The 57990-nt window shown below is 39.9% G+C and overlaps 4 protein-coding genes across 7 annotated transcripts; 1 reads left to right on the top strand and 3 right to left on the bottom strand.

Annotated features, from left to right (window-relative positions):
* Window positions 1-935: 935 nt before the first annotated feature.
* Window positions 936-3922, bottom strand: ckmb (creatine kinase, muscle b). Its single transcript, XM_024277665.2, has 9 exons — window positions 3843-3922; window positions 2793-2905; window positions 2615-2711; window positions 2379-2533; window positions 2178-2310; window positions 1925-2096; window positions 1653-1776; window positions 1392-1581; window positions 936-1299 (listed from the first exon to the last, which is right to left on the bottom strand). Exons 2-9 carry the CDS (start codon window positions 2883-2885, stop codon window positions 1121-1123), a joined length of 1143 nt encoding a protein of 380 aa, XP_024133433.1. The 5' UTR covers window positions 2886-2905; window positions 3843-3922; the 3' UTR covers window positions 936-1120.
* An 8944-nt stretch (window positions 3923-12866) lies between these two features.
* klc3 (kinesin light chain 3) lies at window positions 12867-25176 on the top strand. Of its 2 annotated transcripts, XM_024277655.2 has the most exons (15): window positions 12867-12909; window positions 13835-13923; window positions 16860-17108; window positions 18474-18539; window positions 19552-19716; window positions 19903-19978; window positions 20783-20925; window positions 20999-21081; window positions 21152-21239; window positions 21332-21433; window positions 21532-21705; window positions 22146-22245; window positions 22497-22668; window positions 22731-22797; window positions 22864-25176. In XM_024277655.2, the coding sequence occupies exons 3-15, from the start codon at window positions 16899-16901 to the stop codon at window positions 22945-22947; spliced, it is 1530 nt and encodes a 509-aa protein (XP_024133423.1). In that variant the 5' UTR covers window positions 12867-12909; window positions 13835-13923; window positions 16860-16898; the 3' UTR covers window positions 22948-25176. The 2 variants fall into 2 exon arrangements, with proteins under 2 accessions (XP_024133423.1, XP_024133421.1); XM_024277653.2 differs by lacking the exon at window positions 12867-12909 and having other exon boundaries at window positions 13839-14105.
* Window positions 25177-25840: 664 nt separating this feature from the next.
* On the bottom strand, window positions 25841-33894 carry ercc2 (excision repair cross-complementation group 2). 2 transcript variants are annotated; one of them, XM_024277626.2, is made up of 23 exons: window positions 33849-33894; window positions 33413-33512; window positions 33221-33298; window positions 33090-33152; window positions 32905-33018; window positions 32715-32831; window positions 32517-32633; window positions 31505-31628; window positions 31326-31422; window positions 30692-30825; window positions 30450-30618; window positions 29662-29780; window positions 29513-29582; window positions 28443-28512; window positions 28047-28148; window positions 27909-27972; window positions 27721-27842; window positions 27559-27651; window positions 27418-27490; window positions 27275-27345; window positions 26345-26488; window positions 26134-26277; window positions 25841-26070 (listed from the first exon to the last, which is right to left on the bottom strand). In XM_024277626.2, the coding sequence occupies exons 2-23, from the start codon at window positions 33443-33445 to the stop codon at window positions 25978-25980; spliced, it is 2211 nt and encodes a 736-aa protein (XP_024133394.1). In that variant the 5' UTR covers window positions 33446-33512; window positions 33849-33894; the 3' UTR covers window positions 25841-25977. The 2 variants fall into 2 exon arrangements, with proteins under 2 accessions (XP_024133394.1, XP_024133392.1); XM_024277624.2 differs by having other exon boundaries at window positions 33718-33855.
* A 1534-nt stretch (window positions 33895-35428) lies between these two features.
* Window positions 35429-47964, bottom strand: zgc:154093 (uncharacterized protein LOC777623 homolog). Of its 2 annotated transcripts, none has more exons than XM_024277694.2 (2): window positions 47869-47964; window positions 35429-36968 (listed from the first exon to the last, which is right to left on the bottom strand). In XM_024277694.2, exon 2 carries the CDS (start codon window positions 36780-36782, stop codon window positions 35925-35927), a length of 858 nt encoding a protein of 285 aa, XP_024133462.1. In that variant the 5' UTR covers window positions 36783-36968; window positions 47869-47964; the 3' UTR covers window positions 35429-35924. The 2 variants fall into 2 exon arrangements, with proteins under 2 accessions (XP_024133462.1, XP_024133461.1); XM_024277693.2 differs by lacking the exon at window positions 47869-47964 and adding an exon at window positions 43458-43704.
* Between the last annotated feature and the right edge of the window lie 10026 nt (window positions 47965-57990).

Below are 57990 nucleotides of genomic sequence, written 5' to 3'. Positions count from 1 at the left end.
ACCTGGTTGATGACTCTTGACCTGGTCGATGACTCCTAACCTTGTTGATGAATCTTGACCTGGTCAATGACTCCTAAATTTGTCATTGACTGGTAACCAGTTCAATGACTCTTGACCTTGTCTACGACTCCTAATCTGGTTAATGACTCCTAACCTTGTTGATGACTCTTGACCTAGTCAATGACTCTTGACCTTGCTGAGGACTTTCGACCTGGTCAATGACTCTTGACCTTGTCGATGACTCCTAACCTTGTCAATGACTCCTGACCATGTCGATGACTCTTGACCTGGTCAATGATTCTTGACCTTATCGATGACTCTTGACCTGGTCAATGACTGTTGGCCACTCCTTCCGTTTCAGAGGGGATATTTGCTTCTTTTCTTTTCTGAAAGCACCCTGACTGCAACCACACACATTACTGATACAAAACAAAGATCTCTTCTGCAGGTTTTCTGTAGAAGACCTCCAGATGTTCACCACTGTCTGAAAATGTGAAGCTGTGATTTAGGGATAGTTATGCAATTTTTTTGTGTGTAAACTGAGCCCCCCACCCCCGTCCCTGAGGCTGTTCTGTCTGTCTGCAGCCAGACCGTAACGCTGCAGTTCTATGGTGTCGTGTCTTTGAAGCTGTCACTTTTAAATCAATGAGACCTTCTGTTTGGGCTGAAATAACAGGAACGATCGAGCTGCAATCCTGCATGTCTCCTTGGAAATGATGACAAGAAATAAAGACTTTCAAATCTCCTGCAGGCTTTTTTTGTGAAAAAAGTTCCAAAATATAATTTTCATAAAAAGAAAAAAGGAACATGTGTCATTTTGTTACATGGGGCTTTGTTTAATAGTCCAGTTGTGTTTTACAATGAAAACAATTTTTTTCTTCGGTGCGTTTCCATAGCCACGACCAGACTATGCACAGATTGATCCCAGGATGTTACAGAGGAGATGATTTAAGGAGATCAGAGGAAAGTCGGAAAGATAGAGGTAAGAAAGGAAAGAAAAGAAAGGTGGAGTGTCTTTGGACGGAAAGAAGCCAAAACCAGTAGGAAGTTTACAACAAGGCTACATGTTCATTTCTTTATAAAATAAAAAAAAAAACAGTCAGTCACTCAGTTGTCCACTTTACTTCTGGGCGGGGATCATGCCGTCGATGGACTCTCCCTTTTCCAGCTTCTTCTCCATCTCCACCATCAGCTTGACGCCATCAACCACCAGCTGCACCTGCTCCACCTCAGAGGAGCCCAGACGGTCAGCGTTGGAGATGTCAAAGACTCCGCCCACAGAGGCGGTGTCCACACCACCTGGGAGAGAAAGACAGAGTATTAACCCGTCAGTCCCGTCGTCACTGCTCCGTCTTTGGTCTGAAGGATGAAGACTTCCTCATCTTTCGTACCTGTGCCACGCTTCTGCAGGCGCAGTCTGGTCAGGATCTCCTCAAACTTGGGGTGTGTGCTGAGCTTGGGCAGCTTGACGTGCACGCCACCACGCAGGCCGGTTCCCAGGTTGGAGGGGCAGGTCAGGATGTAACCCAGATGCTCGTTCCACATGAAGCCGTGGTTGTGCTTCTTGAAGATCTCCTCAATCTGAGCAGAAGCATCCGTGTGAGCTGGTGCTTTTTTTAACTCGCGTGCTCACAGAGACGGGTTGTGCTAACCTTCTGCAGGCCGACGCAGAAGCGTCTGAAGACCTCCTTCATGTTGCCTCCCTTCTGCATGGAGATGACGCGCAGGTGATCCTCCTCGTTCACCCACACCAGGAAGGTCTTGTTGTCGTTGTGCCTGAAGAACTTAACAATTAGCATTCATGTGCAAATGGGGAAAAAATGGTGAAGTGATCCATCTATTGGAGCTGCACAGCTGTGGATCCACAGATGTTTAAAAAGCAGATGGTTCCTGTTTTCAGCTGCGGGTTTCCATGACTTCTCACCAGATTCCTCTGCCGTCGGGCCAGTCACGGGCCATGCCGGCGCAGGTCAGCAGGGGGGACACTGGCTTGTCAAACAGGAAGTGGTCAGCGATCAGCTGCTCCTGCTCGGCGTCAGTCATGCCGTTGAGGGGGTAGTACTTTCCCTTGAACTCTCCATCCAGGCTGGCCAGAGCTGAGAGGAAGCACATTTTTCAAAATAAAACCTTCATTTCTGCTGTGGTGCAGATGTTGAAGTGAGCGGTTTGATGCGCACCCTCAATGGACAGCTTCTCAATGCCTCTGCGCTCCCCACGGCTGTTGTGGGGGGGCAGGGTGAATCCCTTGATGCTGCGGCCTGTGCGGACACGGCTGGACAGCACGTAGTTGGGGTCCAGGTCATCACCACCCTGAGAGAAACACCCATGAAGACCTCCACTACAAACCCACTGTACCAAACTGGTTCTGGACTCGGCACCTTCAGGTTCTCGAAGTTCAGGTCGGTCTTGTGCTTGTCGGTGGGCTTGTATCCACCGTGACGGTCGGAGATGACTGGGTCCAGCAGCTCCTTGAAGACCTCGTAGGACTCCTCGTCACCAGCAACACAGCCCACAGTCATGATGAAGGGGTGACCTGTTGGATGACGCAACAGTCAGTCAGCCTGTGGGTGTTTTTCTGTGTTCGCCTGTATGCTGACGATTCACCGCTCTTTACCAGGGTTGTCAACACCAGTCTGGATCACGTCGTCCACGGTGAAACCGCTGGGGGTGGACTTTCCCCTCAGCTTACCGTAGATCTCTTTGTTCAGCACCTACAGCAGGAACATACCTTAGTTTGACATGTTTTTGCTGAAAGGTTCAAGAAAGCGTCAACGATGGCATCGGTTTTGTACCTTGGCCATGTGGTTGTTGTGCAGAGAGAGATCGGGGAACTCCTCATCCACGGAGAACTTCATCTTGTAGTCGTTGTGGCAGTTCTTCGTCATGGCTGCTGCTTTTAGACCGTCTGAGAAGAACAGAAGACGAGAAAAGGTTCAAAACTCACATCCATGAGTGAGACTCTTCCGCTGATACACCCTGAAAATGTTGTGATGTTTCTACTTCCTAAAGTTCTTTGTCTTTGTCCATCTTTTTGGGTCAACTCATTTTGCAAAATCATTCTATGCTGGTTGACGAATGTCTATAAGAAATGTCCTTGTCAAAAATGATCAACATTTATAATTTAAGCCGAAAACAAATGCTTTTTTCCCAGCTGCCCAAAAAAAAAAAAAAAAAAAAATCATTCATAACTTTTTTGATTTTGTAGTTTATGCAAATTTGCTAAATCTTTTTGCATCCGAATGTCGTCCAATCAGCGTTTCACCCAAAATGTTCCCATTAATCTGTGGCTCACTTCTATACAGAAATAATTGGAAAATATCCATCTTTAATTAAAAAAATCACTTTGATTAAAATGAACTAAAATGTTCTTGCTTTTTGGATTAATTGAACTGGGTTGATGAGTTGTAACTCCAGATTTGTTCTGTCTCTTTCCTTCAACCAGACCTCAGTTAGGTCCGATCACCCAGAAGACTTACGAAACCTGGTACGCCCAAAGGTCAAAGTGTGCATGCCTTCGAGATGGCTGCACAAGTTCCACGGCTAAATCCAGCCTGGCTGAACTATTCTGCAGGCGTCAGCAGCTGACAGCCTGCTTGAGTGACACCGCGCTGAACCGCACGCCTTCCAAAGGAGAAGCCATGAGGTCGCGGGAGCAGATAACATCATCATGCAGGAAAAGTTCAGAGCAAAACCAGAAAAACTCATTTCACCAATTAGATTGAATCTGAGTTTCTTTTTTGGAGAATTTAAATTTGTCGTCATCGATTTGCTTCATGCTTAAACTAAAACATTTTGTGTGACATCACAAGAAGATGAACTGAAGCTGGAGTTGCTTGTTTTACCTGCTTAGGAGAAAGAAAGAGGTAACAGATCCCGGGATCAGATCCTGTCCACCAAATGTAGGGGTCGCCCAGCTTTGACACGGATGCACTTTAGTATTTATATCGGGGGCTGAGCGCCCATTGGTCAACCTAGCGAGGGGTCCCCTCCTGTGATTGGTCACGGGGGGGTTCTGTGTTTCCAAAAGGCAACAGCAGACGTCACAAAACTCTTAAAGAGAGACGAGGCAACAGCTGCTGCCGCCTGGTCCAACCTTTCAACGTGCTCCTGCCAGCAGCTGCTTGATAAAAGCTACAGGCAGGAATTCGGTGGAGGAACACTTGATGTCTTGGTCATGTTCACCTGTCCGGCTGCGAGGCTTTCTCAGCACCGTTCTTCATCATCCCGATTCAGCTCGCTGAATTAGAATGAAGAAAATCACTCAACGTCGTTGACCTCCAGAGGTCTCAGAGTTAGTGTCAACATTACCAAACACACCTGATGAGATAAAACCATAGAAACTCAGAAGTCATACATCATGTGACCCAAACAGCCATACAGTGGTGCAAAAAAGTATTCAGTCAGCCACCAATTGTGCAAGTTCCCCTCTTAAACAGATGAGAGACCTGTAATTGTCTTCAGGTATAGCTCAACTTTGAGTGACCAAAAATCTTGAAAATCTGATTTTCAAGAGTTTATGTGTAAATTATGGCGTAAAGTAAATATTTGGTCAATAAAAAAGTTCATCCCAATACTTTGCTTTATACCCTTTGTTGGTAATGACAGCAGTCAAACATTTTCTGTAGGTTTTCACAAGGTTTTCTGTTGAATTTAGACATTTTTATCAATCTAACTGCCGTTTATTATTATTCTTGTTTACCTACATGTTGAAGGGTGCTGCACTGGGAAGTTCTTTTGGTTACTTTCAACATGCCACCTGGCAAAACAGAAGCATGAGAAATGGATAAGTTCCCATTTCTGCAAAAAGATGTTGTGGTTGACTGTTGAAACTAGACTGAGTCTTCTCTGTAAGCTAGGCATCCAAAATTCTAATAAATGAAGGGTCTCTACAAACAGCAGATTTGGTGGCGGCGACTAACCAACACTGGTCTCCTAGCAAAAAAATCTCACTCTGGCTTGAGTCTGCTTCATTTTCTTTCTAAAAGTATATGTTTTTTAACATTTTCACAAACTGTTGCTGGTATTTTGGTCCATTCCTCCTTGCAGATCTCCTCTAGAGCTTGGGATGTTTTGAGGCTCGGCAACACAGACTTCCAACTCCCTTCATAGACTTTCTATGAGATCTGGAGACTGGCTAGGCCACTCCAGGACTGTTAAATGCTTCTTATGAGGCCACTCCTTCATTACCCGGGCAGTGTGCTGAAAGACTGAGCCACGTTTCATCTTCAATCCTGTTCCCTTGCTGATAGACGGAGGTTTTCACTCTATTCCTGACTGTAGATTTCTCTCAAATCTTGGAACGTCAAGGATCACACAGGATGGACCGTAAACACAGCTTTTTAATGAGATGCAGCAACTGTACATTGGTCATCACAGATCTCTTTCCTTTACATGGATCCGTTGTCCTGGTACCTTTGCTGAAAAACAGCCCCAAAGCATGATGCTTCCACCACCATGCTTTACAGTAGTGGCGTTCTTTGGATGAAACTTTGCATTCTTTCTCCTCCAAACAGTTGAGTTCTTACCAAGAAGTTCTATTGTGGTTACCATAGGACATTCTCCCAATCCTCTTCTGATCATCCAGATGTTCTCTAGCAAACTTTAGACGGGCCTGCACACGTACAGCTTTAGCAGGAGGACACGTCTGGAACTGCAGGGTTTGAGTCTCTGCATAGCGGTGAAGTTACTGATGGTAGCCTTTGTTACTTTGGTCCCAACTCTCTGCAGGTCAGTTCCAGATGTGTCCCCCGCTTATCATTCTTGTGACCAGTTTTGTTTGGTGAGAAATCGACCCGAATGGCTTTTTCAGTGTTGCAGACCCCTGCTCTATACTAATGTGTAGAATTCAACCTTTAGTATTCAGTTTGTTGGACTGTCTTCCATTTCATTCCCTTTTTTCATGAACATATATTTGATAAAGTTCTCTTTCTCCCGTTTCTCTCTTGACGCGTTGCGTTCGTTAGAGTCACTTCTCTTCTTCTTTGCTCTAATTCAACACTGGGGCTCCAGTTTCACAGCTGCAGGCCTGACCGTCCACACGCATGACTTTCCAAATTAGTCTTTGAGCGCGTCGCTCCACGAGGCTGTGAACACAGGCTGATGTAAATGAATCCAGAAATGTCCATCAAGACCACATGATGCCTCAACATAATGAACATCACGCTGAGGGCTGGGCGTCTTCTCTCCCTCTGGAAACAAGTGTTTGTCAATAAAAAAACATCAGAAAAAAAAGCTGTTTAAAGTTTGTTTATGGATGCCTTCCAATTACTGTCCAGCCAATGACGAAGCAGCATATATATAAACATTATTAACACAAAGAGACTTTTAAAAATCATTTTTAATTGCCCTCCTCATGCCCTGTTGCTGAATTCTTTCACCAAACTGGCTGAAATGTTCATCTCCTGCCCATTCAGACCACTTTCTTCTGCAGCTCACTCATATACCAAAGTGGCCAAGGTCCAGTATCCCAGTTTAGACCGTCACTCTATCCCCCATACTCCCCCTCCACGAAACACACACCTACACCAACCCCCCAAACAGACCTGGACTGTCGGCTGGTGGAAACAGACACTAGGGAACTCTTACGTAAACCAGAAAAACGTGAATCCTTCACTCTGAGGTTCCTCTGAAGGTGAAGATTTCCTCCTCAAACCAAACGTTTGTGTCTTTAAACTTCTGTTTGAAGGAGGAAACTTTTGCCGTCTGAGCTGAGTTCATAAAGACTTATTTTTTGTTATACATTGTAGAACATTTTAATGAGTTTGACACATTTCTAGACCTAAGGGTTGCGCTCAGTTTGAGTTGGCGTACCGTCTAATGGCTGATATTTGATTCCAGCGGCAGCAGCAGAGGGTTACATGCATTAACAGGTTCACACGGCGGCTGCCAGAAACAACAGGCAGCTCCAGCCCTGTTAGCATCCACAAATGTTCACTTTTTCTAATGAATCCAGGATCCTACGTCTCCATGCGAAGCTCCTTCATTTACAGAAAACTTAAACTGGATGTTTCCTTCTTCACTTGATTTATCTGCTGATCTCACGTTTCACTTCTTGCAGACCAGATTCTCGTTTCCTCCGTGAACCGTTTAAGACGCACATGACCTGACCCCGAGCGGCCAAAAGTTATGAGAGCAGCTGGAGGAACCCGCAAATAGACTCCGGTATTTGCAGGACATCTGGGTGGATGTTCGGATTGAAACCAGGAGAATTGAACGTCGAGTGACCCAGGTTTAAGCAGGAGGACAAATGACAGAGAAATGGTTTCTTTTCTTTGTCTGCGCTGATGTTTGGAGAACTGTGTCGGGTCAGCATGGTTCTGAGATGCTGAGAGAGTTTCTGTCTGCAGATCTGATTCTGGTGGGTTTGACTGGGAACGGTCCAAAGCTGGACTCACATAAGCAAAAGAAGAAGAGAGAAATGTCAATATTTTCACCACTTTTTTCTTATGCTATGCCAAATTATTAGAACAAATGATGTCCTCCCTCAGGAGCATCTTGGTTCTCAGTCTTCACAGAGTTTGAACCAATAATTCAATCATCAAAATTTTGGATTTAATTCTCTAAACTTTTGTTATCACCACATCCAGACGTGAACTTGTTTTTAGGAGTTGAAGACAAACCAGGGTAACCCTTCATAATTATGTTAAAAAGCTACAGTTTTAAAGTTTTAAAAATTGGCATTCTGCTACCTTTCTGGACTATTTCACCATCAACTAAGATTTTTAGGCTATTTTGGAGTTTAGTTAATATTTCAGCTACATGCTAGCTGTTTGGGCTAATTTAGTTTTTAGCTTGTTTTGAATTTAGGCTAATATTTACACAGTAGCTGTTGGGCTAATTTAGGCTTTTCAGTTGTTTAGGATATATTGAAGTTTAGCAATTTTTTCAGCTACATGCTAGCTGTCTTGGCTACTTCAGTTGGGTTTTTTTCTTTTTCATTTTTATGCTTTTTTTGAAGTTTAGCTATTTTCTTAGCTACACACTAGCTGTTTTGGCTAACTTAATTTTTATTTTTCGACTAATTTGGCATTTAGCAAATATTTTAGCTGTCTATCAGCTTCAGCGTTTTCAGCTATAAGTTTCAGCATTTTCAGCGGCCAAATTCAGCTTCCAGCATTCACACTAGAATGATCACAAGTAATGTTACATATTTAGTTCATAATTATGTTAAAAAGTTACAGTTACAAAGCCAAAAAAAAATGTTTTAGAGTGTTCAATAAATGTTCGTCCTGTTCGGCCCGCGACCTAAGGTACATTTTGGATTTTGGCCTCTTGTGCGATTGATGACACCCCTGATGCACATCTTCATTTCTCTCGTCCGATCTGGAATCTGGATCGATATTTCTGTGTGAGGGGCTGTAAGGTAGCTGGAGAGGGTAAACAGATGAGTGACATGAAGTGGGCGATCCCGCCCACAACTCAGAGGCAAATTTCTAATGAACTCCTGGCCCTCTGCAGAAACTATGTCCTTGATAACAACACATTTTTGGCTAAAAACGGCATCTTCATAATTAAAAGACCTCTGGGAACACTTTGAAAATAGATGAAAAGATGATCTGACTGAAACTTTAACACTTTAACATCACAGTTTTAGCTCCAGTCTTGACGTTCATTGAATTATTGGAACTCTTCGACAATTTATACAATTCATATACTTCCAACTTTGCATGAATATACAGCATTTTACAAATGTTTATGCAGTTAACATAAACTAGCTGGTTCTGTCATGGAGAAAAGTGGCTTTTCTCTGAGTAAGAATCAGTTGGAATTGCATTAATTACATAATTGGTTGAAGAGTTACAGTAGTTCAAAGAGAGAGTGTTATTTGGTGTCAACAGCTCCAGCATTGAAGAGTTAACTGGCCAGGAGTCTGCTGAAAAAAAATGTCATCTACGTCTGTCTTACTGGAAGTAGACTGTTAAAATTTATAGTGAGAGTTCTTTTAGACTGAAAACAAACAACTATATAGTAGCTGAGTTCCATTGGCTATGAAACGGCGCAAATTGGAATTACAAAAATTAATTTGCCAAATGGAAACGCGACACTTTTGAAAAACTTTCATTAATCCAAAAATCGTTTTTGCACTTGGAGGAGGTGGTTTTTGAGGCGTATCGAAATTGACATATTTTGCAAAACTGCAATGGAAACACTTTTCGCACTAAATGAGTCATGTGACCAACAACCGGAGACACCTCCCCCTTCCATCCATCTGTGTTTCTGTGCTGGAGGGGAAGTGGGCCACGCCCCTAAACATTAAGCCAATCAAAAGTCAAGCCCCTGCTGGTAACCCCAGAAGGTAACCCCTATGAGAGCGGGGGCGGGACATCGCCCAAACGGCCGGGGGAGGGGGGAAACACAAGAGAATCAGTTTACATTCAAAATTATGTAAAGTAAAACTTAAAAAATTGTAAATATTAAGCTTTGTTTGTTTAAACTTTTTTTTCTGTAAAACTAGTTTAGAAAATCTATATAATCCTGATAATTTATGTAATTTCTGCACCAATTTGATTTATGACATCATTTAAAAGCAGGAAACCGCCTCTGAATGAAATCAAAGGAGTTAAAAACAATCAAATATTTCCTGCACAACCAGAACAATGTTTAGAGCTCTCCGTGCTGACTCAGGATGCGAGCCGGTTTTCACGTCAGAGTTGTGGGTTTCAGTGATATCAGTGTGTATCTGTGATGGAGGAGGGGTCAGAGTGAAACCTGATCTGCATTTCTATCTTTAGCTCGCCCTCGCCGCCTCCTGCAGCCGCCTCTGATTAAATGACATCGACTCAGCTGTCCGTCCATCAGTTGGTCCGTCCATTCATTCAGACTCACTTTAGCGCTTAAGTTTCTTTTGTTTTTCTAATTTAGAGTCACTGAAACGCCTGCAGACATCTTTGGAGGAAACTTTATTTATATGGCATTTTTAATGGTTTTGATGTTAAAAGATGTAAAATAAACTATTTAGTTTTTGGTAAATTATCATTTATTTAATGGGTTTCAGGAATTTAGGCTAAATTTAAACCAATACACTTTGTTAATAAATGTGTTTCATACAATTTTTGCACAAAATGTTGCAATAAATTAGCATTACTAAACTGGGATCATTTTGAGATTTCAACATTTAATGCTTTTTTTCATGTTTGCATTGCTTATGTTATTCAGCTTCTGGTCTTATGATATGTAACGATAACATTTATCATATAAAAATACCTTGTTTGGGTTATCATAAGTAGTTCTTCTCTAAGCATTTATCAGCATTAGCTCATCTACCCTTATGCAGCTTCATTTTGTCACTTTGAAATGTCATTTAAAATTCAAATTAATTTTACCATTTAATCCAAATAACTATTTGTATCATATTTGATACAGGCATTTTTGAAACCTCTTGTCTAATTAGCATGATCCAAACTTTTCACTGTTCAAAACTTGATCCATGTTTTCTGCCCTGTAGTTCATTTTCATTCCGCTAGGGGCAGTAGGAGGCCTTTTCAAAATGGCTGCCTACATGAATGCTTTTGGCGGGAAAAAGTTTAGCTATTTTTCAAAGCTTTATGATAAAAATACCTCATCCATTGTATTCATTTTTATAAACAACTACTTGGTGTATTGAAAGAATATAAATTTGTGTTTATAATTATTACTTTTAATTACTTTTAATTTACTTTATATATGTCCTCCATCATCAGAAAAATGCCACAAGAACATGTTAAAAACACCATTTTCATTGGAGGGGGTCTTTAAGAAAACTTTTTTTATTCTGAGGTTTTCAGAACAGAAGCAATCTGATCCTTCTGCATGTGTTACATAATAAGGATTATTGTGTGCATGTGTGTGTGTTTGTCCATGTGAGGCGTTCCTGTGGTACCAGTGTGAATTCCATTCTACTTCAACATTGATTCCAGTCAGGTTCTGAGCCTCCCACTCCTGCACCCGACTCACACAAAGAAGAACTAAATCCACGTTGTTCCTAAACTGATAGGGACGCTTCTGTGCTTTGGAGTAAATGATCAGAGGTTGTGAGTAAATAAGCACAAACACACAAACATGAGGGTGTGACTTCTGGCTTCCTGTAAGCATGCAGTTAAGTCTGAAGCTGAGAGGCGACAGCAAACTGAAACAGCGTGAAACATTTGATCGTGAAGGTCAGCTGCCTCGTTTGGAGTGAACACGTTCTGAGTGAAGGTTTGAGAGGAAAACTCGATTGCAAGAATAGCGAAATGACGTTTGAAAATGTAATGCTTCTCTACTTCGATTAAGACCCAAAGAGCTTTGCAGTCACACTCTGAGGTCATGGAAGGTATAGACCACCAGGAGCAGCAAGGACAGTCCAATCAGAGGTCGACCACTTCACCTTTGACCCACAGCTGCTGAAAATTGAGTATTAAATGGCTTCATAGGCAAAATAAAATAAAAAAAATTTGAAAAAAAAGAAAAAAAATTGAATTTGCCCCTTCTATTATCATGGGACCAGTAGTTTAAAGGTGCATCGCCTTTCTTCTCACCGCCCACTTCCTCCAGCTCCTCTGGGGACCCAAAGGGGTTCCCACTCTCAAGGGTCTTCCCTGGAGCCTCCGCCCAGTGGGAAATGCCTGGAACACCTCGTCACAGAGGCATCCAGGAGGAGCAGCAGCCCCTCCGAGAACCGCCATGGCGGCACCGAAAGGTTTGAGAGATCGAGTGATCCCTGAGCTGTTGTAGAGCAAAGAGCGATTCTGAGAAGAAACCAATAAGATTACCGGGATCGAGGTCTCTGAGGGCTCATTTGGAGCCCGGTCTGAGGTTGGGGGTCTCAGGTGAGTCTCACGGACCCTCTACCTGCAGTAAAGCTCAAAAGAGTGTGGATGGAAGTCACAGGTGGACGCCTCGGAACATGCTTTGTTTTTGTTGTTTTGTTTTGTTTTTAGGTTTTACATAATTTTAATTATTTAAATGAATTGTTTCTGTGGACAACAAATGTTTTATTTCAGATATTTTTTTTATAAAATGTAGTTATTAATTATATCTTTTTGTTATTGTGGTTGCAAAAAGGGACCTGCAGATTTTTTTTTTTTTGCAAAAAATGCAAAGCAATACTATCAAAGCATCAATTAAGAAATGTGCATTCATTACCAAGTTTGCATGTTATCTAATTTATAAACAATAGTTTTATGAAGAAAGCATTAAATTATCTTTGGAGAGAGAATTTTCTATCAACAGCAAACACAGAGATGATTGTTTTGTTGTAGGATTGTTCACAATCCTCCTGACATTCTTAAAAAAGAAAATTTAGAAAGTGAAACTCTTCTAATTGTTATTTTTGTTTGTTTATTTATGTTTGTCACATAACCACTTGCTCATTTTAACCCAAAAGTTTTTAAACAGCAAAAAAAGCGATATATATATACATATATATATATATATATAAGTATTTAGCTTACTGTCAAAATTTTTGTTTATTTATTATTTTGTATGCATGACTAATCAGTTGCACCTTCACCATGCAGTAATGTGTTTTAAAAGACTTTAATGTTTTATTATGACCTCTAAATCACACTCAAAACAACAACAAAAACAATTATTTTAATTACCAATGTGTTTGTATCTCTATTATTTAAAAGCCAGAGTAACATCTTAAAAATGATGCAGAAACAAACTTATTTTCCATGTAAAATTATTCTCTTTAAATTAAATAGGTGTGAGTGTATGCATTGTAACCATTTTTATTATTATTATTTATTTATTCATTAAATCTTTAGGCCTCCACACAATTAAAAATATATTTACAACATAACGATAGTTCAGATAAAGGCGGTTTTCTGTCTCCTCCTCCGCCAGCAGACAGGTCATCCCGCCGGCAGAAGGCCGCCCTCTCCCGGGCGGGACACCGCAGCCGGACCCGACCCCGCGCTGCATGATGGGAAGTCTGGGATGGATCAGGTAAACCGCTCCGCCTCGACAAGAAACGTAAAAATGCTGCTGCAAATCCGGAAACATTGATATCGACTTCAAAATATATTTTTTTGCTTCTGTCATTTAAATATTACAACATTACAAAACATTACTTGCTGTCTTAAGTCGGAACATTTCGTACAGACAGAGGTAATATACGCAAATCGGAACAACAAAAGCGAAATATTACAAATTCAGCAGAAAGAGACAAAAAAAAAGTTCTTTAAGGCAAAAATATTCAATTCTTATTTGACAATTTTCTCATTCCAGAGGAAAGAAATCATACACTTTTGAAACTGTGCTCCAGTTTTTCTATTCCCTTTAAAAATCGGACAGTAATAAAGCTACAAAACTTTAATTATTTATCCGGCACTAGTTTTAAAACTAACCTTTTTTATTTTTTATCATTTTTATTATTTAGCTGTATCGCTTTGGATTACTGTATTTATTTATTATCTACATTTTTTCAATGCTTTTAGATTCTAATATCTGCTTCATCTTTCTTCCACTTTTGTTGCCATAAAGTTTGTTATTTTGAGTGACTACATCTTCTGTTATTTTAGATGAGTCAATAAAAGAAAAATCTTTTATGGGTGTACTTTTACAAGCATTTCTAACTAAACCTTTAGCTAGAAATGCTTGTATTGTTTGGCTTGTATGTAGAATTATTAGGTATTTGTTTTCCACAAAAAATAAACCCATCTATCTGTGTGTCAGTGTAACTCACTATTTTTTAGTAATTGCATTCAGTCTAAAACGTTTTATTATTGTTTGTCATAATTGCAACAGCAACATAAAAAGTCCTAAAATTCAAAGGGAGTTTTTAGTCTCCAAAACAAACAGATTAAACAAAATAGGTACAAAAAATATGTGGTTTCCAACAGCGAGCTTCTTCTGTTCTTTTATTTTGAAGGGCTGAGGCGGAAGTGACCCGTCGTCAGCGCTAGCTTGACTGTGTTGGTCCTGAGATGACAGGAGGAGCTGAAGCCGAGGAAGCGACAGGTGAATGATCTATAGTTGCAGTTTTTCATCACTTCACCGGCTCAACTCCCAGTAAATTCAGCACAACCGCGAACAGAAATGTCTAAACCTACGTGACACGCGCGACCGAGCAAAAAAAGGCTCGAGTTGAACTTCAAAGTGTCGCAAAACGGAGCCACGCTGCGGGAGCTCGGACTTAGCAGGTGGGCTATAAATAACTTTTAATTGCTGTTGTTGTCTGGAGGCGAATCTTTATTTACGCGCGTGTTTTATTCTGTTCAGATTAACAGGTATTAGTGAGGCGTATCCGCTGTTGTTCTCATGAACGTGACGCAGTTCTCGTCACTCCTGCTGGGTTTAAATGGACATGTAATTATTCCAGAAAGATGAGGCCTGTAGCTCCGCCCACCGTAAACAAAGCCCCCGGAGAGCGCGCGGGGGGCTGTGTTCGCGCCTGCCCGCGTGCACTCTGTTTGTAGTGTAACACCTGACGTCATCAAACTGTTTCTTTGCAGATGACTTTAACTAGAAAAACGACATTTTTAAGAGGCAGAAAAGATTAAAACAAAAAGATAAAATAAGAGTATAGTAGTTTTATCTTATCGTGTGATTAAAACAAAGTATTTATGAACTCAGTCAGGAAAATATCCACATTATTTTACAAGTGCGTCATTTGGAATGAAGATAATTATCAGTCATAGTGATGAGTGATGTCTGGTTATTACAGTCTGTCTGAGACTTTTTTTTTGCTTCTAGTTTCTCAAATGTCCGAGTACAAACAGTAAAAGTGCAACCAAATTTGTTTATGTTCACATACATCCCATAGTTATCTTCTAAATTATTTTAAATATTTACAAACTTGTGCACAAGAGTCTGTGTAAAATAATAATTTATTTCCTTTTTTCAGTTGTATCCTGTTTAAATTCTGCCTCCACACTGTCCCATTCTTCTGCTTCACATACAGGAACATAGAATACTTCTCTGTTTATTTTACATATTAGATTATTATAGTTCACACTTTTGTGACTTTCTTGTTCCAGCTGATTGTGATGACGTTTGGTTCTATGTTTTTTTTTTGCTGTCTTCTCACTCATTTCTCGGTTCTTTCAGCTTTTCACACATCACCATTGTTTTTGTTTTGTTTTCTAATTCATTGTTAGAATTTCACAAGTTGCTTCGCACCTCTAAAACCGGACCAGCAAATGCTCTGTCCCTGTAGGAATGTTGCCATGGCAATGACAGACCGGAATCATTTTCTGTGTTGGTCCAACAATCCTTAGATATAGGGTTTGGAGCTCAGAGTTCAGACGCGGCTCCTCCACATCTAGAGGTGTTCTGGACATCTGGTCCAGATGTCTCCTAGACGCCTCCCTGAGGAGGTGTTCTGGACATGTCCCAGCAGGCAAAGGCCCGGAGGAAAACCCAGGACATGTTGGAGAGACTGCATCTCTTTGCTGTCCTGGGAACACCTCGGGGTTCCTCTCATTGACATAAATAGAGATGGACAAGACAAGCTTGTTACCTCGGGTTCCAATGACATGAAGTCAGTTCTGTCGCCAGTTTTCTGCTCTATGGATACAGGGCCCATTTTGGGACCAGACAGTGTTAGCAAGAAGTGATCAGTCCAAAAATCTGTCAAATGCTTCAGGTGGGGCCAGCATAAACCACAAGCTCTTATTGAGGCATTTGATTGGCTAGTTTACAACTTGGATAAATTGCAGTAAAGAAAATATATAATGAAACAAAATTAGGTTTCCCAAGAACATGTTAAAAAGAGACACTAGACCAAGAATGATTGTTCTGACAAACAGAATGACGGAGGAATGGCTGTTTAGTTTTTAATAAAAGTCTATGGGATTTTGGATTTCTGGGACCAGCAGGTACTTCCTGTTCGGAACGGGAGAGGCGGGGGGGTGGCGGGATCAGTTCTCTCTTTACTGTCTATGGTCCTTCTAAAGCAGGAGTCTGTAACCTGCGGCTCCAGACCCACATGGGGGCTCTTTTATCCCTCCATAGTGGCTCTTTGGTCAAACATAAAATAAGTCATGGAGACTGCTGATCCAGTCATGTCGACTGTCGGAGTCAGCAGCTGCTCCTAACCAAAACTACCTAAAGAAAACAAATAAACAAAGCCTGAAAGCTAAGACTACCAAGATCCAACCCCAAACTAAAATAAAAAAACAGCAGTGCAAGACTGCTGAGGACAAAGAGGGAAAAAAAGAACAAAAAACAAATGAAGAAGAATAAAATAGCAATTTTAAGGAGTACTTAATTAGCATTTATTTAATTTAGATTAGTTACATTTATAAATTGATGGCTGAGGTGCACATAGATGATAAACTATGTAGGTTTTAACATCCATATTGACCTGAAGATGTCTTGTTTGATCAACTCTACCAGAATGAACAGATTTTATATGCAAAGCAAAACTTTGGTAAAAAGTTTGATCTTTTATGAATTAAAAGCACATATTATCTTATGCTGCACAACATTGGTTACTTGCTGTACTAAGATGATCCTGTTTGGCGCAGAGCATCTTTTATTTTGAAAATAAGTTATTTAACCTAAAAAGAAAAACAAAATCATATTTTGAGAGATGCTAGGTTCTTTTTATATTTCTGTTTTTGTTTGTGCCAAAAAATAGACATAATTCATATTTATTATAAAAAAAGAAGTTTGTGAATGTAAATCCAAATTTCTAAAAGGCTAAAATAAGACTATGCGGCTCCTTCTAGGTTTTGATCAATACAAAATGAGCCCAAATGGCTCTTTTACTGTTAAAGGTTGCCGACTCTAGAGGAGGTGGAGGAAGTGGCCGGGGAGAGGGAAATCCAGTCCAGAATGAGAAGACAAAAATGACATTGATTGTGTTAACAATTAAAAAAATGTTTTTAACTCTGACTGTTTTTCATGTTGTTTCCATTCATTTCTGTGTGCCTCCTTCCTGCTGCTCTCAGCCCCGTTTCTCTGAGGCGAGGAGGCCTGGAGCAGGAGCGATGCTGTCGGCGGAGGAGATCCTGTGCAGCACCCAGCAGGTGATTGCGGGGCTGGAGGCGCTGAGGGGGGAAAACCACAGCCTGCTGGAGAGCCTGCAGGTGGCGATGGAGAGCCGGGTGGAGCCCTCCAGCGGCAGCGTGGAGCAGGAGAAGAGCGGCATCATCCAACAGTCCCTGGAGAGGATCGAGCTGGGTCTGAGCGAGGCACAGGTACCAGAGTCAAAGCTCCTGTAGGTCACGTCCAGGTGAACGCTCAACCACAGAAACATCTTCCTTAGAACAAACTATGAACACGTTCCAAACTTTACAGCAGGAGTGTCAAACTCAATCCCTCAAGGGGCCAAAATCTAAAACACACTTTAGGTTTGTAGGACGAACAGGATAAACATTTATTGAACACTCTAAAACTACATTTTTAAAACTTTTAAACAGTAACTTTTTAACATAATTATGAACTAAATATATAGCATTGCGTGTGATAATGCTAGTATAATGCTGTAAGCTGAATTTGGCCACTGAAGATGCTAATACTGATAGCTGAAGATGCTAAAATTATAAGATAAAAATGCTGAAGCTGATATCTGAAAACGCTGAGGTTGATTAGGTTAAACTTAGGTTAGCCAAAATAGCTAGCATGTTAAAAAAAACTTCAAAACACCCTAAAAAAACAACAAAAAAACCCTAAATTAGCCAAAACAGCTGGCTTGTAAATATTAGCTAAACTCCAAAACAGACTAAAAACCTTTTTAAAAAGTCTGAATTAGCCCAAAAAGCTAGCATGTTGCTGAAAAATAGCTAAACTTCAAAATGCCCCCCAAAAATAGGGAAAAAAACCCTAAATTAGCCAAAAACAGCTAGCATGTAAATATTAGCTAAACTCCAAAACAGACTAAAAACCTTAAAAAAAAGCCTAAATTAGCCAAAACAGCTAGCATGTAGCTGAAATATTAGCTAAACTCCAAAACAGACTAAAAACCTTAAAAAAAAGCCTAAATTAGCCAAAACAGCTAGCATGTTGCTGAAATATTAGCTAAACTCCAAAACAGACTAAAAAATCTTAATAAATACCAGAATGACAATTTTTAAAACTTTAAAACTGTAGCATTTTAACATAATTCTGAGTAGTAAAATGCAGGAATATTATTCCAGATTAAATCAACTTCAACCTTAAATAACTTTCAATATTTTACTCGCCATAAAAATATATTCTTTCAAAATTTTTCAAGTTAGAAATGGGCGCATGATAACATCGCACCATTAATAACAATAAAATAAAAGGATCTGGAGGGTTGGATAGAATTAACTAGGGGGCCGGATCTGGCCCCTGGGCCTTAACTTTGACATGTGCTTTACAAGAATGCTTTTATTTACCCCGAGATTGTTCCTGTTTACTGCAAACAGGAGAGACGTTATCTGAAGTTGAGAAACCACCTGAAGTTCAGTCATGAAGCTTGAGCTCCTCCATGTGGAGAACTTCCTGACCCATTCGATTTTTATCACAAATTAAACAGAATCTCAAACACAGATTCCAGGTAGGTGTCGGCTCACCGGACTTCCTCTGCTCCTTCTCCTCAGGTGATGATGGCGCTGTCGGCTCACCTCGGGTCTCTGGAGGCCGAAAAGCAAAAGCTGCGAGCTCAGGTGAGTTCCTGCAGAAAAACCTCAGGTGTTTGTTAAATTCTCGTCTTTGAAGATGGAATCTCCAGTTCTTAAAGATCCATTCAATGACAATTGTGGTTTTAAAATGCTGTCAATCGATTAAAACATTAAAGTTCTACAGGCTTCTTCAAAACATACTTTTGTGTCATCTCCTGGACAAAAACAAGCTGTAAGAGGTGAACTTTCTGATCCGATAATTTATTTAATCTATCATGACGATCATTTTCTTTTGTAAGCTAAAGGAGTACATATAGACAAATTAGACAGCGCCCTGCCCCATAACGTCAGGTTTATTTTTGGACTATTTTTTAATTAGTTATTCTCCTACTCATAAGACACGTCACTCAGTGAACTGAATGGTGTATTCTTCTACCTTACCACAAGAGGGAGTTTCCATACTGAACCTGCCATGAATAAAACACCAAGAGAAGCTGATTGTGTGTCTGTGTTGGTGTTCCAGCTGATCAGTAAAAGATTAACTTCAGAAAAAGAGGAAAAAACATTTGATGGGTTTTCCTTTCAAATGTGCAACACTGCTACTGAGGTTGAGGTCTGTGTCACATCAGTGGTATCTTACCATGTTACCATGACAACAAGCCGGATCACATATCAAATAATTCAGCAGAAGATACTTCCTCCGTCCAGTGTAATTAATGGGCATTAAAAATATGAATGTGTTCATTAATGTGTTAACAGGACTACTTTTCTACATGTTCTTTTGGCATTTTTCTCATGATTTGAAGACCTATAAAAAGAAAATTAAGTAAAAATTAGCTTTTTTTTAATTTAAATTGTTGTGCATCAAGAGCAGAAGAAAAAGTCCTTCATTCTGATGCATCCACTTGTGGACAAATAAATCCATGAACGTCTTTGTTTTCCTCATCTTGAGCTGGAATCTGGATCAAAGTTAAACCCTCATAGGTCCTCCTTGAACGTTTGATCTCAAATGTTCTGTTTTCATCCATTTGACCTCCCCATCGACCGTCCTCCTCAGGTGCGTCGCCTCTGCCAGGAGAACCAGTGGCTGAGGGACGAGCTGGCCACCGCCCAGCAGCGGCTGCAGGACACCGAGCAGCAGGTGGTCACGCTGGAGGAGCAGAACAGACACCTGCAGTTCATGTCCTCCATACGCAAATACGACCAGGACGAGACGCCTGTGGTGAGGAAGAACAAACCCAGACGGACGAGAAAACAAGATAAAAACTCATCCCGACACAAGCAGACTGAAGCTAATAGGACGCCTGATAAACCCGACTTTTCTAGCTCCTGGTTTCCATGACGATGGCTTTGATCTCTGAAGCTAAACTTCTTCAGCAGGAATACTCAAAGTTTTCTTCTTCTGTAGGACGACAAAGAAAACTTTTCTACCAAGGGGTCTCTGGATGATCTGTTTCCTGCAGACGAGGAGGAGCAGTCTCAGAGTAAGAGACCCCCCCCACACACACACACACAATCCATCACAGCATTTAAAGGGTCTGTTGACTCTCTGTTGGTCATTGCCAAATTTTTGATGAATTAAAATAAACTTTTAATTCTTGAAAATAGTCAGAACCAGTCTGTGTGCTGCCCCCTACAGGTTGAAACGAGCTATAACAGTTGAATTTTGATTGATCAAACCTTTTAAGTCTCATTTCATGGTTTATTATAACTCGATGATGAGCAATGATAACTCTCCTGCTCCACAGCCCCGCCCCTCTGACTGGATTTTCAAATTTTAGCTGTGGGCGGAGTCAGCCTCCAACTTCCCTGTTTGGTGACTCTTTAATGAAGAAAAACACTAAAAACTTTTTCACATAAAACCGTTTTTATAATAAAACCTTCAGGTAGAGAAATACTTTCCTCGAAAAACTTCTTGTTTTTGAGACTTTTATACTTTTTAATATAATTTATTTAAGTTGGAAAATCCACAGAAAATATGTGAAATATTTTAATCTAATGGCATAGAAAACCGTTTAGGAGATTAAGTTTTTCAGTAATTCATTATATTGATTTTATTAGTGACTTTTTTGTTACATTTTTGTTCTAAACCAGCAGATTTCACATCCTTGGTTGTAAAATGGCGTTTTATAAACAAACTTAATTCAACTTTTGCTCATTCGATTTTGAAATTCTTACCATAAAATGAACAAAAAAGAGTTTTCTTTGTTGAATGAATCCAAGAAATTCCTACAAAATTACTTTGATCCATAGATTTCTCCTAATTTTCGTGGCTTTTCCTGTTTCAGTGTCGCAGCCTCACAGCAGCGCAGCAGCTGCAGCGCAGCAGGGCGGCTACGAGATTCCCGCCCGCCTTCGAACGCTGCACAACCTGGTCATCCAGTACGCGTCGCAGGGCCGCTACGAGGTCGCCGTGCCGCTCTGCAAACAGGTGAGACGCCCTCTTTGTGCTCGCCGGTTTCCTCAGAAGACGTAACGTCTGTCTGACGACCGTCTCTCTCCAGGCTTTGGAAGACTTGGAGAAATCCTCAGGCCACACCCACCCGGATGTAGCCACCATGCTGAACATCCTCGCGCTGGTGTACCGGTGAGAGCCGTTACCGTGACAACGTCCATCTCCTCTGATCCCGGCTTTGATCCCGGGCTTATCGTTCCAGAGATCAGAACAAATACAAAGAGGCGGCGAACCTGCTGAACGACGCGTTGGCGATCCGGGAGAAGACTCTGGGCATGGACCATCCTGCTGTGACTAACTCCTTCTGTTAAACCCCATGAGGCTTCAGTTCAATAAACTAAACAAAAACTTTTATTTCTAAGTTGTGTCTTGTTGTGTTCAGGTGGCGGCGACGCTCAACAACCTGGCAGTGCTTTACGGGAAGAGAGGGAAGTACAAAGAAGCAGAACCTCTGTGCAAACGAGCTCTGGAGATCAGAGAGAAGGTAAGAAGCTCAATGACACACATCTCAACCTTCATTCTTTGTTTCGCAAAGAAAAAAAACCTTCATGTAAATATTGTGGGGCTTTGATGGAATTCCAGGTTCTGGGAACGGATCATCCAGACGTGGCGAAGCAGCTGAACAACCTGGCTCTGCTCTGTCAGAACCAAGGCAAGTACCAGGAGGTGGAGCAGTACTACGAGCGCGCCCTGCACATCTACCAGAGCAAACTGGGGCCTGATGACGCCAACGTGGCCAAAACCAAGAACAACCTGGTGAGACTCAAACCTGTTTCCACATGTACTCGTGCAGTTGGTTCTGGTGGTGCTGTGTATTTCATATGTGCCAAAACCTCTTGAGGCCTTGAGGGGCGGAGTCCTACATTTTTTCCAACTAAGTTGCCACTGAAGCTTCTTATGGGCAGAACACACCTGACCCAGGTAACCAGCAGCAGGTAGGTTTGGGTTATAAACCAGCAGGATGTTGGCCCTCCACGACTATTCATGGAGTAGTGAAATAAACTAAAATAATAGAAAACATTTAACAGAAATGATGCTTGAGGACGACTGTCTGAATGATCAACCAAGCGAGTCGGAAATCTTTGGATAATTTTGACTTTGATGCTGTTGATTAGTTTGCAGGATAACCAGTTAATAATTGTCCATACCACACGCTAAAGCAGGTCACTGATGAGAACATTGCGTCCGTCTTTCAGGCATCGTGTTATCTGAAACAGGGGAAATACAGACAAGCTGAAGCTCTCTACAAAGAGATCCTGACCAGAGCTCACGAAAAAGAATTTGGATCTGTAGAAGGTACGGAGACGTGGATTAAATATGATATCCGTTCTGGAGCTCATTAACCCATTTTTATCTCCAGGATTTTGACACTGCATGAGACTCTGGTCTGCTGGTGTGTTTTACTGTTTTATCTTCGTTTTTATGGTTTTTATACCTTGTAATTTATCTGTATTTAACTCTTTAGCTGTGTTTTTACTGTTCTTTGATCTTGTAATGTGCGGCGCCATATAAATCGAATAAACTGAACTCATCATCTTTTCCTCCAGGCGACGGTCGTCCCAGCTGGTCAGGAGGCGATGATGGCGGTCCTGCCCAGGAGGGACTGAGGCGCAGCGGCTCCTTCACCAAACTCCGCGAGTCGATTCGCAGAAGCAGCGAGAAGCTGGTCCGCAAGCTCAAAGGGGTCGGACTAGAGGAAAACACCCCACGGCATGCTGGGTAAGCACTGTCAGAAAGTGTTCTGTCTCATATTCCATGTTTGACCTGCGGGGCTTTTCCAGGATGAAGAGGGCAAACTCCCTGAACGTGCTGAACGTTGGGGCCAAAGACAGTCACAACAGCTTGCAGGTTGTTTTACATTTTTAAACGCAGACAAATTTTCAGGAAACCTAAAACCTGTTATTTTTCTCCCAGTCGAAGCACCTGACCGACAGTCGAGTCCTGAGCTCCAGCACACAGAGTCTGACCAGAAGAAGCTCACTGGGAGGGATCAGCTAACAGACTTATGGAGCTTTCAGCTCAGAGACTGACCCAGATCCACGTTCTTCTGCCGGTTCGGTCACTTTATTCCTTTCTGTTTGCATGTAGGTCTACTTGAAAGGTAAAGAAAACATCTGAGGTTTTTTTACTTCTAAACCTGAAAAAAAATCTTTATTTATTTAAACTTCCAGTTGAAAAACAAGAAACACCTCAAATATCAAAACAAATGTTTGGCTTTTATTTTATGACATTTTTAAAAACTTTTATCAGTGTCTTTTATCACTTCCAGGTTAAAGTTTGGAACATAACGTGTAGCTAAAGATAGATTAAATGCTGGAGTAATTTTAACTAAACTCATATCATCTTATTGTGCTAAGTTGTTTGTGGAACAATAAAACAATTCTATTTATTTATTTTTAGGTCATAAATGTAGAGAAATGTGGCTTCTAATTCAGAAATCAATCATAGCGCCATTTTTATTCATGATCAATTGAAATATTCAGTAAATCTAGAAATATTACTTGAAAATTGAACAAACGAGTAAAACAACAACATCATCTGCATATTAGCTGACATTTTTGGAATTGCTCTTCTTACATGTTTACTAATCTAAGTGAGGTCTTTTGGGCCGGTGGTTCCGAATCTTTTAGGGCCGTTTAATGTCAGAGACCGAAGTTGACGTTCGTTTTATTTAGATTCTGATTTACCTTAAAGTTTGAGGGGAAAATAAAATGTTCACTTCAAAAGAATCTTACATGAAATCTAATATAAAATAGAAAGTTTGAAAATGTCTGTAGATATTTTATTGAGGAGGAAGATTCAATGAAACTGAAGTTTTTGATGAAGATTTAAGGCAAAAACTTTAGTTTTTTCTTTTAAAATAAAAGCCGTTTTAGAACTAAACAATCCAGTTGAGGCTCAGTTCATCCTTCAAGGCAAAAATAGAATTATATTATTAAATCATAACCTTTGTCTATGAGGTATTTCTCTTTAACTCAGATTATTTTCTGTGTTAAAATTCTTTAAAATGAGCATATCTAACAAAAAATGTTTTTTTACAAATCAGAAACAACTTCTATTTAGCAATTTCTTCTATTTATTTTATTTTATTTAATCTTCATCCTCTGTGAAAGATGTTCTAAAATATATTTAAACAACAGAATCCATTCAATTGTGATATTGATGTTCTCTTCACCGTCAAAGTGGAAACTAAAACCAAAAAACCGACTTGTATCGTCTGACCTTTAAGGTTTGGTGGATAAATACAGCAAAATGAAATGAAAAAACAAACTAAATTTAACCGTAAACAAACGTTTGAATGTTTATTAGTAGTGAATTTGTAACATTAGAGTGTAGATCGCTGCATATTATGCAGAGGTAACAACAGTCACTAAATCCAGATTTCTACTCAAGACTTCTGGTTTTAGTCTGTTAAATTCTGATTTATTTTATTTTGAAGTTGAAGACGAATCTTCTCAAACTTTTCAAATATCTTATTTGTTAATTTTGGTCGCTACTTGAAGGAAATAATGGAGAAATTTAAGACACGAGATCGAGTCACTTGTGATGCATCAAGAGTGAGTTATAGAAAAGAATCTGGTAGTTTTACAAAATAAAAGTTCCTTCAGAATAAAATTAATGAATAACATAGAAAAAAAAATCTTAGCATGGAGGTACTGAGGGTTGGGGGGGGGCTGGTTTAGGCAACATTTCTTTAAATATTGGTGAAATAACTTTGCACATTTTCTACTCAAACTTCTTGTAAATAAACATTTAGTCTGTTTAAAACACAGATGAAAACTTGAAGACATTTAACGTTTCTGAGCTGTTGCTCAGGTCAAACTGAGTTCAGCGTCAAGCCTTTAAGATCACTCTGTAATGTGAGTTCTGGATCCTTTTTCTTTGATTCCTCCAGATGAATTAGAAAAGGACAATTGATCTGCAGCATCAATGTGACTTGAATGTTTCTGCACATTCCAAACATGATCTGTATGTTTCTGTAGGACTTTCATAGAATTTATGTCTTTTTTTACATTTCTGACATAATCTGGTAGCAAGAAATAAATTCATTGTTTGTGTGGGAAAGCAGCGTTTTCTCACATATGAGCTAAACTAAAATGGTTAGTATTGAGAAATGTTAGTTTTTTATGTGTGGATGAGTTTATAGAATTTAAATGTTTGACGATCAGTAGAGCTGCTGAAGTGAAGCTTTTATGTCACCAATAATACACAGAATATGTGAATGAACTGGACTCTGAATTTTTATTTCTTCTTTTAGTTTTAGCTCTAGAGTTTTTAAACTTTCAAATGGAGCCAAACAACAAAATGATTAAGTTTATCAGAGAAATTTATATTTTTAAGACATTACAAATTTAAATATTTGACTATGGAAGTTTTTTAGTTCCATCAGACTCTTTTTTTTAACCCCTGAATTTCTATTCTGAATTTTTTTAACCTCTGAATTTTTTTTCTGAATTTTTTTACCCTCAGAATTTTTTTTCTGAATTTTTTTAACCTCTGAATTTTTAGCCCTGAATTTTTTTTTCAACCCTTGCTTTTTAAACAGCAAAATTTTATGCTTCCAAAAATATTTTCTATCTTAAAAAAATATGTGTTTTTAATTTCGAGTCTTAAAATTGCCATGGGGTAAAAAATTCAACATAAAAAAATCCAGAGGTTAAAAAAATTCAGAGTCTGATGGAACTAAAAAACTTCCATATTTGACTTCATTCTATATATATATATATTTTTTTTAATTTTGTTACATTTTGATTAATTTCAGGCTGGAGTTTCAGAAAATACAAAGTCTACAAAAATAAAATCTATCTAGTCTTTTTTTTGTTTTACATTTTGCCGCATTAGATAAAATAAATTCATCAAACAGCTAAAAGAAAAGAAAAGTAGCAAACAATTTTATCAAGAATAAAAACAGTTTTTTAATGAAATGCAGTAAAAACATGTTATTTACAGTCTGTATGACAGACAGGAAACAGGTTTAAAGGTTTTCAAAGGAGCCTGTTCCATCACAGCGTTACCACGGCGACCGCCTCAGGCCTGGTGAGCGATCTGGGTAATTCTCTTCAGCATTTCCTCAGACTGCAGCTGCTCCAGCGTCAGCAGAGACAGACCCAGCTGGTCCTCCTGCGGACAGACAGCAGGTGATGTCACCCGCAGAGAAACACGCCGACGTTCAGGCCGGGTTACCTGTCGGAAGGGCTGGGCCATCTGCCGCAGGAAGTGCTTGGACAGCTGGACGGTCTCGTCCACCGTGAGGTTCAGGCTGCCGTCGTTGATGTGCTCCTGGATCCATCGGGGCAGCTTTCCTCGCTTGTCGGCTCGAGCGTATCGCTGCGGGGCGCAGAGCTTTTAGGGAGGACCGCTAACTCCTCGCGTCTCACCAGGAACCTTCACTCACCTTGTCGGCGAAGATCATGAGGCCGTAATCGGTCTTCCCTCGGATGGCCCGGCCCACACACTGAGCGGCGTGGCGCATGGCGTCGAACGTCAGGAAGTCGTTCTCCCGGATCTGGAACTGATCCCTGAGGTACTCCAGCCGCGCCTGAACCCAAGAAAACGTCGGTTTTAGGATTTTACAGGATTGTTTTGTGCTATCTTAGGTATGTTTACGTTAAAAGTGGGGTCATCTGGACCCAACAAGACATTTTATCTTCACTGGTGTCGGTGGCAGACATAAAATCCTCTCTACCTCTGTCATGGGGGGGTTAATCACACATCAATATTAGAGTGGGGTCATCTGGACCCATAAAATAGCACAAGGGTTAAAAATATTAGACTTTCCTATTTTTAAGAAAAATGCTTTTATTTTGAAGGATTTTCTCTTGTTTTTCTTTGTAAAAAGAGAATTTTTTTTTTTAAATTTCAACAAAATTGCAAATGATTATTTTTCTTTTTTCCATAAAGTTGAATCTACTTGGATCAGTGATTTACTCGGTTATTGTTGTAAATCAAATAAATGCAGAGGAACTTTTTACTGTAGAGTTGTTTTGTTTTATTTAAATTTTCTTTCATAAAAGTGACTTAAGAACCATTTTTAATAACTTTTTAGGATCTGCAGCAGTTACAGTCTGCAAGGAATCACAATGATTGATTATTTTTATAATTAAATCAATAACTTTTTTAGTTCAAACACTAAAAACGATGTTTAATTTCTGAAAACGGACGATGGAGGAGGAGCCAAAAGGGTGAACAAACTTTCCTCCTGGTTTATTTTTTTTAGCTTCAACAGAAATCCTCCAAACTGCAGAATTTAAGATAATTTTTCTTCATCTTATTCCTCCAAACTGTAAAACAGATGGTGGACGTTCGGTTCTGATGGAGTTCTGACCTTCAGGATCCGGCTCTGCGTGTAAACATAAGGAACTCCGAACATGATGACGGCGCGGCCAAAGTGATGCACTGAAGAAAAACAAAACACATTTACCCTAAAGGCAGATAAACCCCATAGACCTGAGACTCTGGAGGATTTACCAAAATCGATTCCCTCGGAGACCTTCCCCCTCGCCACCGACAGCAGGATGGCTCCTCTGCCGTTCTCACAGGCCTGCAGAGAAACTCGGGGAGTTCAGGCGGAAACACTGGAGCTGCGCTCAGCAGGAGGAGCTCACTCACCTCCTGGTACTTCTCCAGAGCCATGCTGGTCTCGGCTGCATCCGGAGTCTCGATGAAGATCAGTTTGTTCCTCTGGATGTTCTCCAGGATTCCCTGCAGAGCGACCAGGATGTGGAGTCAGACGTTCTCCGTGGAAAACTCGCTCAGCCGAGGTTCCATTACCTGCTCGTACCACGACGCCACGATGTTCTCCATGTAGACGTAGCTGGTGAAAAACGCCACGATCCCGTCGGGAACGATCGCAGACATCTCCAGGAGCAGGTTGCCATAGTTACGGATCACAGCTACGAAACAAACAAATTAACATTCCCTTCATCTTCTGTGAGAAAGCGATGAAGTTCTGCACCGACCGAAGTCTTCTCTGGTCTCAAACTTGGAGCTGAGCGCCACCTGGTCGTTCCCTCGGCCCACGATCTGAGCGAGACGACAGAGACGAGTGAGGAGGAGCCACCGTGAGCGCCACGGGCGCCGCCACAGCACATACGCACCAGGGGGCACAGGCAGGTCCGCGCCAGCGTCATGGTGAAGGACGCCATGGTGACGGGACGGAAGTCCAGGATTTTAGGGTAGATGTCCAGAGGGGAGAGGGTCTGAGGAGAGAGAAAAAGGATTGACATTTAATGTGAAATTAGGATGAATTTTAAGAAGAGCACTTAGAAAATCTCAGGTTAACGAAAAAATTAAACCCAGAAAAACGTTTAATCTCATTGTAAACCTTTGACCATTTTCTAATCAAACTAAACAGAAACGTTGAGACTAAACAGGAACTTTTCAATTAAATGTACATGATTGTAAATTAAGTTTAATAAAGGATTTGGTTTAGTCGTTCCTTCAGAAGTTGATCCGACTGAATCAGATGTTGGAGCTGAGGAGGACAGACGTACCCCAGACGTGATGACCACCGACTGGAACCTCTGGAAAACCGGTTTGATGGCTATAGACGGATCCATGCAGCTGTGAGGACAGAGACCCGGATCAGGACGGTCCAGCAGAACCGGGTTTGGAGCCGCAGCTCCGACTTTCTTCACAACATTTTACTGTTTGATTTTGATATAATAACATGTCAGGAATATTTGAGAAGGTTTTAGATTGTTTGTACTGGTGCTGTCATGCGATTAAGTTATGATGCGATTAATTAATTGTGACTTGTAATTAATTCATCTAATTGATTTTAATCGCAAGGATTTCTAGTCTAATAATTGCTAGGAAAAAGCTAATTTTGATGTATTTTTTTTGAATTATTGACATTGTGGTGCTATAAAAATCAAAATAAAACAAAACAGGTGACTTTATGAAGGTTTTTTAATTATAAAAAACTTCCAACTTTTACTTCGACACCACTGAGATAATTTTTTTTCCAATTTTGAACAATTAAAACAAGAAAATGTGAAGTTTCCCTCTGAATTTATCCTTTTTTTAACTTCTCATGTCGATCATGAGAGCAGAGTCTGTACATGCTGAAGCTGTTTCCATGACAACGCACCGACAACATGGTCCGCTTTTGTGAATAACAACTTAAAAACATAACAGGACGGAAGTTCTAATAATTTACTTATTAAAGCGATAAAAAAAAGCCGTTAAAATGTCCGTAATTAATTAATCGCCATTAATGTGGTTATTTAACCGCCCTAGTTTAAATCCTGGTTTTACTTCATAGTTTTTAGGACAAACTTAGCAAAAAGTGTTAAAATTATTTCATATAAAACCTTTTTTCTTGAATCTACAGCCGGTTTGTGAATCTTTAATTAAAATGATTCCATTTTACTTGTTTCTTTGGGTTTTTGTGTTGAGCTGAAGCTTCTGCGACTCATGAAAATGAACAGATTTTGATTTGCAGCTTGTTGAAGGTTAAAGAGTTTACAGCTAAAACTAAAACAAACTTTTACAGCTGGAGTTCAGAGAGTCCAGAGGAAACGAGTGACGACATGAAAACAACCTCTTTCTGGGGTTGTACCTGAAGTGAAGGACGGGGTTGGCGATGGTCGGAGTTCTGTCGTCGAACGGTTCGATGATGATGGTGAAACCTTCAGGGACAAAAAGACTGACGTGAAAACCAGACTTCCTGCGTCCTGCAGGGATGAGAGGATCCGAGGCGAGCAGAACCTAAGCTGTAGGTGCTGACGAGAGTCGCGAAGTTGGAGATGAGAGTGACGGCGGAGAAGTCTGCGATGTCGGCGATCTCCAGAGTTCGAAGCAACGACTGGAGCCTTTCTGCACAAAACCTGAGGAGACAAAATAAATAAAATATAGATATATAAATAAGATAGATAGGATAGTTTAGATAAGACAGATAAAAGAAGATATAGGATGGATCGTGTCTACAGGGTGAGATAGTTATCATATATCTGGGCGGTCTCCACTGAACACCAGGTCTAACAGGAGTTCATTACTTGTAGTGATGGTTAAGAAACGCTCATTCGGTTTAACATTTAGACTTCATGTGGTGGAACACGCCAAGAACATTCTAGTGAACATCAGAGCTCAGATATCAAGTCTTTTTTTAAAGGCTTTTTAAGGTATTTCATTCAAAATCATAAATCCAATTCGTTTTAAGTCTTCCTGGGAATGTCGTCTGGATTTTGTGACTGAATTTCACGACAAAATGAACCAATCACCATTCTGTCTGTGATGGAACAGACGCCAGCCTCTAATAAATGAGATTCTCACAAACAGAACCGTGTGGACGTTTTTGTTTTAACCCTTTTATACCGGAGCTTTAGCGTTACAGTTATTCAGGGAAAAGCAACTTTACGTTAGAATTGTGTTGCATAACGGAGCTAAACTGAATCAGCTGATTCCCAGTGATCGTGTAAACAGTCAAAGAGCGTTTGTTATTTTAACATCTCCGGTATCGGCTCCGCCTCCTGTCCTGAAGCGGTTCCTGGACTGACCTGAGGGGTTTGCGGTCAATGCAGACCTTCTCAAAGATGTCCTTCAGGAACTGGGGAGCGCTCTCCTGAACCACATGCTGGACGCGCAGGCGGGACTTCAGGTACTCCAGGAAGCGCCGCAGGAAGCCCAGGAAGTGCTCGGCTGTGCGAATGGAGCCGGGGACGGCCTCTGGCGGAGAGAAGAGCGTCCCGCTTCAGTCTGCGTTCTGTACCGGAACCCCAAACCCAAACCGAGCTCCAACCTTGCAGGATCTCATCAGGTAAGACCGGATTGGCCAGGTAGACGTCCGTCTCTCTGGCGACGTTTGCCTCCTTCAGCCCCTCCACCAGCCGCCGGTACTCCTCCCTCAGCTTGGCGGCGTCAGTGTCCTTAATCCTGCAGACGAGAACGAACCAGTGAGAGGAGCTGAAACCACCACAGATACATTTAAGGGAATTACTCTGATGATAGTTGTCTTGAAACCTAAATGGCTTCAGAAACACGTTAACTGAAGTGAAACCGATCCGACTTGAAGATCGAGAAGTTCTCCTCGTGGAGGAACAGATGATTCACCAACACTTCTGGGATGAAAGCAGAAAGGAAAAGATCCTCCCAGAAATGTTGAGGATTCTTCCCTTTTCTTCAGTTTGGATCAAACAGAAATAACTTTTTTTTCTCAAAAACACTTTGAGTTTGACTCCACACTCAGATGTTTTCTGTTTTCTTTTATCTTTTAAGTTGATTTCCTTTCATTTCCACGCAGATGAGAGTCTGATTTATGGTTAATGACAACCAGGGACTTCATTACCCATAATTCCTGATGACATTTAAGTTTCATGACCCAAAAAAACTCCAGTTTCCACTGAAGTTTTTATGTGGATTCGTTTCTGTCTGACCTCTGGATGGTGTGCTGCAGTGTGTCCACGTTGTTCTGACAGCGGTCCAGAGTTCTTCTGGTGATGTTCACGCTCATGGAGTCGATGCAAACGTTGTCTGAGGGGAAAAAATGGGCAAAAAAGATGAAGGTGAAGTAAAAAAAAAAACAACCAAAAGAGAGACGGCAGCAGCTGTTTACCGATGTTATGAGCTTCATCAAACACAACCACAGATTTCTTGGCGAGCTCTTTGGACACCAGGTCTGCTATCTTTGGGTCCAGAAGGTAGTGGTAGCTGTAGACTACGATGTTGGCGTGAAGAATCTGAGGACAGAAAGTGAGATTTGAACCCAATTAAATCATAAAAACATTAATTTAATGCTGAAGCTCATCAAAACTCACAAACTAATCATGAGTTTTGATTCTTTTCTTTGCAAATAAGTAGCGTTTTTTATTTTTTCAGGAGGAAAGGGGTCAGAGAACGCAGCAGGAACTCCTCCAGGTCACTCGGTTCAGGTCACAGGTCATGACTCAACAAACAAAAAAGGCTTTTGGACCAAAAATGATCCATGGAAGAGTTTGAGAAAGACACTTCTGAAGAAAAAAAAACCTTCGAGACAAAGTTTCTGATGAGACAGAACTTCCTGGAACATCAGAGCAGCAGTCAAACATGGTGGTGGAGGTGTGATGGTCAGGGCCTGCTTTATCTTCACTGATTTTACAAATTTTAAGTTTCTTTAGGAAAATCTTGAAGAAGAAAGTCAGTCTGAAGCTGCAGAGCACCAGGAAGTCCACGGAACAGATTCAACATCTGCTCAGTGCCCCTGTGGTAAAGTGTCCCCAGTGAGACTGGAAGGTCGTGAGTTCAAATCCTGACTCTAAAACTCTAAAAATGGGACCCAGCGCCTTCAGCTTGGCTTGGATTTGGGGGTTAAACCAACAAATGGTTCCAGAGTGGAGCTGTGTCTGCAGCTCACCGCTCCCCCTAGAGGATGGGGCAAATTCGGAGAACAAATTTCACAAATTTCTGGACCTAAACTAAACAAATGAGCAGTCGTTAAGGCAAAAGAACCCTCCAGTGAGCAGAAATCCTTCGCAGAGACTGCAGCTGCGCAGTCGGGCTGCATAAAGGAAATTCTTTCTAAATGATTTGGATGTTTCCTTTAATCATCAGTGGATGATGAAACAGGAGAAGGTCCGGCGTCTGCTCACCGAATACCGAGCCAGATAATACGGACACCAGCCTTTCCGTCTGCCAAAGTCCTTCAGGTCGTCCAGGTTGTAGATGCCAGCAGGAAGAGGAACCTGCCGGCCGACAGAGTCGAACTCCTGAAACACAAACCCAACAGTTGCAGAGATTCAGCCACATTGACCTTAAAGCGGCCAGACGTCCGTGAGCCGATGATCTACCTCGTAGAAGCGGCAGACGGGCTGGTCGGGGTTGCTGTGGCGCTGAGCCCGAATGTAGGACGCCGTCAGGCTGTGGCACTTCCCGTCCACCTCCTTCCCAAAACGCAGAGCGCTCACCTGGAGAACGAGGAGTTTACCTGTTTGATCAACATTTCCAGGAAGGAAACCTTCAGCCCCAAAGGGTTTCTACCTCAGGATGGATGCAGAGGTTCTTCCTGGACGACAGCGCCAGAGCCAGGAAGTTGTTGACTTCTCCGGTTTCTTTGGCATAGAACTCCATCAGCTTCCTGAGCTCCTCCACCACCTGGATGAGGGGAGAACTTAAAAAGCTCCAGGAGATTTGCTCGTTGTTTGCTGTGGACGAGTCAGACTTACCTTCTCGATCTCTGGAACCGTCCTGGAGCAGTAGATCAGTTTGGTCACATCCAGCGGGAAAGCCTGAGAGTCAAACACAGCTTAGAGCAGCCGCCGCCATGAAGGTCCAGAAGATGCAGAGCTGGACTCACCCTCTGATAAGCAACGATGAGGGACAGCAGGGAGATGGTCTTCCCTGTTCCTGAAGGCATCTCCAGCACTCCATGACCCTGAACCACATAGAAGACTTCATTTAGTCACCTTCAATAAGTTCTCTTGGTTTATGAAAAGACTGCACTACATTTCCCAGAAACCCACGCATGACCTGAATGAAAGATGCTCACCTTTGCGTCCAGAGTCCTCTTCAGCTCCAGCATGTAGGAGTACTGCTCCGGATAGATGTAATCATACGGAAAATACACCAGCAGACCTTCGATGTTCAACCTGCGACCAAACAGGATCAAAAACACTGAAATAAACCCCACGAAATAAATCAAACACACCAAAACGTTCACATGAATACCCCTAAAAAGAGTCAGCTTTCATGCTAGCTCTGCTAAGTCTAATCTGTCAAACCAAACATTAGCATTAGCATCGGCACGTGCTGTTGTCCGCTTTTTGTTTACGTCATTGTAAGAAAACAACTCACTTCATCTTTAAAAAAAAGCTTTCACAGTTTCGTCTTTGATTTTAGATAGCTTGGTCACTTTAAAGCTCACAGGTTTGAGAAAACTTCACAGAAAACACAACATTAACATCGACTTCTTCTGCTGTTGATACCTGTGGTAATAAACGCACTACCGCCACCTTCAGGCAGGAAGATGAACTGCAGGAACATCAGGAGCGTCAAAAATGTACTCTGTAAAAACTAATGTTTTACTCAAACTTTAGTGAAACTAATTAGTTGATAATATATAAGTTATTTGACATAAATCGACATTTTCCAATGTAAACAACTCATCAGAAGAATCAAGGAAATAAGAAATGTATCTATTTTTAAAATAATGTCAAATATTACTGTGCGAAAAATAAAATTAATTAAAACAAATAAGACCAAAAATCAACATATACTACTGAAGTATTTTTTAATATGATAGCCTTTTATATGAAAAAAAAATACATGAAAAAGATCTTCCTTCATTGAAAATAAAATAAAAGTGCAATAAAACAAATTAGTGGGATTTTTTTTTAATGTGACTGAGTCAAGAACTGAGAGGATTAAACAATTTATTCTTCAAGGGTGACACTATATTTTAAATAATGTAATAGTTTTTAATTTTTAACCAAATTTAAAGCTTATCACAGTTTTGATTGTTTGAGTGTTTATGAAACATATTTATTTATTTCAACATATTTAATTCTCACATATAATTTTATTCATGTATTTTCTTAATTTTTTTATTATTGTAATAACACATTTTATAGTGTCTTTTGCATTCATCCAAGTATTTTAAATAGCAAAATACAGAAATGATCTTTCTTCATTTTTTGTGTGTAAAGTAAATGGCATTAAAGTTGATGTAAATTAAATATTAAATTCCTGTTTTTCCTAGTTATTTTTTTCTTTGTCTTCATTGAACTGTCAACCCCTCACGTCCATGTTGACAGGAAATGCATTTTCACAATAAATGTAATCCCTTTTAAGTACAGTACTTTTTTCGTTATTTTTTCAAAAATGTTATCTTAATTTTATCTTTTTAAAAGCTACTTTTTAAAAATCCTAAAAGTAAAATTTACATTAAAAGCACACCCATTTTCATCTATTTATTTATTTTCAGCTTTTCAATTTAAAACTGCAGTTTCAAACTAAGGCCACCAGAGGGCGGCATTTAGCCAACAATCAAATGCATTCCTGTCTTAAAACTTATTAAATGTTAAAACCTGATTTATATTATTTCTCCTCTAAGTTTAATGAAACCTTTTTACATGGAAAAACAAAAAAAAACGATTTATTCATTTTTTGTAATATTTTAGAAATTGATAATTAAACACAACTTTCAAATTTTAACTTGAAAAAACAAATGAACAAATGATCCATGGATTAACCAGATATTATATTTTTCCAATAATTTAAATTAAAAAAAAAATCAGAAGAGTTATCTAAAAATTATATATATTTATTAAACGATTGCACCCAAACATACATGCGATGTGCATTGATAGGTTATAGTTACTTTCCTGGGGAGGGTAACAAAAAAATCAATTAAGATGACTAGTCTTACTGCAGAATTTTAAAATAAATTCAGACTTTCTTTAGGCAGTTACATGAAAATTGTACTGCTTCTATAAAGGTTGATTCTAATATCATTGCTGTCAAATTTGAATTTGACATGTTTTGAATCCGTAAAACTCACACAGTGTTGTTTTCATCAGAATAATTTTTATTCAAAGATTTACAGAGAATTATTTACAGCATTTCAATGGTGGACTTTAAGAAACACGGATATTTAAACACAAAAAGATTTTTTTTCTAAAAAGTTCCATATTTGAGTCTAAAAGCAGCAATTTTCTCACAATTAAAGCTTCTTCTTCTTCATCATCAGTCTGAACAAACGTCCTGAGTTTTTTCAAAAACAACCAAAACAAAAAGGTGTTGCTGCTGCTGTCGTGATGGATCCCAACAACAAACCCAACAGAACCTTCAGTACTTCACATCGGTCGGAGTTTCTCTGAGGGCTTTCATGGAAGAGTCATGCAGCAGAATTCAGCTTTGTCTGAAAGAACGGATCAGAACCGTTCAGGACAACGGTCAGCAGAAGTTCTCAGGCAGAGACGGTGGAGTGTTCTGATGATGTTCACGTGGAGGAAGGTTCTAGAGGACCAGAACCCAACAGTCTTTCTTGACCTCCTTTGTCCTCACAGCTCGCAGCGGTTCTCCAGACTCTTGTAGCGGTCCATGATGCTGAGGACGTCCTCCAGGATGGACGGGCCCAGATCCAGGTCCAGTCCGGAGATGGAGTTGGATCTGGAGACGTTGTTGGAGGCCGTGAGCCCGGCGGGATGGAAGGCGGCGCAGGGCGACTCGCTGCGCTCGCTCTGCAGGTCCTCGTTGCTCAGGCCGGCGTCAGAGTCCAGACTCAGCCCCCGCCGAACGTCCGGGGGCCCGCAGCTCTCCGACATGGAGTCCTCGGACGAGGCCTCCGAGAAGGACCCGGACGACGGGACCAGTCTGCGGATGGCGTGCGACACCGAGATGTCCCGGCCGGGATCCGACGCCAAACGCCCCGCCGTGCCGTTCCCACAAAAGGAAGCCGGTTTATGGCTGGACTCCTGCTGGGAGGGCAAAGACGTGGGGGAGTGGTCGTCCAGGTGGAGACGGGGCGGTTTGGGCGGAGCCTGTTCGTGGGTGATGAACACGGGCATGGAGATGGTGGTCTTCAGCAGGCCGCTGCTGGAGTGCTGGTAGTGGTATCCGTTGTAGGCGTAGCTGTGCGCCTCCTGCTTGTCGGGGAGGTCGTCCCCCGCGTGGCGCTCCACGCTGTGCGAGCGCCCGTCAGGGGCGCGGCTCAGGGACGGCAGCATGTCCATCTTCCCCTGCAGGAAGCCCACGTCCCCAAACATGTCGCCCTCGCCGTCGGGCCCCACGTGGGCGCTGTGGCGGACGTCGCCCAGCGGAGGGCTGATCATGTCGCCAGACAGGACGTCCCGGAGCTTCACCTTCTTCCCCTTCTTAGGGGTGGTGGTTTTCAGGTACATGGGCGTCTTCGCAGGCATGTCGGGTCAGAATCACAACAACCCCAGTCTGTGGAAAAGTCTGCGTCTCAGAGCCGCCTCAGGCTGACATGTGACTCCAGGCAGGAAGGTCGCGACCTCAGATCAGCTGCTCCACTCTAAAAATCCATATCTGAGATAAGCTCGGAGGCATGAAGATCAGGAATGCGAATTCAAAACGCGGCAGATCTGTGGGGAGAAACCAGAAAGAAAAGAGAGTCAAAGGGAGGCTGAGGGAGACGAAGAGGAGGCGCTCGGGGGTGGAGGGGTCACATTTACGGCCTCCTCCGCACAGCCGCAGGACATGTGACGGAAAACACTCAGAGAATCCTCGGCGGCGTTTGGGTTTGTGTCCCAAACGCACCGCGTGACTCACAGCACAAAACTGGAGCTAAACAACGGCAGCTTTGGAAAATCGGGGGTTTTAAAGTCCTGATGTTCTGTTATCGGCGCCCGATCGGACCCAAACGGCGGGGCGACGCCTGAGGCGCAGCTTGTGATCAGATCATCCCTCCTGCCTTTAACTCCTCAAACACAATGAGGAGCTCTTTCATCTGCAGAGGAGGAGAAAACTCCTCGTTCATGAGAACCGGATGTTTCATGTTTACGGATCAGAACAAATCTAATTAAAGAGCATAAATATCTGTGGATTATGTTTGTTTTTCAGCAGAGCAAACTTGCATTAGATTGTTCTAAACTAATAAATTCATTTGATCAATAAAGCACAGCTCTGTTCACTTTTTTAAACAGTATTTTTTTATTTCAAAGTATTAAAGATGAATCAAGTCTGATCACGTAGCAAAACTTAAAGTTAAAAACCATATTAATAAAAATACTTAACAACTCCTAAATATCACATGAGAAAAATTAAAAAAAATGAAATAATGTTGCAATTATTTGGTTTATTTTAATTAAAAGTTATATTCAGTAGCATAAAAAATATATATTAACACTTAACAATTAACTGTTGATTATTAAAACTGAATTACATATGCTAATAGTTCATTTCCTATATTTTAACTTTATTAACAAGCTAAAAATGATATAAAAGTTGTATTTTTTTAAAGACTAAAATAACTTTTAGTTTTAATAATATCCATTTCTGGAAACATAAGCTAACGGTTAGCCCGCCTTTGCTAATTTGTCGCTAACTTGTTAGCACCACTTTTGCTGCTACACATTCTTAGCTACTCTTTCTTTTCTTTGTCTGTCTTTTTATGTACTACTTTTTCCTAACAAATATATAAAACAATTTGATGTAATGATAGAAATAAATTACAATTTAAAAATTCTAGGTAAACAAATGGCTAGCATGTCACTTAGCAACACACCGTTTTAGCGCTAAAAGGCTAACTATGCTACATTCAAAAAGTTGTGGTTCATTCTAAAAAATGTTTAAAAATATAATCAAAGAGATCATTTTGAGATCTTATTGGTGTCAGAATTTCTTTGCAACAAATCTTTGATCTATTATTAAAAAATAGCAGTTTTTACAAAAAAGATGCTAACTTGGAGGTTGACTCTGAATTCTCTCAGTACTTAGTTCACTACATGGTTTAGTTGGGGAGTCTAAATCTACAGTTCCAAAATCCACAGGAATTTTACTAGAAATTTTTCAAATGCTCGCTAGCAATATAGACCACAATGCATTGCGTTTCAACCAGGATGTCCACTGATTTACAAAAGTCCAATTTAAGGATTATTAAAGAACACTTAAAAACTAATTTAAGATTATATAAACAAAAAAATGCTCACAAACAGTTGGAGTCTCCTGATTCTTGCTCTACTGTGATTTAATAACTAAATGTATTTTGGCTAACTCTGCAGTTTGCTTCATAAGGATTTCCACAAACCAGTTTTAACTCATTGAGATAGAAAAATCTTTTCTGGGTTTGTGGTATTTTCCACATAATTTTATTTTATTTTTTAGGAGAATTGAGTCTGGGTTTCTATGGGTTAACCACCACGAGTAATCCCTATTTTCTTGACGAACATTCACGTTCCCACACCAACAAGTATGAGCTAATTAGCTAGCTGAGGTTAAACGATCTACAAACCAGTTCACGACCTTTTGACACACTGCATCCTGGGAATGTTTTTTGGTGACAGGAAGTCGCATCGTGTTGACAAGAAAAAAAATTAGGACCCACTCACCAAAATGTAAGACAATTTAATGCTTTTTAAGGCCTTATTTTAGTCAAATTAGATTCAAGACCTCGTAAGACTTCAAGGATCTGCAGAAACCTTGTGAACAATGTTTCATTTGGAAGATTTACATAAACTGATTTTTTTTAAAACAAATCATCCAAACTTTCATCATCAGAACACCATCGATTCATAAATAGTCTTCATAAAATCTTCATGTTCATTAGGTTTTTACTTCGGCAGTATGTGTCCAAATTGCAGTAAAATTTAGGAAACTTAACACTATATTTTTTTAGGGGTTGGGGATTACTGAAGGAATTTGGACATAGTGTAATTCTCCTGGTTGAATAGCATGCTAGCGCTAAGCAAAACATTCTGCTAAAGTTAGCATGCTAGCTCCATTGAGTATGTTGTCATGGTGACTGCAAATTTGGGTACTTTAGCAGAATAAAACTCAGGTGTGTCTCAATTTCCTCCCTACTCCCTAAAAACTACAAATATATATATATCGTGCAAGAGTATCTAGTGACCCGGAACTTAAAAGCTATTCGGACACATGCTAACTACTTTTTTTTTTTTTATTTAACGGGAAATTTAAAATCACCTAATAAATCTGAATATTTTACAAATCCACTAAATACAAATACAGTGTTCTGATGATGAAAACTTGAAGGTTTTATAAAAAAAAAAAATTAACTAAATACTTTTTCTTCACATCAAAAATAGTTCAAACACAATGCATTGTGGTCTATATTTACCAATCTAGTGAGAATCGAAGCTGTTTTCTGCAAAGATTTCTGGGAAATCTTTTGATTTAGACAACTCTACAAAATGGCAAACGCACTACAAAACGTACAAAGTAGTACAGGAATTCTGACACAACCCAAATCCAGTTCTGTAGAAATTTCCCAGAAGTCTGCAAATAACTAGTGTGGATCAATGCTCACTAGACTGCAGAATATAGACCACAATGCATTGCATCTGAACGATTTTCCAAGTGAAAAAAAAAACATATTTAAATGCATTTTTCATAAAGCATTGAAGTTTTCATCATCAGTGGATTCATTAATAGTCTTCGTAAAATGTTTGTATTTTTTAGTTTTTTACTTCGGCGAACTGGTGATGTCAGATTTGGCGTAGTAAACTTGTGTCTGGATGAGGTTAAAGTCACGGGAAGTGGATAGTTCCCCAGAACTAAACCACAGTTATGGCGTTAACTGTTTACCAAAGTAAAAATCTAATAAATATGAACATTTTAGGAAGACTACATAGCACTAGTGTTTCAGGAGAACTAGGGGGGAGGGAGGGAATTTGGACACTAATTCTGCTAACAGAAGTAGCATGCTAGCATAATTAAATATTTGTCAAGGTGAATTTGGGCCATTTAACTGAAAAAGACAAAAAAAAAACTAAATTAAATCCGCCGCTAAAACAAGATGGGAAAATACGGTTTAACCTTCACTTTTTAAAATAAAAAAATAAAAATTCAACTGATACGTTTAGAGATGCAGAAACCAACTTGTTGAAGACACTTGTTTAAATTCTAGGAAAGAGAAACTGAGAAAGTCAAATGACGTCGATGATTCAGAATATCAGTAAGATCCAGTTTTATGTCTAAATAAAGTTTCCCGAAAACTGAACTGAATGTTTATAAAGCGTTTTGGTTTGTGAGTTCTTCATTTATCAAATCGCTTCTGTGTTCATGATGTAAACAAAAGAAACTCCAGACCATCTGTGCTGCCTTATCAGTGTGACATTTGTGTACGAATGCAGCATCTCATTAATCCGCCCTTTAAACTACAACATTCTTAGTGGTCTTTGATTATGATTATGCAGTTAAAACTAATCAAAAAGCCTGCGTCCTTTTTTAAGACATTTTTCCCTGCAGAGCAGCAGGAGCTTATTAGAAATTCACTTTTGCTGCAAAAGTTTGCCCAGTTAATTTCCCAGCAAGCTAACATTAGCAAAAAATAAATAAAAACGGCGAGCAATATTGGAGCTACTACAGTTTAGATCCAGATTCCAGCTCAGACGAGGAAAATAAAGACGTTCATGGATCGATGTAACTGCAAGTGGATGCATCAGGAAAACTGTGCTGCATCACAAATCCAAACTTTTTCAAACCTCTGGTTTTTATCTGCTATTAATCCATCACGATTTGAGTATAAAAAATACTCAGAAACTCAGTTTTAATCTTTCATACATGTCAGGGGGTCAAACTCAGGGTCACATTCAAACCGTCTCAGTGAGCCGGATTAATATAAAAATAAACTTTGGTAAAATGCCTCAATCAACCTAGTAGTCTAATCACTTATTACATTGTTTTTGTGTTTATTTCTTCTTTTGTTACACTGGTCTTTTGTTTCTTTTGCTCCCTCTAGTGGCAGAATTCTGCATTACGATCATTTCTTTAAAGAACCATAACTTGCCACAGGAATGGGATAGAAACTTGCTTTTTAACATATTTTTTCTCTTCATGACTGGGTCGGATAAAACAATCCCTGATATATGTTGTCCATCAGAAAAATGCTGTGGAGGAAACGCAACCCTCGTACCTTAAATAAAATCAACAATGTGCAGCCCCCAGCACTTTCTAAGAACTGTATGTGTGAATTCTTAATTGTAATTTAGCTAAATTGTGGTATAAGGAATTTTAAACCTGATCCTCACTTTAAGGGCAAAACAGGATCAGACGAGATTGTATCTGTGATTAAAACAACAGTGGTTTGTGCTTTTAAATGAGATTTCTGTTGTTTTCCTGTTTGCGTGATTTAAATAAAGTTTATAGAAAGCATTCATTTGTAAATAATATATTTAATAAGAAGCCAGATTTAAGTTTATTTTTCCAGATTTTTTCTTTACTTTATTTCTGATCTTTAAATATGAAACGTACAGTAGTTTTCCCATTGTATCCAAGTATCCCATTGAAAAATGTGACGTCATAAGAAGGGTTCAAACAACACGGCTGATTGGTTGGTCCTCACATATTTGTGGCCCTCTTTGTAGAAACTTTGGACCAAAATGTGTTAAAAACATGATTTTCTTTGGAGTAACTTTAAATTACTTTAAAGCAGCTCAATGAACCGGATCGTTCTGCGGTTTTCTTGGCTTTAAAGGCCGGCGAGCGGCCGGACAGACGTGGCTCCGGCTGAGGAGACGCAGCCTCAAACCTGTGAGGCTTCCAGAGCGTCTGGAGTAACATCCAGCTCTGTTTACAGAGTGTCTGAGGCCGCTCTGTGTTGGTCTGCAGGTCATCTCAACCCTCCACGGACCCAGATAAATGCTGAATCACGATGACTAAACTTTGAGGTTTCATTTTGTCACATTTTTTACTTTTTAGCAAAACAGATTTAAGCAAACAAATAAATGCTCGAGTGTCCGGCTCTGATTTAAACTCAGAAAGTAGAAAAGACAAAGCAATCATCCAGCTGCATTCACAGACTCTCCAACCCCCCCAGCAGGAATCTGACCTCAAACTCAGACTGTGGTGACTGGACCATCCTCTGACCCTCAACACCTCCGGAGAGCTGGAGGAGTCAGGAGGGAGGAGCAGCTGATGATGCAATCAAACACAGAGGAGGCCACATCTGTTTCTGCTCTCAGCTCCCCCCGCGTGAGGCCTGTCATCCAGCAGAAATACGCACGGCGGCACCGTTCTCCTGCGTAATTACGCACATGGAGAAGATATTTTATGCCACACAAACAACTTTTATTTTACTTTTTAATTCTTTTTTGTTCAAATACAAGTCTGATCCGTGGCTGTGATTTATTTCACATCTCCAGCTTCAAACTTTTCTTGGAGGCGGGAAACGTTTCTGTTTTCTGTCTCGTGGCTCCGGAGTTTATCTTAAAAGGAGTTCAGAGGATGAGCCGAGGAACAAAGTGGAGCTTTAACTCTGTTATGTAACCTCTCAGGCTGAGCTTCTCCTCCCAGATGACCAAAAGAAAAAAGTCATGGTGTCCATAAAGTGTCTGGATCTGCTCTTACTCAGGTGTGAGTCACACCTGACGAGAAGAAGAAACATTTATTCTTTTTTTCTGCTTTTCCTCTAAATTTAAAAATCCCTTCCTGTGACTCCGGGGGTGTTTGTGGTCTTCTGGATCCAGAACTGTCCCTCAGAGTGCCCCACGGGTCTGACAGGCGGCAAAAAAGCTCCGAGCTAAAAATAATCCAAACGTAACGCGGCGTGAAACGGCTCTAAATAGATCTGACCCGTTCCAGACTCGGGCTGTAATCACATTAAAGCGGTGAACGGCGCGTTTCTGCGGGTTTTCTTGTGCCAAAGTGCGCACCGCTGAATTCCAAGGGAGGGTCAGCGCGCGCGCGCGGCGCTCCGCGCGGTCAAACAAACGCCCCTCCAACCCCACCCCCCAGGATCACTTTGGCCCCTTTTTGTCAGGCAGATGAAAGGGAACAAAAGGTGTGTTTATAGCGGGACGAGCGGCGCCCATCAGGTAGCACCAAAAAACAGCAGCCGGGTGGGGTCAAATTTAGGAGATTTAGAACAAAAAACAAAAAGAAAAAAAACTCACGCGGACAGCCGGGACTCCGTCATCCCCCTCCCCTCGCAGAGAAACCCCTCCAACCGTCAGCCGTCCGGTAGGCCCGAGCTCCGGTCCGGTAAACCTCTCACCGACGGCGTGTCGCTGCTCTGGACTCGCAGAGGCGTGAGAGCCGCTAGATCAGATCAGCCGGAGGGACACTTCCGGCGGCGGATGTCAAAATAAAAGCTTTCATCTGGAAACAGAAATTTTCTGAGGTGGATGTTTGTTTGCTTGCTTTTTTCCTCATGTTTTTTATCCACCCTAAAATTCCCTATATTTCTTTATCATCAAAAACGATTAAGCAACATGTCATTAAGGAAAAGTCCAGACAATTCACAATCTTCTACTTCACTTTTTTCTATTTTAGTCGTATTCAAAATGCCCACCGGCCTCTGTTATTTATTTAATATTTTATTTAAAAAAATTGTATATTGAATTATAATTTTTAATGTTGAATTCTAAATAATAACATGTATTTTCAAATTTCAAATTGAATCACCAATTGAGAATAGCAGAGTATTTTGAAATATTACTAAAAAATAAATACTTTCAAACACAAGAAATTCCCAGGTATGATCATATTGCTGCTGCCTGTGCTGCACGTAAAAGTGTTAATTGTTGTTTGTGTAGATAATCTCTATGACTCATCTGGAGTTTATGTTACTTTTACTTCATAAATCACAGTGTGATTCAATAAATTAATTCTTCTACATTATATTGACTTTTATCCTAATTTAACAACATGATTTTGCAATTGATGGCCAAAGCATCCAGGATGAACTTTGCCTTTAACAAACTGCTGCTGGGATAGGGTCTAGCAACCATGTGACCCCAAAATGGATGAAGTCGGTTTGTTAAGATGGATGGATTTTAAAACATTTTTAAAAAATGTGCTTATTTTTTAACATCTTATATAAACACATAATATATTACATGTCATGCTAATGCATGTATTTGTTCAGTCAATTTCTATGTTTTATGTGTTTTGTATTACTTGTTTGTTAATCTTTTTCTCCTGATATGGCAAACTGTGACTATGTTATCATTAAAAATGTATTTCATTAGGAAAAGTTAAACCAATTTACAAGCAAAACTGATTAAATATTCACTTAGATTATTTTACATAAATGACTTCATGGATGTGTCTAATTGAAAAAAAATTGGGGGGAGAATAAAAAAGAGGTGGTTTTATTTTGAAAGTAGTAAGACCCCACTTCCGGTATGACTTCAGCTGTCAGTATGACACAACACACCCAAAGGTTTCTTCTGGTGATTCCATCAGACCTGAGCTGATGCCAAGAAAATTGCGAAAAACATCCCAAAAGTGAGAAAGAAAGAAGCTGGAGATTTCGATCTTGATAACTTTAAGCGTGTGAGAGAAAATTAAACTTAAGAAAATAAAGTTTGTTTTTAAAACTTTGATTTGCCTCAAAGGACATTTTGTGGTTGTTTACAGTAGTTGTGCTGATTGATGCTTTCCTTTTCTGCTGAAGAGAAACCTTTGATTTGCTGCTGCTGTTTGACAGAACCAGATCTGAGATCTTCAATGTGAACAGAACCAGGATCAGACCTGATTCTCTAAATATTTAGAAGTTTTCTGTCATTTCAGTGCAGTGTTTTGCTTTTCTAAGCTGCAATAATTCAACAAATGTTGCATGTCTGCATTGAAGTGAAGCATTTCCAGCAAAACAACCGCAGAGTCATGAAGTCTGAGATTTACAGGGAACAATTACGCACTTAAATGCACCGTCAAGTGTTGACTGCTGGCTCGGCTGCAGCCTGCTGGAGCGTAAAGGACCCGGCTCCATCAAAGGCGGGTAATGAGGATTCCGCAATGCAGACGTTTGCAGATCAAACTGCAGACGCGTCCTGTTTGCATCTCTGAATCAACACCGCTTTTCTCCTTCAGTGGAGCACTAACGTGTTCATCTGAAGGTGTCTCCTCTGCTGGGGCAGCTTTCTGCAGGCAGAGCAGAACAACAGCTTTATTGTTGTTGGCCTTCACTGGGATCATTGCGCAACCTGCACTCTGATGTTTGGTTTTTATCCTGAAAGGAAAATTCTGCAAAAGTCAAAGGAAAGCATCTCGTTATCCTTCAGCAGAGCATTAGAACAACACAGCAGGAACTGTTGTGTCCTCACTGATATGACAGGAGCAAAGTGAATTAAGATCATCAGAGATGGGGGGGTGAACAGCCCCCAAACTGCAGGCCTCCAGCTGCTTCCCCATGCAGAGACCCCCGGACAGCTTGATGTTCCTCCAAAAAGATGAAGGGAGTGCAGGTTGTGTTCTGAGCTGGAGTTCAGCGTGTTTTCAGAGACACTTCGCTGACTTCCATGAAAGGTTTTTGCAGCAGGAAGGCGAGGAAAGGGGCAAAAAGATGAATTTCTCTCTGTTAATTCAAAAATTTTCAAGACTTTTACGAGCTGTCCCTCAAAACTTCTGTTTTGCAAAAGCATCAATGTATCTACTGAACCTCCACAAGCCCATCTGACCTGAAAACCTGCGAATAAACTATTTAAACAGATGGAAGAACAAGTTTACGACAATAAAGTAGCTTTTATTAAATGTGTTTTTCATAGCAACCATGTGTTCTTTTTCACTGATGAACATGTATTTCATTTTTATGTTGATAGAACTGCAACCATATCATAGCAACCCATATCTACTGACATCATGACACAGAAACTCCAGCAGCCTTCAGTGATGGTGTGTTCCTCTGATGAAGGGTCTTTACTTTTGTCCTCTGGAGTTAATTGTATTTTTAGGATGAAAAGTTTTCAAAAGTTTGACACATTTTTGAAGAGACTTTCCAACTTTTAATTAATTTGAAGTAAAAAAAAAAACACGTTAAAAGCCTCATTCAAATATTATTTTAATATTTTTTTAAATTATTCAGGTCTTGGGCAAAATCAAAAACTTCTTGGACATAGTTTCTGCAGAGCGGCAAGAGTTCATTAGAAATTTACCTTAGTTGTGGACTATTGCAGCACAGTAAGCCTCCACTGATTTACCGTCATTCCTTTGTTTACACTCTCTCCTGCTAATTTACAGACCCCTAAACTACAATTAGCAGTTCAACAAAAACAGCAAGATATATCAGAGCTATCCAGCCGTACAGTTTTTAGATTCCGATTCAGACGAGAAAAACAAAGATGTTCATAGATCTATTTGTTTGCATTGTGACTCACAAATAGTAGATTTTGCGCAACAAATAAAAGCTTTTCCAAACACGATTCACAACAATTTGAAAAAAATAATACTCATAAATTCAGTTTTAAGCTTAATTATATGTATATATGTCATATATTATACATTATTATACTTTAAATGTACTGTAACTTATCATACATTAACACAATCAATGTAATTCCAGGAGATTTCGAAGGAGAAAAGCAGGTTGACAATCTTTTTTTTTTTTTTTTTTTACATTTTAATTCTCCTCCGTTTTCTGACTTTTTCTTTGACTCGATCTGTTCTGTTTTAGGGTTTTAGTCACTTAATAGGACAGAAAGACATCAAAAGTTGTTCACATTTCTTAATTGTAATTTCTTTTTGTCAACAATAGAACTTTAAAAAAATATTTCTATCTGTCAATTGGTAACTTTACATCTGAGCCGACAGAAATTACATGTGGAGTTCCCCAAGGCTCCATCCTGGGGCCACTTCTATTTAAACTCTACATGCTCCCACTGGCTTAGGTTATAAAGAACAGCAACACACACACAGATTTATATTACATTGACACCAGGAGATGATGCCCTGTACAGGCTCTTGGTAAATGCATTGAGGACATTAGCCCTTTAATACTGGAGTTCCTGTGTTTATGTTCTTTCATTTACTATAACTTTTCAGTCATTCCAGTAGATTCTGAAGGAGAAAACCGGCCGGTTTTCTCCTTCAAAATCTACTGGAATGTCGTTGATCGCGTTAACGGTTGAAAAGGTTCACTATGTTAAATATTTTGAGTTTAGGCGTCACCGATGACGCCTCAGGTGTTAAAGGGTTAAAGTGTTGCCTCATCCTTTCCTTCCCCTACATGCTTTTTTTTCTTTTCTGCTGCTTCTCTTTGTGTGTCACACAGGTGCTGGGAATTATGGGCGGGGATTCCGACTCACCTGCAGCCCGTCCACTCACTAGTACACTCGTGGTCACTTATTGCTTTGAGCCCAAACTTTTACCAGCTGGGATGTCTGCAACCACCTTCCCGCCCCCTCAGCTGGATCAGCCGTCATTAAAGCTCAGATGTTTGTATGAAGACAGATGACTGAATACTTTTGGCAACGCGGTTAATGACCTAACCATCCAGACTGCTGTTACAAAACTGTCGGGGAAAAGTCGGGTACAGACAGTGTAAGCGCCTCCACATGAAAGGATGTGAACAGCAGGCTGACTCACCCAGGTTGAATTCATCCGTCCCCACAGCTCCTGGTTTCACCAGGATTACGCAAGTCGTCTCACTCCTGAATCTCATCCAGTCTGCTGTTGCCAAACCTGAGCGGTAAATTAGACCGAGTGTTTAAACCTTTAAACTCCTCACTACGGTAACACAGCAAACACAAAAGCCAGTGGATTCCGAATAACACTGAAACAGTTCTCTGACCGGAAAAGCAACAACAGTGTGATTCTTTTCTTATCATCCGGCTGTTTTTCTTCATCACTCCAAAGCTGTAATAAACGATCTGAGTCCTTCAACCGTTCTGCGGTCTGAAGGTCCACAGAGGTTCACGGTGATCAGGCTGCATTTCCTTTTCCGAGCTGCAACAGTTTTGAAGGACACATAACTGAGCGAGAGTGACCTCACAGCCAGGAATTCTGGGAATCTGTGAGTAACTGAGGCTCCACGTGTTTCCATTTAGTTTTCTCTGATTGAAGCAAACTGCCAGGCCTCAGGGGTTTGGAGGGGGGACAAACTCTGAATGATGGATGTAGAAAGATTAAAAGTTTTACACATTTTCAAACAAATCATAAAGTCTTTAAGAAGTTAACGGATGTATGTGAAGGGTGAGTTTAGAAGGGAGTTTGTGTCAAAAACATGTTAGACATAACAAATCCAAAAATCTCAAAGAGAACCGACTTCAAACAATATGAGAAACTCTTGAAAAATGGACACTGGAGGTTCAAAGACCTCTTTCTCTGACCCTTGCAGACACAAAGTCTGTTGAGGGTCGCTCTTTTTCTCAGGGGCGGCCATATGTTTGTTGTTCCCATATGTTTGTTGTTCCCATATGTTGTTTGTTGTTTCCAGATGCGACCAGATTCCAGCCAAAAGTCACAGCTTTCAGTCGACAGTTTAGAACTCATTTGGAACCATTATTGACTCCAGTGTTCACCAGACAGACATGAGGAATCATAGAACATGAGAACTCTTAGTTTATACTTTAAATAAAGAAAATAACAAACTTTTAAAGATGAAGGACGAGAATAATTATGTTTATTCTGAATGTTAAGCAATTTACAGTCAAGTGTTAAACGTTCTTTATTAGCAACAATTCTCTAATATGTCAGTATGCATACATACATACATACCTACAAATGTATGTATGTTTGTATGTATGTTTCTATGAATGAATTAATTTATGTATGTAGGTACATTGGTACATACATACATTCATACATACATAGTTACACACATATGTTAGTGTAATGCTGTTTATGTGTACATACCTACATAAAAACATACTTAGTTACATACATATGTACATACATACATAAATTCAAGGTTACATCTGCATAGATGCGTACATATATACCCACATACATACATACATTGATACACACATACGTATGGAGGTAAGTAGATACCTTGGTACATACCAACATAAAATCATACATACATACATAGTTATATACATATGTACATATGTAGGTACTTAAGTAGGTATTTACACATATATGTACTTACATACGTAGTTATACATACATAAGTACATACAATACTCCCCTCTTATTTGAGGGGTTGGGGACTGGAGACATTGCGAATATGGAAACAACCGCACCCAAGCCCCCTGGTCGAAGAATGTCCGTTACTGATCCATGCTCATCAAAAACACTTCTGATCATGCTTTGTAAAACATTTATTAAATAATATTGGAGTATTGCTGTACATAAAGCTTTTTTATACATGTATTCATAATGCAGTGATCTTTTTGACGGACGTGTGGAGTGTCCGTCAGTCTCTATGAGCCCTAAAACCAGGAGCGTCTCGTATGTCCCATTGACTGTAAAAATTGTTCTTGTATACAGTCTATGGTACGTCCTCCTTAATCAAATAATAACCTGATGATTATTATTCTCCGCGATTATCTTCTTTAGCATATCAAGATGTTTCTCGTTCACTTCTGAGTCAGAGAGGAGGGGGTTTTGGTCAACAACCGCTTCCCTTCCGCGCTCTGGAGGAGGGTCCGCATTGCTCCGGAGGAGGGTCCGCATTGCTCCGGAGGAGGGTCCGCAGTGCTCCACAGTGCTCCGGTGTGCGGAGTTAAACCTCAGCACTGCAGGACCTCCTTCGGAAGCAAAAATTTCAAAAAAGTGTCTTGAGTTTTGTGACTAACCAGAAGACTGAGGGAAAAAAAACAACAAAAAAAACGCGAATATGTGAAACGCGAATACGTGAGGTAACACTGTATAAACACTGTATAAGGATGCGTACGTACCATACTTATATATGTACATACATTTGTACTTACATTAATATGTAGTTACATATATATATATATATATATATATATATATATAAACCAGACGGACTTCTTCACCTTATCCCATTCTTGGGGTTGTCACAGCGAAACAGCACCCACTGTTACGCAGCAGTGATTTGGCAGTTTTTTACGCCGGATGCCCTGAAAGGCACAGGGACCCAGTTAGGTAGCAGCGTCAAGGGCCTTGCCTAAGGACAACCCTCGGATCAAACCCAGGGCTGGCTCCTGCGTGCTATAACTATACTTAGCCCACTGAGCCGTCCAGCGGCTTTTATATACATACTAACATACAAATGTACGTCAGTATATACTTACATAGATGCAAACAAACATACAAATATACCTACATATGTTTGTATACATCTATGTTCATATATATGCACGTATAACCATTTATACATTAATTTATGTATATTTTTAATAATAAATATGCATTCTGTATAATTTAGTTGTAAAGAGTAATGAGTCATGTTCCTGTTTGGTTTAGTCTCTGAAGCTTTCGGATTCAAAAACATTTACAAATAAATGTCTTCGTCACACTTTGTGAATGATCTCAACATCAAATGTTAACATTTGTGACAAATAAATCTTTTGCAGCACAAATGAGTCATGGAGGAAAGTCAGCGTCTCTCATCAGCCAAAGGGTGTCACCGCATTTCGAGGCAGAGAATACTTTGGAGTTTTCCTGCAGTACTTTGTAAAGAATGAGCTGGCAGTGGAAAATAATCAATGATGTAAGAGCCCTTCTGGAAAACAAGCACAGAACTCTGTAAATGTGTTATTTCAGCCTTCAAACATAAAACCTTTATCACTCTTCAGAGCAGCACATGTACACAAATTCAGCTCGAGCACAGAGGAGCTCCATGACAGTTAAAACAAAAACATACATGTGGAGTTCGCCTCCTGCTCTTTTCTTCTCCTCATCATGACCATCTACTTATTAACTTTCTGACTGTCTCTTTCTCTTCAATCCAACATCTTCCGTTCCCACAATCATCTTGTCATCCTCCCCTTCTCCTCGCTTTCCCTCCTTTCCCCCCTCCTCTGTGTGAAGACGGAGAGGTCATCCGGAGAGTCGGGCCCCTCACTCGCCTGGAACAAACACACAGAAATAGACAGTTCCACAGAAAGAGAGGAAGGGAAGTGGCCGGATGGTTGCTGTTGAACTTATCGCTGGTCTGGATGAAGCAAGGACACTGTTTGTATGTCCGACCTGCACGCTTATAAATAAGCTTATCCTCTATACACTTGGAGAATAAGGACACATTCCTTTTTATTACTCTTTGATTTCTGACTTGGTTAGAAAAATAAAACAAAAACTTTATGGATTCATTTTTTAAAGCTACTGTTTGATGTAGAAACTGCACCTATCTTAAAAAACATGTTAAATTAGAAGCTGTTAAATTGATAAAACTAGATGTAGCATGCAAAATTTTGTTTTGTTTAAAAAAAGAATAAAGTGCAAAATTTGTAAATCGAATTCGCTTTTTGACCAAGTGGAAATTTCCAGCAAACAAAACAAGAAAATTATCAAAAAATGAAGAAAATGTTTATAATTAGCAAAAGAGGGACAATCTGGCCACCAAAGTTGGTAATATATGTTATAAAATACAAAAAGGTTACAAATTTGAAGTTAATAGGAACATGTTAACAAGCTAAAAGTTCTGTTACCAGTAAGATAAAACCATTGACCGTATATAAGAACTGGACTAGGTGACTCCTCCCACCAGAATTACTCAGACCAATCACTGCTTACTTACTGATGACGGCTGGTTCCAACATGGTGGCATCCATATCATGGAAAAAAGTAACTAAATCGATTTCATTTGGTTAGAGCTGGAGGTAAACGATTTCCTATTGATGACATCAAACTCACTGTGTCCAGTTTTAAGATACTGTCACTGGTTAGTACTCAAGATAGTATGCTAGCCAGCGCAAATAAATCACGCTAACAAACTAAAAAGAAAAAAGCCAAAACTGATTTTTTAATTTTTTGGTAAACTAAAATATTAAAAGCAGATCTAATCTAAAATCCAAAATTCTAACAAGCTAAAAGGAAGCAAATCTTCAAGGTTAGCGTGCTACTAGCCTGAAAGCTAAAGCTAACCGGTAAAGCTTAAAATATTGTCAAGGTATGAAAAAAGGCTAAGAAGGAAAATTCTGTCCCAAACCTTAAAAAAAAAGAGACAGATAACCTTAGAGCATGTTTTCTTTTGTTTCCCCGACCTCCAAAAATAAAAGAGGTTCATTTCAAAACAATTTACAACATCTATCTGAGTGAGGTATTCATACGCATAAGATTTGGGCTTATATGCAAGATCATGTTTGACCCATATAAGACATAGAAACTCAAAAGCACTTGCTTTTTGATTGGTTAAACATTTCTAGAATAATTTATAGAGGTGGCTTTCAACAAAAAACACAATCCCAACATTTACAAACCTGAACGTTCAATTTGGTTGAAATGAAAAAAACATTTTTTTAAATAATTATGTTATTTCAGGTAAATTTTGTATGTTGTTTCTGAAAGAGAAGCCTATTTTTTTTGGATGTTATGGACAATCTTGTGCTTTTTGGGGATTATTTTCACAAAAAATAAATAAGAAATCTTTTAAACTCTTGAATTGTTTACCTGTTTACCTAGATTGATTCCTCTCTCTCTCTCTCTCCTTTTTTTTTTAGAGCTCTAGCTTTCTGTTTGTGCGATGTTATTCTGCCTCATGTTTTGGATGTCAATGTTCCAAATGGAAACACTTAAAGTCATTTTGATTTTTGTCAATAATAAGAAAAATAAAGTTTGATTTCTAATTTTTAGCAAAAAAATAAACTCAGGATAATGAGTAAAATACTAAAAAAATTGATTATCTGAAAAAGTATAATTTTGGAAAGGAGAAATGTGAAAGTGTTTTCTGAATAATCTGTTTTCTGTTCATGTTTTTTGTTTTATGCTAAAAACATGAATAAAAAATGTACTTTGGCAAATTGCATTTGATTGTCAGTAGGTAAAGTGGATTCTTAATTACCTCTGCTCTAGAAAAAAAAAATGTAAAAAAAAAATTACAAAGAGAAAACCCAACAAACGTAAAGAAACCTGACGGCAGAATGACATAAGAACATTTTAAGGAAAAAGGGAAAACCGTGACAGCTAAATGCCAAAAAAGGGCGGAGCTAAAGAGGTATAAAACTAATAAGCTAAACTGTAAAATGCTAACAAACAACAAGGGAGATGTAACAAACAGGGAACATTGTCGACTTATTTAACAACCAGGCTATTATAATTAATTTCTCTCTCCTGCATAAAATGTTAGCACAACAAAAATGTCCATAAAAAACAAAACAGCAGCAATACATCTGTTTGTTTTCGTAAAACTGCAGAAAAAATGGTGCATTTCCTCGAATGATGCATTTTAGAAACAGTTTTTGATAAATGTCCTAGTATTACATAAGGTTTGTAGTAGTGTTTACAGTGAGATGCATGTGACTGACAGACAGAACAGACCTGGGAACCTTCATGGTTGAAAAGCTGAACAAATAAACATGCAGCTCCTGCCTTGTTGCTGCTGGAGAACTTCCTTTGGGTGTTTTACTCGTACAGAACCTTTTTTTTTCTTTTAAGAGCGTCAGGTCCAGAATCCTGTGCCAGTGTTTACTGTTGTTCAGAAGAATGTGTGTGTTTGAGAGCACGCCAACCACAGACAGTTTTAAATTTGCTCCGAGGGCCGGCTCAGTCCGGTCTGCAGCAGGAAGTCCAGATGTTGATGTTGGATTTTCTGGGAAAGGAGAATGAAGAAGGAGGACAGACCACAACAAACGGGGAGCACGTCATGTGAAACTGCATCCTCAGGTTCCATGAAACCCTGCACAGCCATGAATGAGCTGTAGCTCATGTAGAGCCAGTTTGGAGAAATGTAGGGCTCCATGTTTCTGTCTGTTGATGACAAGCTGCTGATGGGAAAATTTTTAATGATAGATTTAGTGTTTGATTGTGATGAAAATTGTCAAATTCAAGCTATAATGATTAAAGTAAGAACTACTTTTCAGCTAAATAAATGTGTGATCACAGTCTGAGAATTCAGAATTTTAGCTAAAAATGTGGGTTATGCAACAACATGTCAAAGATGAATCAAAACTACATCTAGAGTCTAGACTAACAGAGACAGAATAATGCAGATTTACAATCAATTGCTCTGTCATAAATTAGCATGAGTTAAATCACAACATTACAAATAAAAATAAGCTTGTACAGAAATTATTCAAATAATACAGATAGAAACTCAAAAGGTTATTTGTTCAAGGTCATTTTTTCAAATTCAAATCTATTAATATTGGAGTGACTCCATGTCTGAGTCTTTTTGTAACCCTTGATTTATTTCAATTCAACTTTATTTATGTAGCCCAATTTTACAACACAGTCGTCTTAACAGGCTTCTTGTCGGTAATTGTTCAAAAACATAAAATCAGTCATAGAATATAAGCAATAGCTGATTGTTAAACAGACTAAGCTAGACTGAGCATCCCTTCCCTTTAGAGCCTCCATCTCAATAAGAAAAAACTCCTAAGAAAAAACCTGATTATGGGGTAAAAAAGGAAGAAACTTGAAGGAGGGATCCTCGACTAGGACGGACAGGCGATTTACCAGGACTGCAAAAGATCCAGATGGAAGAGGGACATCTGGGGGTTGAGAGTCGAGCCAGAGGCGAGGTCCACAGCCAAGGACAGGAGCACAGACCTGGAATCTGGAATTTTTTCCGCTCCCCCGGAGGGGAGTGGGAAAGAGGAACAACACATGAATCGCACTGTACCAAACAGAGGCATGGAGAACTAACAACCATCAGAGAGGTTCCAGGTTCATCAAAGCCTTTGGGTCACATGATCACTAGGTTTCTTCAATATATTCTTTGGGTTGACCTCAATGATTGTATAAAACCTCAAACATTTTCTGGGGGGAGGGGTTTTGCGTTGTTACCGAGCCCATAACTGTATGGGTCTAATTTTGAAAAGTCTTAAAATGCAGATGTTGGATGTGGTCAGCTGATCAGGGTTTCTATAGAAACCAGATTAATTTAAAGATAGTTTTTAGCTCCATGGTGGAAATAACTCTTGCTTAAAAAGAAAGAAAGAAAACAAATATACTGTACTATTTCTGGTACAACACCGTGTGTAAAACCAGAGATCTGAGGGTCACATGTCAATCAAAAGGCCCCGCCCTGTTTGTTTTCAACATTTAAGATGAAGTAAAATTAAAAACACACAGAAATGTTGTTTAGAAAAGTCATATAAATAAGACAAACTAAATTTTAAGTTTGTTTATTCCTGTGGTGACGTAGAACCAATTCACAGACCCCCTGGTGGTTATTTGATGAATTGCACCTGACTTTAATAAAACTGATTTCAAGTGAGCTTCAATCAGGAAATTATTGGGTTCCAGTCACATAAGAAAAGTGTAAGGCAGGAGAATTGAAAATAAAAATAAAAAACATAATTTTATAACTGTACGTGCATGTTTCTGTGTTAGTCAAATGAAAAGTAGAAAAATTAGCACAAAAGTCGGATGTGACTTCCTGAACCTGAGCCCCTCAGAGCGTGAACGTCATGTGTTCGGCTGGCAGACGCCAAAAACCCGCTTTGATCTCAACATCAGCTGCTAATACTGCGTTTGGCTCCAGGCCACTTTCAGAGTTAAGTTTAGTCTAGTAGCTGAAACTGGAGTCTTTTCTGCAAAAGCTGCCCCTTTTTTTGTCACGTCAAAAAGTTCTGAACATCTCCTGCTGAACGTTCCTGTGCAAACAAACAAAGACAGCAGAGCGGGCCAAGCAGCTGTGTCACATCCTCATCAATCTGGCAGAACACTCCCTCATGTTGGAGAAAGTGAAGAAACTATTAGGTGTTTATAGAATAAAGTAAAACATGAGGGTTACAGAACATCCCTGGAAACATACACAGAACTCCAGTGACGGTTCGCTTTTCAGAATAAAAGACAGAGACTGAATCAGAATGTAATGTTCCCTTTGGCCTGACAGGAAAAGCTCCGCATTGTTTAGTTTACGAGCGATCCATCAAGAAATGGAGCTCCAAGAGGAAAACAGGCGGAAAGAAGTTGAAGACGGAGACCAGCGTGACCTGCAGTAACCTGCGTGTGAGCAGACAGTGGTGGTGGTGGTGGGGGGGGTCACCTTTCAGAAAAGGAGGAGCGACCGTCTCTGTGTCGGAGGTGTATGCATGGGAAGTGCAGAGATCTGAGCCTGATGGAGGGCGACACGCCTCCGCTCCTGCCCCTTTCTGACCTGATGTTTGCTAACGTTTAGACACGAGAACACGAGTGAAAGTCGTGAGGCTCTATGAGGATTCCACAAAAACCTCTCAGCTGCTGCATCATGGAGGGGAAACTACAGGAACAGGAAATGACTTTCCCCAACGTCAAGTTTTACTCAGACTTTCAGTGAGATAAATGAGTCTTGTGTCTGACGCTGAAGTAGAGAGAAAGAGATGGAAATGAGTGACATTCTTGTGCTGAGGAATGATCGATGTGCAGGACTACATAATATAACATGATCCCAGCAGAATCCTTTCTCTGTGGTGTTTGGATGTTCTCTTGGGTTTTCGTCCATCCGTCTAAAAACTAGCTTTAGAGGCTGATTGGTGACTTTAAGTTGAAGTGGTTGTTTGGCTCCGCAGTGGACATCCAGGGTGAAAGTAGCTGGGTTAGGCTCCCTTTTATGACCCCAAAAAGTTCATATTTTTCAGAGTATAAGTCACAGTTTTTGCGACATTCAGGAACGACTTTTTGGTGATTTTATTTTAAAAAATGAATAAATATTAGCTCATATATTCATTATTTTCGTACTAACAACTACTAGAGGGCACTGTAGGTGTATCAGCATTTGATCTTGACAGTAACGCAGAAGAAGAAGAAGAAGTACCGTCCAAAACAAACATGGAGGAGAATCTGATCATCTCTAAGATTCCTCAGTCTGAATGTAAAGCAATCCGGGAGCGGAAGAACTGGACCAAAACAGCCACCGTAGTCTGTGGTCATGTGATGTAAACAAAGTAGAAATGAAGCAACAGAAGAAATGTAAAAAACGATTGTTGTGTTATCAAACAGGAAAAATGGTCCAGCTCCTTACTTGTACAACATTTATTTCAGCTAAAAACGCTCCTCACTGTTATCCGACTATCTATACATCAGAAACACTTATTAGCGTACCTCGTAGCCGTAGCGTCAGCTACTGTCTTGCAGCATTCCCCCGCTGTACCAAAATAACAGCAAAAATGTTGAACAGATGTCAAAAAATGATCAGCGAAATAAAAAGTTTGAATAAGTGAACAATCCTGACAAGTGCACACTGCAGCTCTTTCATCTTTCTTTTTTTTGTTTTGACCCGCCCTGTAACTGCTGGCCAATGACGAGGACTTTAGTCACATGGTTTTGTTTACAAGCTTTGTTCTGGAACAGAAAATCCTGTAGATCTGTCTGAATACAGACCAAACACAAAGTTTGGAAATAATGATTTTAAGATTCTTAATACATCCTTAGAAAACAGACAGATCTTGTTTGACAAATAGTCTGGCGTTTGCTAGTGCGGTTTAAGAGCTTTAGCTCCCATGTTTACATTCTTTTGATAACTGAATAACTCTTTACCGCTTACATATGAACATAATTCCTGCAGATTCTGACAGGGAGAAAAGCAGCTTTGCCCCAACATGTAACACTTGTACATTATTAATGTGTTTCATAATATGCGTCAGAATCCGCAGATTCACGTTGATCAAAAAGATTTACTGTATGTCAAAGAGCGTGTGGTATTTATACGTCACC

The sequence above is a fragment of the Oryzias melastigma genome, linkage group LG13, assembly GCF_002922805.2.
Source record: "Oryzias melastigma strain HK-1 linkage group LG13, ASM292280v2, whole genome shotgun sequence".
Taxonomy (NCBI): domain Eukaryota; kingdom Metazoa; phylum Chordata; class Actinopteri; order Beloniformes; family Adrianichthyidae; genus Oryzias; species Oryzias melastigma.
Note: the sequence above shows the minus strand (reverse complement) of the source record. Positions and strands in the feature narration are given on the sequence as shown.

What these genes read in the sequence shown, in the direction of transcription:
- ckmb (XM_024277665.2), bottom strand. Translation starts at nt 2,885, where the DNA reads ATGACGAAGAACTGCCACAACGACTACAAGATGAAGTTCTCCGTGGAT. An exon ending in ACAACAACCACATGGCCAAG is followed by an intron (nt 2,712 to 2,792) that starts GTACAAAACCGA and finishes TTCCTGCTGTAG; the next exon opens with GTGCTGAACAAAGAGATCTA. An exon ending in TCTGCGTCGGCCTGCAGAAG is followed by an intron (nt 1,582 to 1,652) that starts GTTAGCACAACC and finishes GCTTCTGCTCAG; the next exon opens with ATTGAGGAGATCTTCAAGAA.
- klc3 (XM_024277655.2), top strand. Translation starts at nt 16,899, where the DNA reads ATGCTGTCGGCGGAGGAGATCCTGTGCAGCACCCAGCAGGTGATTGCG. An exon ending in AGCAAAAGCTGCGAGCTCAG is followed by an intron (nt 18,540 to 19,551) that starts GTGAGTTCCTGC and finishes CGTCCTCCTCAG; the next exon opens with GTGCGTCGCCTCTGCCAGGA. An exon ending in CGAGGAGGAGCAGTCTCAGA is followed by an intron (nt 19,979 to 20,782) that starts GTAAGAGACCCC and finishes TTCCTGTTTCAG; the next exon opens with TGTCGCAGCCTCACAGCAGC.
- ercc2 (XM_024277624.2), bottom strand. An exon ending in ATTATCTGGCTCGGTATTCG is followed by an intron (nt 31,629 to 32,516) that starts GTGAGCAGACGC and finishes TTCTGTCCTCAG; the next exon opens with ATTCTTCACGCCAACATCGT. An exon ending in TCATGATCTTCGCCGACAAG is followed by an intron (nt 26,278 to 26,344) that starts GTGAGTGAAGGT and finishes TGCGCCCCGCAG; the next exon opens with CGATACGCTCGAGCCGACAA.
- zgc:154093 (XM_024277694.2), bottom strand. Translation starts at nt 36,782, where the DNA reads ATGCCTGCGAAGACGCCCATGTACCTGAAAACCACCACCCCTAAGAAG.